At 38.2% G+C, this 72,089-nt stretch overlaps 1 protein-coding gene and 2 long non-coding RNA genes across 6 annotated transcripts; 2 read left to right on the plus strand and 1 right to left on the minus strand.

Moving 5' to 3' along the window:
* The first annotated feature begins 13,545 nt into the window (after window positions 1-13,545).
* LOC148869321 (Cytochrome bd ubiquinol oxidase, 14kDa subunit) lies at window positions 13,546-27,848 on the plus strand. Of its 2 annotated transcripts, XM_088969604.1 has the most exons (5): window positions 13,546-13,713; window positions 13,813-13,970; window positions 15,979-16,026; window positions 27,363-27,438; window positions 27,528-27,848. In XM_088969604.1, exons 1-5 carry the CDS (start codon window positions 13,617-13,619, stop codon window positions 27,629-27,631), a joined length of 483 nt encoding a protein of 160 aa, XP_088825730.1. In that variant the 5' UTR covers window positions 13,546-13,616; the 3' UTR covers window positions 27,632-27,848. The 2 variants fall into 2 exon arrangements, with proteins under 2 accessions (XP_088825730.1, XP_088825731.1); XM_088969605.1 differs by lacking the exon at window positions 27,363-27,438.
* Window positions 27,849-34,197: 6,349 nt separating this feature from the next.
* LOC148869322 (uncharacterized) lies at window positions 34,198-37,368 on the plus strand. 2 transcript variants are annotated; one of them, XR_016107198.1, is made up of 3 exons: window positions 34,251-34,750; window positions 34,964-35,513; window positions 36,755-37,368. It is a non-coding gene; the product is annotated as an uncharacterized LOC148869322 (long non-coding RNA). The 2 variants fall into 2 exon arrangements; XR_016107197.1 differs by lacking the exon at window positions 36,755-37,368 and having other exon boundaries at window positions 34,198-34,750; window positions 34,964-35,601.
* Window positions 37,369-37,721: 353 nt separating this feature from the next.
* On the minus strand, window positions 37,722-44,307 carry LOC148869323 (uncharacterized). Of its 2 annotated transcripts, XR_016107196.1 has the most exons (5): window positions 44,133-44,307; window positions 43,626-43,959; window positions 43,416-43,498; window positions 43,103-43,193; window positions 37,722-38,025 (listed from the first exon to the last, which is right to left on the minus strand). It is a non-coding gene; the product is annotated as an uncharacterized LOC148869323 (long non-coding RNA). The 2 variants fall into 2 exon arrangements; XR_016107195.1 differs by lacking the exon at window positions 44,133-44,307 and having other exon boundaries at window positions 43,626-44,072.
* Between the last annotated feature and the right edge of the window lie 27,782 nt (window positions 44,308-72,089).

The raw sequence follows: 72,089 nt of genomic DNA on the forward strand, positions 1-72,089 counted from the left end.
GCACGTAAGTGCTGAGATATATTTTATGATAGAGGTTGCATATTTGGTAATGCTATTGTTGTTTTTACATGAAATGTATACTGGGTTGGTTCAGGATCAAAATATTGATATATCAGTGTGTATCGATAAAATCAGTATTATTATTAATATAACAGGAATGTCTTCTATCATCTCCAACTCTTTTTACCGCCAACCCCATGTGCCTCCATGACCACCAATACATCTAACATTTTGATCAACGGGTTCATCAATACAAATGGAAGAGCAAAATGTATTGTCAAGACACATTGGAGAGTCACTTCAACTAGAATGATTAAACTTCAACATGCTGTGTTGTACCTGTTTTAATTATAAACATCCTCAGATAATAGTTGTATATTAATTTGTATGGATGAACCCAAAAAGTTTTAGATTGTGTTAGGACAAAAAAGTATTGATTATTGAGGGCCATGTGAGTGGTGCAACTGCAGTCTGTACGTAGGCTTATGTGAGTCTGTATCCAGCCAGAATGGTCGCACTCATGACAGTTGCCGGTGCACAGAGAGGAGAGCTCCTCAGATGAACGAACTTCTGAGTAGCAGGTGCCAAAGCTCTGTCTCTGTCTGATGATGACTTTGGTGTCTGGTTCTCAATGGTCGTTTTCTCCATCGTGTGAACGCAAGGACTAGCACTAGTCGTGAAGCCATGGAATGATGGAAGAGAGATGCATTGAAGAATGATTAACAAGTTTTCTCTAAATGGGACTCTGCCTGCGGCTCCAGCTCTAGCTGCAGTTGGTTTAATAGAATTATCAGGGTTAAGGCAGATTCAACCTGCAATACTGGAAAGGATACAATTAGAAGGGTGATCAACCAAATGTTGGTCCCATCTATCCAGGGTTTCGAGAGGGATGGATTTGGATTCAATATGGATGGGATGGAATTTGAAGCGTCTAAAGGGAGTTTGTGGCCACAGGGACACAAAGCCACAGGCTGCACACAACAAAAGCCTAAATGTTGTTTTCTGTTTTGAACCGGACAAAGCACAATACAAACAATGAAAACCCTAGGCCATTGACAACTACACATCACCCCAGTTGTTCTGACAATTGATTTACCAACATGTCCCATGATGTGTCTCCTCCTTTACTAGCAACTTATAAAATCAAGCTCCATCATAGCATATGAGCTGAACTTTGCCTAGTTCTTTTCAAAACATTTTCTACGAATCAATGACATTGCCAAAGACCAATTTTAATATAATTTGAGTTGGAATCTTGTGCAATGTTTGGTGGGGAAAGGAAAGGTAGGGAAACCCATACAAAGTTTGTAAAGGTTTCCCTATCTTTCCTTTCCTTTTCTTAATTTTTCCTTCAAACCAAACACAGTCTTAATGGTGAGGCATAGCCCTTCAAGGAATAGTTCATAAGCAACAATGCACATGGATGGTATAATTTACTTTCACACAAAATTTACTCTTAAACAAGGTTCAAAGTATTGATATGCACTAAAAATTGCCTATCATGAGATTCAAATGGACAATTCACATTGTTTGATTTAGGAGGCATTCAACAAATCCTTTTGTGTAGTCTTTCTACATTTTCAAATCTTGGAAGACTAAAATTTGGTCTTTCTCTATTTTGCAATGAAAGACAGGAAGACCCGTGCAGCTATGCCCTAAAGAGTTCATGGAATCCTAAAATGGACAAAAATTTGGATGCTTCAAATGAAGCTTCCTATCTTTCAGCACCTAAAATCTTTCATTTAACAGCTTTGTAGATCATGCTAAACTAGGATATTTACCCAATGGTCTAGATATTTAAAACAAGACCACAAAAAGCTCATTACATCTCTTGGCCATCTAAGCTATTGGAAGATCTTGCTAAAAAGACTTGCCAAATGGCACCTTAATTTCAGGTTTAAATATTTGGGCCAAAGATGGAGGCTTACCTAGGGTATTAGTAACTAAAAATGGGCTTTTCCTACTTAATATGTGTGTATCAGCGAATTCAAATACCTATACATATTGGTTATTTCACACTCATATGTTGCAATATTTTGAACCTTACTCCTAAATTGGAATTATGATTCATTATAGAAAGAGAGAATGAAAACAAGGATGGAGCATTAAAATGGGCACACCCGTAAGTCATCAATACATAGTATTTGTCTATTAATACATGTATTTTATGACTTAAAATTAGGGCATGCCCTACTTTATCATAAGTGAAATTTCACCAAATGACTCCCCCTTATATATCACATAAACTGGGAGAAGAATTTAATTATACTACTTAATGGCAAGGTAATTGAATTTATTTAATTGGAGGGAAATTTAATTAACAAATTGTGGCTAGGAAACAAATATAAAACTTTTAGATGGGATATGCGAAACCTCAAGAAATCAAGATACAACTACCAAAAATCAATGGTTACTAGAGAATAAAAACCTATTTAGGGATCTCACCTAACAGCTTAAGCTTTTAGGTTGAATAGTTTCTTAAGATGGTATCAGAGCCTGTTTGACTAATAGTATAGTGTTTTGTCCTTGCTGCCCCCATTATAGTTAAGGCTCAGTTTGGAAGAGGTACAAATACAAATATGTAGAGTACAAAACCTTTGTACTTTGTATCGTTTTCTATGTATTTGCACTGTACGTATTTGTATTTATACTCTTTGTAAACCAAGCCTAAGTAAATTTCAACACAAGGTATGGGTGGATCTGTATTTGTTCATGCTCCAAGCGCAATGGATTTTCGTATGAGGAAATGTGTTGAAAAATTAAAACTTATGTAGGGGCTTTACCTAACAATTTAAGCTTTTAGATTGAACTATTCCTTGAGAAAGAATGGTAAATAAAAGTCTTTAAATGTTCCTACAATTAATATTCTCAATTGATTTCAATGGTTTTCTAGAAGCCATTGTAACCTTACAAAAACATGTATATGCTGTAATTATGTGTATTTGAGCCAAACCATTTCAGTAAAATAACTAATGTTCCATTTGACAAAATATCAAATTAACACTTAAAAAAAACAACAAATTAAAACATGAAGTACTCATCTGATTTTCCACAGAAAATTCGAACTTATGTAATAATTGATGCCACTAAAAACCCTAGGATTGTGTTTGATCATTGGATTATTTACAAAGGCATAGTGTTCTCTGTTGTAAAGGGCCACAAGTCCACCCCGGCCCCAATAGTTATACAAGCCCATAAGATCAGAATTAGTTGAAATATCAAGGTGGTGGGAGGGGATAGGGATCAGCACCGGACCGGTTTGGACCTATATCCGCCCAACATTTTGATCCTAAGTCCCACCCAGTTGAGAACTTTGGGCCCCGGAATAGGGCTGTAAACTATCCAATTATTCGAATTCGAGTTTGAATCTGATCCTATTAAGGGTGATCCAAATTCAATATATTTATAATTGGATCAAATATTTTTCTACCCTTATCTGAACTGATATAATCAGGTTCAATTTGATTTAAATTTATATGCTCATATATACTTAAAAATTTTTATTATATCATTAAAGTTGATCTCAATGTAATATTTTCACTAAATTGTCATTAGTTCAAATTTTATACAAATAATTTTCAAATCATTTTGTTCATAAAATATAAAACTAAAGTCATTTTTAGCTCACAACATCCTTGGTTAGCATGTATGGTGAATTAAAATCATACCTTTTTGTTATTTTTTTTTTCTAATTTTTTGCAAAAAAAAAAGGATTATTTCTTGAAGTATTATTCAAACCATTGAAGCTCATAAAATAACTCTCTTTACCAAATAGCATGTAATTAATTGATCGTGCTTAATCTTAAGCGTAGGCTGTCTTTTAGGCAAAATCCATATTAGTGATGGTTAACTAAGCTCTAGAGACAGACCTGAACTGTCTGTACCATCACAGATTTCAAACACACACCAAGCTTGGTGAAAAACCAACTCCCTTGTTCTTGTTTACCCAATTTATTTTTGCTTCACTGTGGTTTACTTATCAAGTAGGAGATGCTTTATAGCTCTCCTAGCATTTGGTGTTCTTCCTACTTGAAGTTCAAAGATTAGAAGTGAAGCTTCCTCACATCGATAATTCATCAACTACATTTTCAATTCATAAATTAATTTAGTTGTTTCATCAAGATCTCAAGTCCTTGAAAGATGTTAAGGGAAACGATGTAGGGATACTTGGTGGGCCTTGGATCGAACCATGTGGCATCGGTAGATCAAATCTTGGTCGTTCATCACCAATTACTTCCAACCACTCCTAGGGCAAGGTTAACTATAAAAGGAGGTCTTATCTCAATGTAACCATATTCAAAATCCCAAGAGTAATTTCTGAACCCTTCTCTTGTCTGGTTCGGTCCTTATCAAGCATTTGGTTAACTTGACCATCGGAATCTCTGCCCCTGGGATAACACCCAGGGCCTCTGACACATACTCTTCTTTTTGTTTACAGAGCAGACCTGTCGGCCTCTGACACCAGTGAAATCTCCATGTTGCCCTTGACCTCGTATTTGGCAGCAACAGTAATGAATCTCTATGCTCTTAATATACTGTTTGTCTCTAGTATATTTTAAGGAGAAATAATGAAATAAGATGCATTTAATTTCAAAGATAATGTAAGAAATGAAAAAGAGAATCCAAAAGAAAGTTACTTTCCTTAATTGCTGAAAAGCGAAACCAAAAAAGAAGCTACCAAGTCACAATTATGAAGTAATATTAACCATTCTATAAGTCCATAACCATTGTATGAAGGGCCATAAATCTACCAACAACCGATGGCATCTTCCTTCTAATTACAACTCGATTGTCTACCTTAATTTTTATTGTTGTATATCTCATGGAGCTTGATACAATGTATAATCTTGCTTTGTAGCCAACATTTTCATCAAATAGTTGCTTGAAATCTCATTCCAGAGATGGGTTCTCTTTAGAAGCTTCCTCATAAAAAGGGATATTTCCAAGATCTTCACCATTTTAATCAATTTCCTGTTGATGGGTCATTGGTCAGTACTAAATTTGGGCTCTAGACTTCGTATTTCGATCAGCTAGAAATGCTAGTAAGTAGAAAATAAAAAAACTTCTGATGTTCCTGAGCATAATCCTTTTGTAAAAGATTATGGGAATGGGGCGATGAAGATATTTCCAACTACAGAATTATTGAATTATCCTCAGGGAACTCTAGAGGCGGCAGATTTCATAGAAGGAGATAGAAATCATTTTCTGCAGAATTTCCAAGAAATCAAATCAACAAACTTTAAGTTAGCAGATAATATTTCATACAGTACTGCAAACAATGGATTTTGATAGGAATATTGGCTTAAATGGGAGAAATGTATCAATAAGAAAGATGGGTAGACTTCATAAGAAAAAGGGCATAATTAAAGGACAACGGAGAACTGAAGAAGATAGGTAGACTTCATAAGAAATGTATCAGTCAATTGATGTTTGTATGCTTCCATAATTGATATTGATCAATTTAGAAATAGAAGCATTGGTTGTGTAAATATTCATGAACAGTAAACTAATCAACTTGGCAAAGAAGTATGGAATGAAAAAAAAAAAGGCTCTTCTTGAAAGATTCTTAAATTCTTAAATTTAAGTATCAAGGTTCTTAAATTCTTATTTCATGCCTTCGATGACAAAATTTATGTATTTCACATAACCATATTCTTGGCTAGCGGTGTCAATTGGACCATCCAATCCAATCCAGTGTAAATCCATTGTAGATGGACCAGGTTCAATCCAATCTAATGAATATCTTGGATCATTTTGGATTGGTCCAATTTAATGTCTGGACTGTTCAATCTGTTCAAATTTGTTTTGATTTAGATTGGTTTCAACCTAAACCCGGTCGATTGACACCTACATTCTTATCTTATATCACTGGACCAGATATTGGCTTAATTCAACCCAATCCAATATAAATTTATTACATATGGATCAGATCCAATCCAATCTAATAAATATTTTGGACCAAATTAGTCCAATCCAATATGTCTTGTCGGTCTGTCTGTCCAATCCATCTAAATTGATTTTGGATTGGATGGGGTCCAATCCAAAACCGGTCCATTAACACCCTTATTCTAGGCAACATATATACATACAAATACATGCATATGCATGCATACATTTATACATCCGTATATTGATACATAACATGTGATCAAGGTAAATATATCTTTCTATGAAAATTTTATTTCTTTTTATGCCACATGGTCGTGATTGCATTTGTGTATATATGTACTTTTCAGATGCAAGTCATTTTTTTCAGAAACTTAACATGCCATATATATATATATATAGAGAGAGAGAGAGAGAGAGGTGAACCCATTTATGCAGAAAGATATATGGACGAAGGAAGAGAAATTTCTGATTAAGGTCCATGTAGAAGTAGGACATAAATGGGCAAAAATTGCAAAGATGTTGCCCTGAAGAACTGAAAACCCCATAAAGAACCACAGGAATACAAGCAAAAAAAGACTACTCCTGAGGCAAAGCTCAAAGTATTCAAAATCAAGTTCCCTCTCCTACAAAACTACACCAACAACTCAAGTATAATATCGACATACATGTTTGCTAACCTAAGTGAGACTGCTGTTGATACCATGATCAGGCCTCCAACAGAAGCAGAGAGTACAGATTTCTGCCCGGATGATCTATTAGACTTGGATTACGACTTTAACAGTATGCAGGATTTTTCTTTTTATACAAAATTATTTCCCGGGGAATATTGCAGCAATCTTTGTTTGAGGAAATGCCCTGTGCATCCACTGATATGCCTTTAGTAGGGGTGTCAATTGGACTGAATTTTGGTCCAATCCGATCCAGTCCAATGTGAGTCCATTATAAATGGACCAGGTCCAATCCGATCCAGTCCAATGTGAGTCCATTATAAATGGACCAGGTCCAATCCAATCCAATGAATATTTTGGACCATTTTGGATTGGTCCAATTCAATGTCTGGACCGTATCTGTTCAAATTTGCTTTAATTTAGATTGTTTTTAATCCAACCTGGTCCATTGACACCTATTCTTATCTTCTATCAATGAATCAGATATTGTCTCAATACAACCCAATCCAATATAAATTCATTATGGATAGACCAGGTCCAATCCAATCCAATAAACACTTTGAACCATTAAATCTGGGCTGGTCCAATTCAATATGTATTGTTGGTCCATCCAATCCATCCAAATTGATTTTGGTTTGGACGGAGTCCAATCCAAAACTGGTCCACTGGCACCCCTACCTTCTAGATATGGTGAAGTGAAGGGGGATATGGACTTGGTGGAGATGATAACTCAAGGCAATTGCTAAGATCTTAGCTGCCTCATTTCATCTTCACCATGATAATATAAACTTACATAATGTTTATCTCTAAGGGGGTGTTTGTTTTTGGGATTCCGAGAAGGGGGAAAAGTTGGTTAATGGGATTCACATTGGGGGGAAATAGAGAGATGGGCATTAGTATTAGCTTGAGAGATACTTCTTCTACTGAACTTTTTATTTGTAGCTTTACAGTAGAATCTATGTTAATAGAACTAAACAATTAACTCATACTTGAAATGTTGTGACATGCATTTCTCAAGTTTTTATTGGAAAGTTTGGCTAAATGCATGTGCTATGTTGCTTTTATTTGAGTTAGGGAATTAGGGGACATCAATTGGATTTGCAAGTTGGAATTTTGATTTTGTGTTTGGATATGTCCAATTCATATGAATTAGAACATTCATGGGATTTCAATTCATACATTTTGTGGGAATTAAAATCTCCACCCTAGAGGTGTTAGATCTTTTACATTTCCTGCATCCATACAAGTTGGGTGATAGATCAACCCAAGTACCCAACAACGACATGAAGCTTCCCTTTTTTGAGTGATTGACCTATGAAACCATTTGGCATAATAGATAAAAATAAAATAATCTATACTACCAATAAAGGTGTGAATGATAGTGTGGAACTTTTGTTTGACTAAAATACCCCAATTTTTTAATTTGGCCCCTCTCAAATTGCAAGGGCCAAAATGTAATTTGAATAATTACTTTTCTCCTCATCCCTCTCATTAAGTCTTATATTTAAGGTATTGATTTCTATTATTATTCATTGAATCATTTTCTTGACTAGAATACCCCTATTTTTGAAATTGGCCACTCTCTAATTGTAAGGGAACAAAATGTAAGTTGAACTACTACATTTCTCCCCATTCAATTCCTGCTCATTAAGTCTTATATTTAGAGTATTAGCTCCCATTCTTTCATAAGTGTCACAAAGAATAATTAATATTATTGATGATATAAACAAAATATTAATTTAAAAACAACCCATAATGGATTTTTTTTTGCTTGGTGGAGAATCATTGGTGTAATAATAATAATAATAATAATAATAATAATAATAATAATAATAATAATAATAATAACAATACAAACATTTGAGTCAAATGTGCCAACCATTGGTGTAATAATAATAATAATAATAATAATAATAATAATAATAATAATAATAATGATGATGATAATAATAATATTAATAATAATAACAATAATAATAATAATAATAATAATAATAATAATAATAACAACAATAATAATAATAACAACAACAACAACAACAACAACAACAACAACAACAACAACAACAACAACAACAATAATAATAATAATAATAATAATAATAATAATAATCAGGGAAGCAAACAGATCATATCGTATTTGAATCCAATTTGACACTGTTCATGTTAGATCCGATCTGGTCTGATAGGATTGAATTCAAATCCTATCGGTAAGTTAGATCTTCATATTTGATTTGATTTGACTTATTTTCTTTAAAAATTAATAAATTATTAAAATAAAAATAAAATATACTAATTTAAATAAAGTAAAAACAAGAAAGACAAGTGTTTTTAATTATTTTCATCATATATATATACATGTTTTCATAAAAAATAAATAATATAAAAAATTTATAAAAATATAATATAAAAACATATTTATAAATAAATAAATAACATAGATATGTGTATTATATAAATATATATTTACATTTATAAATATATAATATATTGGATTGGATCATGATCCGATTCATTTGCTCCCCTAATAATAATAATAATAATAATAACAACAACAAAAACAACAACAACAACAACAACAATAATAATAACACACACAAAATTATAAAACATACAAAAAATTTGGTAGAAAACATCTCTAATATTGTATATTAATCATATTAAACAAAAAAATAAGTGTGACAAATAAGAATAACTTTTATAGACATAGAAATATAAAAAATATTATAGAAATTTTTAAAAACACATTATTTACTATCATCATAAAAAATTGCGACATGCAAAAGCACTTGCACAATTACTAGTCAAAATAAGAAAAGTAGGATAATATTAGTACATTTAAATGCAAATGCCAACTGAAAGTTAAAAAACATAGTGAAAATATTGTCCAATGAAATTAACAATTTTTATGCATAATTATGTATAATAGTTTTTCCTTAAGACATTATATGACTTATTGAATAAGTAATAATGAAAATAGAAAAAAAACATTTTATTTTATATTTCAACTACCTAACAATGGAAGAATAGAAAGCATTAATATTAAAATAGTAATGACTTATTTGACTTGTGCCATGATCTAACATAATAAAAATTATTATAATATAAAAAGAGGGAAATGCTAAAATTAATAAAAGCAAAAAAAAATTATAAAAGCAAGAGTTAAAAATGATTCTTGCATATTTTTATTCAAAATAAATAATAAGCATATTATGGTTCTATAATTTGAGTTAACCTAGATTAATAGTGATAAAAGTAATAGTAAAGTTGAATCAAACATTCTTGCTAAAAATAATATCTATGAAAGTATGGGAGATCAACTATTCAATTGGAGTGGTTAAAGAGATGCCTCGAACTGTTTTTTAAATCAATTCTCATGTGTTATCCAAACAATTGGAATGAAAGGCTGGGTGGAGGAGAGTTTGATTCAATTAATTCTAATCAATAAAAACTCTATACACTCAAGAAGCATGAGAAGCATGGGAATCCAGCCGCACAATGGAAACATCTCCCCATGAATATTACATGTACAAGAGATATTTCTAATGTGCGGCTAGATGCAATGTGAGCAAAGATTTTGCTTGTATGAGATTCAGATTCCTTTCACATGGTGATACGTTCTTCAATTGTCTTCCTTCCCTAAAAGATGATGAACAAAGGAGGAGTTTGAGCCAATTAAAATTACGTTATGTTTAGATAAGCATGTGATTTTGTGTTTTTTGGAGCACAAAAGCCAGAAGTATGTTTGCATAAACTTATGATTTGGAGTGGTTACTTTATTATGTGCGACATATAAATTTCACATGTTAATTTGTTATTTGTTGAAATTTATAATATAAAAATGTCACATGATCCATAATTGTGCCATGTGGTATAAATTAAATCCACATGACATATATTTTCACATTTGTGGACATCAAATTTGGTATATATACATATGGTATGTATTTTGCCCTAATAAAAAATTTTCCATGCAGTATATATTATGCCACATGGTATATATTGTAATATATCTTGACATATGTTGCAAATTTTGTCACATGGTAAATGTCATATATTTTGCCATATTCATACAAATTTGCCATGTCACAAAGTTTGCCACATGTCATACATTTGCACCTTATGCATTTTTGTGAAAAGTACATTTTACCCAAATGTGCTTTGGAAGCACAAAGTGAAAAAACAAACTTCATGTTTTTTTCTGCACAAGTATTTTTACTTTGGATGTTTTTACTCTAAAAAATACACATTACCAATTGTTGAAGCTTTTTTTTTTCTATTCAAACACAAAAGTAGTTTAAAAAAACTTATCCAAACATAACCTTAATTTCTCTATTTTACATAAATGTGTGGCATGCACGTATACAAGATCTACCATATTTTAATTAGGCCTCATTTAGAATTCCTTACTTATCAACTTTTTGTAGTTAAAATGCCCGAACACTGAGTTTTTAACTACAAAAAATAAGATAAATCTTTAAAACAAGAAAAACCAAATCCAGCCTTAATAGTTTCTAGAGTGTTTATTTGACCATAAGTTTATTCAATATCTTTTTATAACTCTTCAAGAAATATTCTGTATATTTTTTATAAAATGACAAATTGGGACAATTTCTATGAAACCATATATACATCACAAATGTATTTATACTTATATGCAATATAGCTTGGGTACCAAATAGGTCGGTACAAGTAAAACCCAATTCCAACTCTAATATATGCGGAACTTAAAATGCATACCTAATTAAACCCAACCTTATTCACATTTATCCAAAAAAAACTTATTTGTCATATTTATATAAATTTGACACATGCCACATATCATATATTTATGGGATCGTGGCACCTAATTTGGCATGTGTTGCAAATTTTACCCCATGGCACATATTATGCCACATGTTATATTTATGTATATCATGACACATAGTTGTGCCATGTGTTATAAACTTTGTCATGTAACAATATGCATTTGCACCTTTTAGGCTCAGTTTGAAAAGGGTGCAAATGTAATACATATAAAATATAAGATTTTGTATTCTACATATTTGTATTTATACTTCCTCCAAACTGAGATTTAATTTGGAAAGGGGTATAAATACAAATATATACTATGCAAATACATATAAAATAATACAAAATACAAATTTGTATTTGTACTCCTTCCAAAGTTAGCTTTTATATGTTTTTTTTTTTTTTTTTTTTTTTTGTGAAAAGTATAATTTACCCAAATGTGCTTTTCGAAGCACAAAGTGGAAAAAAAAAGACTTCATGCTTTTTTGTTGCACAAGTGTTTTTGCTTTAGTGTTTTTACTCTAAAAAATTAGGGTAATGATTGGATCGGATTTAGAAAAAACCGTATCCAATCTGATTATTATTTGGATTTGAAGACATTAAATTCGAATTCAATTTCTAATAAACTCTTGTCAGATTTGGATTTAATCTGACTCCACTTTATTTTTTTAAATATAAAAAAAACTTTTATATATAATAAATTAATGTACATATAACATGCCATACTAAATTTATTATATATATTCATATATAATATGATATATAAAGATATACCTTTTATATTTTTAAATGTAATTATATAAAACACATATTAAAATCAATAAATATTATACTATAATCAGGTTCAGATTTTAATCTGATTGGAGAATCAACAGTAAATCTATTAGTATTAGCCGCATAGATATTTTTGCACTTTTACCCTTTTATTTTATTGTAAGCTATCACATGGCACCCTAATAGGTATATATTTTGGTTTTGGCGCAACCACCTCAGATTTTCAATGCCTTTCCAATGAAATTGGATTTGATCCTCACAATACCGTGTCCATATCGGTCACACTATCCCTTACAGTCTTGCATTGGGAATATCTCCCTATAAAAAAAAGCATACAAGTATAGAGATATTTTTAATACATTGCAAAAGGCTGTGCAAATGGTGTGAGTCCAATCTTGTGATCACTGAAGCCTATCTCCTTTCCAATCTTCTTTCTTCTCTTTTTTCTCTTATCTTTCTAAGCTGATTACATGATATCAAAGCACCATTTCTGGTTGGGGTGTTCATGATTCGGTTAATTGAACCGTGGAGCATATTTTGTAATCGAACCAGTAGTATCGGTTTTTGGAAAACCGATAACCAAAACCAAACGAAAACCTATCGGTTAACTAGTTGATCGGTTCGTCGATTTTTCAATTTTTCAATTTTTATAATATATATTATAAAAATATATATAAATATATAATAAATATTATATATATAAAATATATAGAAATATATGTATACTGATTTATTCGATTTAACCACCGATTTTTTGTATTAGTTAACTGAAATCGAAATGATATCTTCAGTTTTTTAAAAACATTAAATCGAAACTGAATCAATCAGTTCGATTAACCGATTTTTCGGTTTTTTTGCTCACCCCTAATTTCTGGGGGCTAAAATCATTCAGATCGTGTTTTTTCTCCCCGGAACCTACATTTTTATAACTGGAGTTGAGGAGAATCTTCAATCGGCCTGGTCTGAGAGATTCTTTTCCTTCTCAGTTCCTTTTTTATCTCCGTCAGAGTGAGCTTGGGTTACTGACAGTTTGTGTTAATAAAGAGACAGGGCCCAGTCCGGCCCGACTTTTGAACGGGTCTATTCTTAAACACGTGGCCGTTGTAAAATTGTTTTATACATGCGAACGAACGGTCATGATCGACCACAGGATTCCTGCATGCGTGCGAGGTGCGACACAAATAGGAAACCAAATCAGGCCCCACAAGATTGCCCCCACAACGTAGGTGGTTCGTCTAGTGCGTTTTCCTAAATCCTAATTGGGGCAATTAGGATCGGGTGAAGCCGTAAGGCTATGCTTGGTTTGTTAAAAAAATAAGAACCTTTTGTTCTTTTTTTCACTTAATTACTTTCTACCAAACCAAACACAGTCTAAAGAGAAATTTTGATCATATTTGTTTCAGGGCCTTGGGTTGGGGAAGTCGGGCGATACTTCCAGAAAAGTAGCAAAAAAGGGAGCGAGCGCAAGGGAGAGTTACAGAGAACTGCGCAGCCATGGCTTCGTCCATGTTGCAATCTTTCTTGAATCCATCAAAGAATTGGTTCGCTGCTCAACACATGAAATCCCTCTCGAAACGGCTCAGGAAATACGGTTAGGGTTTATTTTTCTTTTCTTATTCGGATCTCTGTTTATATTTGCAACTCTTATCTTCTCAGTGTGATCGAATTAATCTTTTTCTGTATTATATAGGGCTTCGATACGATGACCTCTATGACCCGATGTACGATCTGGACATCAAAGAAGCTCTGGCTCGCCTTCCTCGCGAGATCGTCGACGCGAGGAACCAGCGTCTCAAGCGCGCCATGGACCTCTCGTTGAAGCACGAGTACCTTCCCGAAGATTTGCAGGTTTTTTCTCTTTTCTTTTGTGCTAAGTTCCTGGTTCCCGATTTTGTTATTTCAGCTTTAGTTGTTTCTATTTTAATTTCCTAGCTTCTTTGCTTCAAGTGAATTTTTGGTTTAGTCTTACCGAGTCTATTTCTTTCCTTGGTTCTATTCGAAATTTATGATTCAGTCGCGGCTGTAAACTGAAGCTTCTTTTTTACTTGCCATTTGAGAATCGAAGTAAGGTAGAAAAAATGTAGTTGTCATCTGTATTTCATGCTTATGGGGAATTTTAGAGCGGAAGGATGGAACGGAGATATTGTACTCGGAATACTAGCTATGGAATATAATTAAGAATAAATTCAAAGTGAATAGATGCAACATGATTTGAACCAAGAGAGGTTTTATACATTTTCACAGGTGGGAAGCTGTGGATCAGTTATTATCAATCCTAATTATAGATTTTACTTGCATTGCATATTTCTTCGCATTATGCTTTTCATTTTTTCTCCTACAAAAGGAAAAAATAAAACAAAACCTCATGAAATGCTAAATCTTCGTTTTGTTTGTTTTACAACAGTTTCTGAATGCTGTTTCTTATGTTCCATTAAAATGCCTATTTCTTTACAAATGTTCTCAAGTACGACCTGGAAAGTGAAATGTGTGTATTTCAAATATTGCAGTACTGACTACGACCTGAAAGCATCTCCTACAACGAAAGGATATGTCTGTCATCATTAATGCTTTTCATAAACATAATTCTCTAAACGGGTTATGACAAGGCTTCTGCCAGCCCCTTCCCCACCCCCACTACATCCTTAAAATTAGAAAAAAATAGATACAAGCTCATTAAACATTTTTTATCACTAACAAGCTCTTCTTTATTGGTGATGAAATGAGAAAATTCCTGTACATTAGAAACACCGGATCCATCTTAAAACATAAACAGCATACTGCTAAGATAAACAAAACTGAAAAAATGCAAGGTGCCAACCAGCTGGTTGGTAAGGTCTCTTGCTGGTCGTAGTGGAGACTTGGGATTGAATCCCGCCTGCACCTAGGTTGGGGAATGGGCTACCCTCGTTGTGTAGCCCTTCAGAAGATATTAAAAAAAAAAAACAAAATAGAAAAAAAAATACCACCTCTGGCTAGCTGGTATTATCTGGAATTGTTTTAATGAAATGCCAATTCTATATGTTATGTGGAGCTTAAACTTCCGCCTTTTCATTTGCTCTTCTCAGTTGAGGTTTCTGTTTAGTTAGCAGTCATGGTGATGCAATGAACTCAATTGACTTACACTGCATATGAGTTGATAGTACTAGGGGTGCTCACAGTTCCATTAACCGAACCATGGGCCTTTTTTTGTAACCGGACCGGTACTACCGGTTTTTGGAAAACCGATGAACCGAAGCCAATCGGTTAACCGTTGGTTCGTTTTGTTGGTTTTTTGGTTTTCTAATTTTTATAATATATTATAAAGTGTATAAATTTATAATAAAAGATTACAAATTTATATAAAATATTATATTTTAAATAATAAATAATATATCATATGTATATATTTATGTATATAATGCATATTTATTAATTTATAATATATAAAAATATATATAAAATATATAGAAAAATATGTATACCGGTCGGTTTGGTTAACCGCCAGTTTTCTATATTGGTTAACCGAAACCGAACTGGTACCTTTTTTAAAAACACCGAACCAATCGGTTCGGTTAACTGATTTTTCGGTTTTTTTGCTCACCTCTAGATGGTGCCATCTTCAACCATCTATTTTGTTCAGTTATGCAAGTTTTCAGCTATGTTTTCCTTCAATACCATGAGGTGCCAACTGCAAAAATGTTGCAGAATGAATCTTTGGCAGCATTTTTATCTATGCTATATTGTTATTCCCTTGTGCTTGTGCTTGTCCATTTCAGTTGCTATTGTAGTAAAAATAAACAAAAGAAAAGAGAAGAAATACTCTTTTGTGGAACCATTTGCATCTGATGTCAATACCTGTTTCCTTCTGTTGTTACAGGCAATGCAGACACCATTTAGGAGCTACCTTCAGGATATGCTGGCGCTTGTAAGTTATCCTTACTAAATGCTTTAACTTTTAAATGATTGCATTTTATCTTTCAGGTGTATGCCCTGTTAAGTTTTCCATGTTAATGACCATATTTATTGTTTGCTTTCAAGTTTTCATTGTGGATTTTAGATATCCTTATATTTCTGGTTATAATTATAATGTTAAATCATGTCCATTTCCAAGGTAAAAAAATTAGTATAACTCATCAGTCATTATCTTTACTGCTGGAGACCAATGCTGTCAAAATCTTACAATTTATGATATGATTCACAATTTGAATCATGAATCTCAAGGGTTTTGATTCGAATCTTATGTTTGAATCATTTTCTGCAAAATTGTTATGGTTTTTGCTTGGATCCTACGAATAAATTCAATTGAGATAGTTTTCTACTTTTTTTTTTTAGTTTTGCTAAGGGAGACTTTTTTTAAAGCCCTTACTAGAAAATGATTTATTTATGTTATTTAAGACTAGAAATTGAGTTTATTTTCCATCATATGTAGGTTAAAGAGCCCTTGTGTGTGGATTTGTTTGTTTTTCAAGTCAAACTTGGTTATATCATCTTAAGCTTCTATTGTATAAGTGGTAAATTCTATTGTTTAGGTACATATATAGTAGATATAGATTAAAAATAGGGTAAGGTCACTTTCCTATATATATTTAGCATTTTAATATATCTATATTTAATTTTGACAAATTTGTAAAAAATAGAAAAAATCTTACCATTTATGTACGATTCATGATTCGATTCAATTCAACTTTCCCTATGATTTATGATACGATTATGATTTTCAAAACATTGTTGGAGACTGAGATAGGTAGTGGACCAGCAACATGTGAATGGTATAACAGAACATGAACAAAAAGGAATAATGGTTATGAATCTTATGGTTGAACTACTGAAGTCTGCAAGGAAAAAAATTTGGGTGTTTCATCTGTCATCGAGTGGCATAATTTTCTCCATGTTTATGGTTTTGTATTCATAGAGAGAGAACTACACAAATGGTAGGGAGAGGTTGTGCGAGGAACTGTTAGTAGCCATCAAGATGGAAAATGCTTGGTTTGAAGAGAAAGAATCGGTTCCTTTGTTTTTGTTGAAATGGGCAGATTTCCAAGTGGAGGGTACCGGCTCTTTCATCTTGGCTAAAAAGATCAAAGGAATAAAAGAAGTGCTGAAATCTTGGAAAGAGGATTTTCAAGGAAAGACTGAAATGGAGAAGAGCCTAGAGGTAATAAAAGATCTGGATTCGGCTGAAGAAGTGGGGCCCCTTAGAGAGGAAGAGAGAAGGAAGAGACTTTTGGCCAAAGTGACTTTGGATTCTATAGTATACAAGGATGAGTTAAAGTGGTGGCAAAGAGCTAAGGTTAAGTGGCTTAAAGCGGGGGATAAGAACTCCAGCTTCTTTAACAAAATGGAAAAGACAAGAAAAAGAGTAAATCAATTTGAGAGACCTGAATGGAGAGGGCAAGTGGGTGAAGAATGGATAGAAATGAAACACATTGCCACTAATTTCTTCTCAGAGTTGTTTAAAGAAAACTGGGTAAGGAGACCTTTTCTTCTCAGACTTTCTGTGGATCAGCAAAGGGAATTAGAAGCTCCCTTCACAGAAAATGAAATATGGCAGGAGATAAAAAACTTGGGAACTGAGAAATCTCCAGGGCCAGATGGTTTAACTAACATCTTTTATAAACAGTGTTGGGAGGGGGTGAAAAGGGATCTGCTAAAGGTGTTCCATGACTTTCACCAAAATGGCTCTTTGGTTAGAAGTTTAAACAACACCTTCATCTCCCTTATACCTAAGGTGGAAGGTGCAACCAACATCAAAGATTTCAGACCAATTAGTTTGTTGAACAGTTTCTATAAAATTCTATCTAAAGTACTAGCAAAAAGAATGAAGAAGGTCCTCAGTGTGATAATTGAGAAGAATCAGTTTGATTTTGTGCCAGGTAGACAAATGTTGGACAGTGTGTTGGTGGCAAATGAGCTGATTGACTCAAGAATAAGAGAAGGTAAGCCAGGGCTGCTTTGTAAGTTGGATTTGGAAAAGGCGTATGATCATGTAAATTGGAAGTGTTTGGACTTTGTGTTGAAGAAAATGAACTTCGGGCAGAAATGGAGGAATTGGATTAAGGTATGTATTTCCTCTTCGAAGTTCTCAGTTTTGCTTAATGGTCAATCTACAGCTAATTCAAAAGTTCTAGAGGATTGAGGCAAGGGGATCCTCTTTCTCCACTTTGGTTTATTTGTGTAATGGAAGTTCTAACGCTATTTGTGCAGAAAGTGGGGGATGAGGGTCTATGGAAGGGTTTTGAGGTCTCTCCGAGTGGGGAAAAAGTTCAGCTCCTACCCGAAGCTAAAAGGATGGGCCAAAGAGGAATTTAAAGCCTTCAAAGAAGTGAAATCAGCAATCCTATTCGAATTGGATGAGTTAGACCAAAAGGAGCAGAATGGGCACCTAAATGAGAACGAAAGAAGGAGAAGATTTGAGCTAAGAAAAGAATGGGAACAGGTAGTAAGAAGAGAAGAAGTTTACTGGAGACAACGATCTAGGGTTAGATGGTTAAAGGAGGGGGACAATAACTCCAGGTTCTTCCACATATATGCATCTGGGAGGCGGAAAAGAAATCTTATAACAAAATTAAAAATCGGGCAACGAGAAGTGGAGGACCCTAAGGAAATTTTTGAAGCTTTTGTATAATTCTTTAAAAATCTTTACTCAAAGAAAGAAAACAGAAAACTCTCCATAAGCTTTTGGGAAGGGTTTAAACTGTTGGAGGAGAATAGTCTGTGGTTAGAAAGAGAGTTTCAAGATCAAGAAGTGAAGGATGCTGTCTTTAGCATGGATGGAGATAGAGCCCTGGGCCCTGATGGTTTCCCAATTCTATTTTATAAGATTTGTTGGAGCATAATTAGTTCAAATTTGATGCAGGTGTTTAATGATTTCTATCATTCAGCCATTGTCAACAAAGGAAACAATTCTAATTTCATATGCTTGATTCTCAAGACAAAGGGTACTCTAGAAGCAAAAGATTTCAGACCTATCAGCTTGACTGGAGTGTATACAAAATTTTAGCAAAGGTTCTAGCCGAAAGACTAAAAAAAGTCCTAGGGGAAATCATTTCCCCAAATCAGTTTGCATTTGTCCAAGGGCGACAAATCATTGACAACATCCTAATAGCAAACAAATGCGTTGAAGAGAGGAAGATGAATGGCAAACCAGGGGTGATTGTGAAACTCGATTTGGAAAAAGCATACGACAAAGTAGATTGGGAGTGTCTCACAGAAATAATGAGATTAATGGGATTTGGAAACAAGTGGATTCAGTGGGTTGAGGGATGTATAAGCTCCACCTGGTTCTCAGTTCTAATAAACGGGCAACCAAAAGGATATTTTAATGCTAGCAGAGGATGAAGACAAGGCTGCCCCCTCTGCCCATTGCTCTTTTCTCTAGTCATAGAAATCTTTAGCCAACTGGTGAACAAGGCTATCTCTCTTGGTCTTTTGAGAGGTTTTGAAGTCGGACGGGAAGCCACCCAGATATCTCATCTCCAGTTTGCCGATGATACCATCCTTTTCCTAGAGGCTGATGAAGAATTTCTATCAAATCTGAACTGGGTCATCACCTGTTTTGAATGGATTTCTGGATTGCAAGTAAACTTTGCAAAGAGCGGTATTGCTGGCCTAAATCTAGCTGGTACTCACTCCTTGGACACTTTCACAGAGATCTTGGGATGTAAGGCAGAAAACCTCCCCTTCCTCTATCTGGGGATGCCCCTTGGAGGAAACCCGAGAAATCAAAACTTTTGGGAACCAATTCTAGAAATATGTGAGAAGAGGTTAGCCACATGGAAAAGGAATTACTTGTCAAAAGGGGGGAAGCTCACTCTAGTTAGAGCAGCATCGGCAAACCTTCCCACCTACTACCTCTCTATCTTCCGCATGCCCAACAAGATAGCACTTCAGGTAGAAAAACTTCAGAGAAACTTCATTTGGGAAGGAGGTGGGGAAAGGGGCTCTCACCTTGTGATGTGGTCTCAGGTTAGCAAACCAAAGGAGGGAGGTGGATTGGGAGTAGGCCACTTGAAAGAAAGAAACTCAGCTCTTCTCAGTAAATGGTTGTGGCGATTCCCTCTTGAACCAAATGCGCTTTGGACTGCTGTACTTACTAGCAAATACGGAAAGCACGCCAACGGTTGGGATAGCAAGCTCCACTTGAATCGGGTCAAAGACACCCATCCTTGGAAAGGTATAATCTCAAACTACACTTTTTTCATATCCTTTATCAGATATAAGGTGGGAAAGGGCGATAGAATTAAGTTTTGGACTGATATATGGTGGGGTAATTCTACCTTAGCCAACTCCTTCCCTCACCACCTATTCAGCCTTACCATAAACCAAGAAGCTTCCATATCCCAGGTTTTACCCCTCTCCCCCCCTTTACTTCAACTGGAATCTAAATCTCAGGAGACCTTTAAGGGACCTGGAACTTAGTGAAATCACTAGCTTCTTGCATACTTTGAGAGAGGTATACCTCTCCCAAGTTTCCCCAGATCTCCGTGTTTGGACCCTTCACCCATCAGGTAAGTTTTCAACCAAGTCTTGCTTCAAGGCCTTAGTTAGGGAAGATCAAGCTACTGATAAGTACCCCTACAAGAGAATTTGGTGTGCTCATATCCCTTCCTGGGTATGCTTTTTTTGTGTGGGAAGCCAGCTTAAAGAAAATCAATACTTACGACCTCCTTTAGAAAGAGAATCATGGAAGGTATTATCTATCTCCCCATGTGTGTTATTTCTGTCTTAAATCCGGGGAATCTACCAACCACATCCTGATTCACTGTAGGAAACTAGAAAGTTTCGGAATTTCTTTCTATCACTCTTTGAATACAGCTGGGTATTCCCAGAAAATGTGGTTGATTGCTTAGGGCAATGGTCCGGACGAGGTTTAAGCAAAAGAGGAAAAACTTTATGGCTGTCTGCTGCTCATGCTATCTTCTGGAGCATTTGGGAAGAGAGAAACAACCGGGTGTTTACCAACAGAACAAAAAACTTTGAGGAGCTGATTTTTATAATCTGTTATAGATGTTTCTTGTGGACCTCCAACTCAATTTACTTCTGAGGAGTTACTTTTGATGACCTTCAAAGAAACGCCATAAATTTTCTTCACTCTAATCATAAACAGCTCATCACTTCCCACAGTTTCAGATCTGAAGTGGAAGGGGAGATGATCTTGTACTTTGACGGGAGTGCTTTTGGAAACCCAGGTGCTGCGGGTATTGCAGGGGTAATTCAAAACAGAAATGGCAATATCAGATGGGCTTTTAGTCTGCCGATTGGGATAGCCTCCTCAACAAAGGCCGAAGTCATGGCAGCTCTAACCGGCATCAGGATTGCAAAAGACATGGACTTACTAAACCTTTCCATTAAAGGAGATTCAGCCAACACCATTAACTGGCTTTCTAACCCTGACAGTGGGCCTTGGGCTTTAGCCCACTACCTGGCTGAAGCGAGAGACATCTTCTCTTCTCTAAATGCTCATGTAGTCTGGATTCCGAGGGAGCTAAATTCTAAAGCCGACAGTCTAGCTAAATCTGGCGCTCACAGGGATTCCCTTTTTAGTGATAGTTTTTTGCCTATGTAACTTTCTGAGTGCTTAGTTGCTGTGTACATCTCTTCATGTACCTTTCTTTTCTTCGAATAGTTGCTGTGTACATCTCTTCATGTACCTTTCTTTTCTTCGAATAAAGTTAACTTTTTCTTAAAAAAAGTTCAGCTCCTTCAGTTTGCTGATGATACTCTTTGCTTCATTGATGCGGAGGTTGAACAGCTGGAGATTCTCTTAGGGGTGCTCAGTTGGTTTGAAGTGGTCTTGGGTTTGAGAGTCAACTGGACTAAGAGCAGACTGATTCCTGTGGGAAAGGTGGTGAATCTTGAAGAACTCACGGAAGTTTTACCTGGTCAGATTGGATATTTGCCTATTTCCTATTTAGGCCTCCCTCTTGGAGCTAAATGCATCTCTGCGGTGGTGTGGGACCCGGTGGTAGGGAGAGTGGAGAGGAAGCTTACTTATTGGAAAACCAAATATCTGTCATTGGGGGGGCAGAATCACATTATTAAAAAGCTCTTTCTCTAATCTTCCTGCTTATTTTCTATCTTTATTTCCAATTCCAGTCAAAGTAGCTCAAAGAATTGAGAAGCTCCAGAGAGACTTCCTTTGGAGGGGTTGGGAGGAGGAAAAGAAATTACATCTGGTTAACTGGGAGCAGTTATGTGTTCCTAAGGAGAAGGGGGGTTTGGGGATCAGGAAGCTAAAGCTGTTTAACAAAGCTCTATTGGGAAGATGGATTTGGAGATTTGAGAAAGAAAAAGACAGATGGTGGAGGAAATTAATTGCGGCAAAATGTGATACTGACAGGGGGACTGGTTAAACACAAATCAGTTGAACTCATTAGGTTGCTCCCTGTGGAAGAAAGTCATAGAAAATCTCCTTTGGATTAGCAGTGGCTTGACTCCAAAGGTGGGGAATGGGAATAGGCTGTGGTTTTGGAAGGATACTTGGTGTGACAGTAGACCTCTTGCTGAAGTTTTCCCTCAGCTGTTTCAGATTGCAGAAAATCAGAATGGTTCGGTGGCTAGTAATTTTGAAGGGGGGGGGGGTACTATTACTTGGAGCTCCTCGTTTAGAAGGCCATTTCCGGACTGGGAAGTTGAGAAAGTTGCAGAACTCTTGGGGTTGCTGTACAGGCAGTTCATAGACTTGTTGGCTGAGGACTCTTGGAGTTGGAAGTATAGTGCGGATGGTATTTTCTCTGTTAGTTCTTTTGCTGGGGTTCTGAATGGAGAAAATCAATCAAAAGTTCCGGCTGGGAAAATTTGGAACCCTTCAGTGCCCTCAAAAGTGAATGTTTTGGTTTGGGCAGCTGTTCTGAATAGATGTCTTACGAAAGATTCCCTGGTTAGGAGAGGTGTGCAGATTCAGGACCTGCTATGTGTTCTCTGTGGCCAAGTGGCTGAAGACAGCAAGCTTTTGTTCATTCACTGTTCTGTTACAGCTGCAATCTGGAATCACTTTCTGTCGGGCCTGGGGCTTCAATGGTGTATGCCATGTTCTGTTTTGGATATGCTATGGAGTTGGGAGCTTCAGGGTGGTTCCAAGTTGGTAAGGTGCATTTGGAGTGTCCTGCCTGCAGCCATTTTATGCACAGTCTGGACTGAAAGAAATAGAAGAGTCTTTCAAAATAAAGCTTCTGATGTAGATTGCTTGATTGCCTTTGCTTTCGGCAAGCTCATTTCATGGGTGGCTGTGGCCGAGGGTCTTCAAAACTCAGTCCTCTGTTCTCAATTGAGAGCCAGGGACGTCCTTGAGTTATGATGTATTCCCGGTGGTTTAGTGTGTTTGGCTCCTTGTCTTGGGGGCTTTGGGTTGTAATCTGCTTTAATCTGGTGCTCAATGAATAAAATTTTACCTTACTTTTCTCCAAAAAAAAGTACACAAATGGTAGGAGTAGATGATAAATTGGTAGATTCTTTTTGGATTGGATTCTATGGAGAAGAGACATTATAGTTGAATATAGATTTTATTAATAGGGCTTGGATTTTCAGGGAGCTAATGTACCAAGGGGAACTCAGGAAATGTTGGTTGCTTTCAAAATTCAAGGTTGGAAAGGAAATTCCTTAAAGTTTTGGTACGGTTTAGCATGGTAAAAGACCCCTTACAATTTCCCATCCTAAGCTCTTGTAGGCTGTGTACAAGGAAAAAATAATAAGAAATTGTTTTGAATGGGTAACTGAAAACATGGTTTGTGTCATTGATAAAAAAAAAAGAAAACATGGTTTGTGTCCCAAAAATCTTAATGCTTGGGAAGGCAGTTGTCCAGTGATCTTGCTCTTCATTAGTTCACCTCAATTTGCAGGACAAATTGGATCTGGATGTCTGAGCCACAGGGCATCTTTCCCAGTGGTAATATTTTGTTCAAGGTTATAGAGACAAGTGCTCATCTCAGCCCAGATTTATTTGGAGCCCTCCTATTGAAGTGAAGTAGATTTGTTTGACCTCAAAGTCAGGATTCCTGGTTTGAATGTTCCCTGTGAGCTGGGTGATTTCAGGTACTCTTGTTGTCTTGAATCTTGATCCTTGGATGGCATATAAGGGTCTCTGTAGAAGGCTCCAGATACTTCAACTGTTCAACACCTTTTTATATTTGTTGGAAGATCTCGATGATGCACAATTGACATATCTTTGATGACAAAAGATGAATAGAGGATTTCATTATGAAGAAAATCATTGGCTTGCTCTGGTCATCCATTGCGAATGAATTAGGATGCTTTCATTCTCAAATATAAATGAATCTGAATCATGTCAGATCCCCCTTTTGATGTACAAAACCTTTTTGTATGGCTTATAATACTAACAAGTTCTATTTCTAAACATTATTTGAGGCTTGTTTCCGTTTTTGTTATATCTTGGAATTACTTGTTACTGAACCAGAATAATCAGTTCCAAAGGAAATATACCATCCATTAATTTCATGCCTTGTGCTTTGGAGATACAGAGCATTTCATATCTCTTTTTTTTTTTTTTTGAAAAAGGTTGGAGCCCAGTGGAGGTACTAGTTGATATTCAATCATTATTTGTCTGTAGATCCACCCAGAAACAACACCCACACACAAGGGGTCAGATTATGTAGAGGTGTTAGAGAACAGCTATCCTTTGGTGTTTTTGGGAGGAGGGTAATGCCAGGATTTTCTTCAATTAGGACAAGACAAGTTGATATATCAATTGATTTCATTACCATCAAAGTTGGAGTATGGATTCTTTGTGGAGAGCAGTAGTTCAGAGAGTTCCCTATTAATCATTTTCATTTTAAAATGGCCTTATTTGGCTATTTATCAGTGTAGAGACATTGCATAAATCATAGATATATGTCATTCAAGCTGAACTTTGATGGTTGTGCCATAAGAAATGCAGAGTCATCTGGGTTGAAAAGCTTTATGGATTAAGATGGATTATCAGCTGATTATTTTGGTTTCTTTTTGGTCCATCAATGAGGGAAACTCAATCTGGGTAGACACTTGTATCGCTGAGGGGATTACATTGATCTTCCCTTTGGGCTCTGTTGTGTATTGTCCTTTTAGCTTGGCATTTCTTCAAGGGCTTGATCATTGTTGTTGATAAAAAAGAGGATCCTCAGATTGTTATTGGATGAGTAAGAGATGATGAAACAACCCAAAGGGCCCCGGCTGATTTGCCATTAAATCAGAGGCTAGCTCTTTAGTATCTAGAGTGAACATAACGTTTGGCAGGGTGCTTTAATTAACTAGATCATTGGTGTACTCATTAATGAAAGGAAGAATTAGGAGCTGGGGGTTGTCCAGGAGCAGCCTTTATTACTTGACTGTTATGACCCACTTAAATCTGCTATTTTCTTTTCTTTTCTTTTCTTTTGTGATTTCCATGGTATCACTTGTCTTTTTTTTTTTTCTCTCTTTTCCATATTTCTCATCAGTTTCAACTTCCAGCCAGTAATTGGTGCATCTTGGGATAGAGGGGGTCTCCATGTCTAATCCCTCTCCACCACTACTTCATAATCACTATACAACTTTTTGAACTAATGTCAAACCTTAGAGTGAACTTTGAGAGAAGTTGTATAGTTGGAGTCAATATGGGGGAAGGGGAGGTTTGCGAGTATGCAAACATTTTGGGGTGTGTAGTATCTAATTGGCCCTTGAACTACCTTGGTTTACCTTTGGGGGATAATCCTCAGAAAGGTGATTTTTGGGCCTCTGTTGTGGAGAATTTTGAAAAGAGACTTGCCAACTGGAAGAAAAACTATGTCTCTTGGATAGAGAATTACCCTAATTAGGTCTACTCTTGCTAACCTTCCTGTCTATTTTTTGTTAGTCTTTAAGATTCCAACTAAGGTGGCTAGCAGGCTGGAAAAACTAATGAGAGATTTTCTTTGGGAGCCGGGGGAGGAGAAGGATCATAGGGTTAGGTGGGAGGTGGTATGTAGGAGTAAGGAGGGAGATTTGGGAATTGGGAACATAAGGATTTTAGGAGGGAAATGGCTGTGGAGATTTACATTGGAGAAAGAAAGACTGGGGGTTAAGATAGTGGGAAGTATACTTGGGTTGGCAGGCAATGCATGGGACTCTGGGAAGTATACATGGGCTGGCAGGCAATGGATGGGACTCTGGGATCCTAGCAAGGACTACAAGAGCATCTCCCTGGAAAGCTATTCAAGCCATATTGCCCTTGTTCCCTCCATGGATCAGGTATGATTTGCACTCAAGTAACCTCATTAAATTTTGGGAGCATGTTTGAGTTGGATATTGAAATTCATTGTACATGGATAATGAGAAATGCAAATGCATTGGCAGATGGTCTAGCTAGGCAAGGGGTGAACAGAAACTCTATCTTTTGGGCTGTTTTGTAATTGTTTCATGGTTAGGGTGTACATTGGGTAGTAGGGAGTTAAGATTCTTTAGCTCCTTCCCTTGTAATTCTGATTTTCTCAATTATTAATAAAAGTCATTGTTATTGATCAAAAAAAAAAAAAGATGGCTTGAGATTCTGGTTGTACTGGGACTTTTTTTTTGTGCTTTCCAACTAGTCTTCCAATCAAGGATCAAAGTGTCAACACGCATCGACCTTGATTGGCCGATACGTATCGTTCCAGGACCCCTTTGATACGCCCCTACAGTGGGTGTATTGGAGGTCTGACTGGTTCACGGGGTAGAGGAGACCTAAACCGGCCCTCCTGAACCGGTTGCAAAAAAAAAAGGCCTGAAACACTATCGATTCACCTGATACGCCCATACTGGCGTATCGGGCATATCGATATTTTGAACCTTGCTTCCAATATTTCAAAGTGGAGACTACTCTCTTCTCAGGTTCTCAGCTTAATAATTTATTTGAATTGGCTATTGTTTATTAGGGTCTCAAAGTCGTGTAGGAGGAGTATCTACTAGGCTAGTGGGGTGTTTTTTCTTTTTCCTGCACTGTGTAAACACTCCTTGGGTAAAAATCTACCTTTCTCAGGCCTCTACCATTTCCGGTTGAAAAAGCTAACCAGTTTTTCCGCTTGTTTTGGCTTCTTGGCCAGCTTGACTCTATTTTAGACTAAGTCAACTAAATGATGTTTGATTTAGTAGTCACCATATAGCATCCTAATTGGTTCATTTGAAGATTGGGCATGCAACTTGGGATTTAGTTTCCGCAATATGCTTCTGCAGTTGGTGCTGAATGTTTTGACTATTTGAAGCCTTTATCTGCATGAATGAATTGTTGTGTTTTCCTTTTTTTTTCTCATGCAAATACACACCACCTTATCAAAGATGTTGATAGCTTGGAAGTCAGACTCCTCAAAAATCAATAGGGGCAGTAATCCCTGCATTGTGTGCAATTTATTTGGTACAGTCCATAATTTGTCAAGTAGTCACTGCAATTTTTCTTACATGTTGTAGCCACAAATAATCTTTTAAACTATGATCTTTGTGCAGATAAAGAAGGAAAGGGCGGAACGGGAAGCATTGGGGGCATTGCCTCTCTATCAGCGCACCATCCCTTGATTATACTGTTATTTGTCTCGGTTGTTACTTGCTGAGTACATCTTTCAAAGAAATAAGGACACTATTATTCTATTGGGAAGTTTTAAAGAGGACCATGAAAGCTGAGAAATTTGGTTTATTTTATCTACATTCAGAGAAGGATCTTTTGCTTTTGTGGATTAAATGGTCTGATAGTCATTGTTACCAATATCTGGGCACTCTTTAAATGTTAATAATATATGCCTAACACTGGTTTGAAGTTCTACTCTGAAATCAACTTGATCATCTATATTCCAAGACATGGCCAAAAGGAAAGGGAGAAAAATAGCTTTATATGATTTTTTATTATATGGCCCAGGGACTAGTACTGTCGCCTTGTATCGTCTAACTATCAAATTTCAGCAAACACCAGCACTCAGCAAATAAAGACAACTTCATCCCGTAAGTACCACGAAATTTAAAAGACATTTGACCAATGGGGTGTGTTGGTTGTAATTCTTCAGGCACTGTAGATACCAACCATAACCAGGTTACAGTAAAATACTATCGCTTGAATGGGGTAATAATTGGATACCAATTAGCAATTGGACCTTATTGTGACACCGTCCGATCTTCCAACATTTTCATCACGACTGTGAGGCAAGAAAACCAAGAATGGATGAGTTATAACATTGTAGGGCCAGGGTGCCATAAATAAAAGAGTTATTGATAACTGATAACCGATACCAACCAGTTCAGTGACAAGTTACAAGGGACGACTTACCAAACAATTAAAGATGGAGCTCGGACTTGCATTGTTCAGTTCTTCAGAGTTGAGACAGCCTTGGGAGTTGGGGCATTAGTTTTGGGGCCTGGAGTGTTAATGTTCTGGACTAGGACATCGTTTTGGCCTGTATTAGGCTGCTTTGTGTGTTTTTTTTTTAACTCGTGTTCTTGGGGTTACACAATGCGCACGGGCTGGTGGCTGTGAGATTTGATCCCGAGTCTCTGCTACAAACATCCGGAGATCCCACAAACTGATCCACAATCAACTTGTGTGGTGTGGTTGGGTTTAGGCTTTCGGATTAGGTTCTAGGTTTCTAGTCTGTACCACATTCTATAATGTAGTTGCTCACATCAATTTACTCTCTTTCACTTTCCAACCTGATAGAATTTTATATTTTTTTAATTAGTTGCACTATGATACTGAAAAGACATCATATCTAAAAAACTTGTGACCAATCAACAAGTATCATAAACTTAAATCAGATGCTATTTATAAAAAGTCACGAATAGGATTTGATTGATCAAAGCTCTTCCCGTGCTATTTCTTTTAGTATCATAGATTTTTCCATTTTTAATTTTAAAACTAAAAACATCAAACAGGGGTTACTTGCAACCAATTTTGTTTCCTTTTTAACATGGGCACCTTTAAAGAGCAAGACATATAGAGGAATTTTCCACCACCTGGGAATTTCCTGCTAAGTGCTAACCTAATGGGCCCACCGATGGCCACCACCAGTCAATGGGTTATCCCATCCATGAGGACCACTGTTTAAAATAGAACTAATCTTTGTTAAGCTTGAACAATACCAATTCGGATTAATTTATACTCTGAATGCATGCTTGTGAAAATCGCTGACTCTCCCACTTTCTCCCCTTCTTGACGTTCATGCCTTTACCTTATTGTACTTGTTTTTTTAATAGATAAAAACAATAAAGCTTCTTAACTTAAGATTTCTATATTCTTTTAACCTGTCAAAATAACTCGTTTCCCTCAGTTATGACGAGGATTACAGTGACAGGCGTTTTGATTCACGGGATGTGTCTCTTTCTTGCTTCACAATAATACAAATTGAGTAATGGTTCATTTTCTCATTGTTTGGCATATTCCCTTCTGATTCTCACCATTCCCCACTGCACCAAATTGAATTGTATCTCTCTACTCCATGTCTCCATCCAGGCTTCGTTTTAATCCACTGTTTTGCTCTCCGGTTTGGTTGGTGCATCGATTAATCAACCTGTACCCTCCATTATTTTATGCCCTTTGATTTAGATTGATGTGGGGATCCATCACTTTTGAGTTATATGATAGAGATGGGCCCTCCTCTCATTAGTCTTTAACATTGCACCTCTCTGAAGAAACCAGCTGTGGGTTGTGTTTTTTTTTTTTTTTCCTTAAGATTAGAATCTGTGGGTGGTGCTATCTGTCTGCTGATTCCGGTTCAAACCAGAGATTGAACAAAGTAATTTATGATTTGATATTGCCAACTGAAAATAAGAAAATAGTTTGTAAATGGTTGCTTCAAGAAGGAAATAGAAGGGTCATTTTACTAGAACACCCTTACATTTATTAAATCAATCTTATACTTTTTATTTTAATAAAACACCCCTTATAATTTACAATCTATTTACTTAATTGGCTTTTTACTAATAATGTTTCTTTGGCCATATGAAAATAGTAATACAATCATCTAACCGAGTAGAAAATGTTTAAGGTCATGAGGTCATGATTATTTATTCTAAAAATATCCTTTCCGTTTTTAGCAAAAAAACAAAATTAATCAAATAGAACCAAATAAAATGGTTGCCTGTTTCTTATTAGCACAAAAATAGCATTTTTAGTTTTGCTATCTTTTGATTAAATTTGTTTAAATGGACATTATGGTTAAAACTGTCATTTTTCACTGTCAATAGAAAGTAGATTAAAGGAGTGCTTTAGTAAATCCAAGAAACTAAATGAGTGTTTTAATAAATTACACAATAGGGCTGTTCACGGGTCGAGTTGGGTCGGCTTATTGCGGTTTTTTCAACTGACCCGACCTGGTCGGGTTACTTGACATAGAAATCGAAACCGACCCAGTGTTAAGCAAAACTGACCTGGTTGGTTTGAGTCGGGTTGGGTCGGTTTCGGTTCTAAGTTCATCCCTGTGATGAAATTTTGCTAATTTTAAAAAGTCATAAATTGAACATTATTTCAGCCATCTCCTATGATAAAATTTAAATGAAAAATTAATTACAAAAGTTGTTCATTAATCACTATTCACTAATCCAAAGTTTCTTGCAACCATTAAAAAACTAGGTGGCCTAATGGGCTTTGGAACTTCATGTTTGAATTAGGAACTAAGTCGGTTCAGTTTGAGTCGATTTCGATTTTCTTGTGTGAAAACCGAAACTGATCCAAATCATCGGTTTAGGAATTTGTACAACTCAGAACTGACCCGTGCTGATGAAAACATGACCGACTCAAGTTGGATCGGTCCGGATTGATCAGTTTAGTCGAATTGGGCCTTCTTATGAACAGCCCTATTACCCAAAACAAAATCATTAGCTTTCATTGGGGATGGTGATGGGCTCACGGGTTTGGACGGTCGTATTCATCGTGGACTCTGGTCTGTAGAAAAGGTCAGAAAATTAACTTCCAACACGTCTTCCGCATGAGAACAGAGAATGGAATTAAGAGTGATAAAGACACGCGTAGGAAGACAAAGATCTTCGTAGCCTCCACGCGAAGAATCCAAATTTCGTCTTCTTGGCAAAGAAAACGTGGGCTTTGGACTATTGGACCTGGACCCACCTAAAGTATCCCCATCTTAGGCCTTTTTTCCCTTTTTCTTTTCGGCTAAAAGGACCAATCATCGGCGATACACACATCTACGAGATTTTGTCAATTACCAAAGTAGCCTTGACTATAGGGTAATGACAAGAACATCCTCTCTGATTGTTCTGTTCTTAATGGAAGTATTTTTCTTGTTTTTCTTTTTGATGATGAAACAAAGCTGAGGAAAGTTGCTTTCTATATACCTGTCAATTTGACTGGATTTGGTCCAATCTGATTCAGTCCAATGTGAATCCATTATAAATGGATTAGGTCCAATCCAATCCAATGAATGTTTTGGATCAATTTGGACTGGTCCAATTCAATGTCTGGACTGTCTAATTTGTTTAAATTCATTTTAATTTAGATTGGTTTCAATCCAAACCTGGCCCATTGACACATATATTTTTATCTTATATCAATGGACCAGATATTGGCTTAGTCCAACATAATTCAATATAAATTTGCTACGGACGGACCATGTTCAATTCAATCTAATAAATATTTTGGATCAGATTGGTCCAATCCAATATGTCTTGTTGGTCCATTCAATTCGTTCAAATTGATTTTAGATTGGACGAGGTCCAATCCAAAACCGGTCCATTGACACCTTTACTGCTAACCTATCCATTAATTCACAATATATTATTATTAATACTTTCTTTTTTAAGCAAGCGCACCCCCCCCCCCTTTTAAATCATGAACTTTGGCTCAAATGATGAAAATATGTGTTTGATAAAGAGATTGGTTTTGTTCTTGAAAATAAAATCAACTTCTACATCAGCAAAATTATATTGTTTTTGGTGATATAACAATTGTTTTACGCTTTCAAAAACAAAACCAACTATGTTGTGGAACACCCCTTAAAACAACTAAGCTTGTATTATGATTTTGTTTTCTTATCTTTTTCCACGGGTGTTCATTCGGTCAGAAAATGGAACATAATCATTTTCATGAATTGAACCGAACTGAATTGGGCATCAAAACTATGCCAAATCAAATCAAATTCAAATCGGTTTGGACCCTACTTATAATTTAGTTGGGTATCTAGGGGTTATACATTTATACTTCAAGATATAAAGGGGTATAATAACCATAGAATATTCATATCTATTTTTTAAGGTTCTGTTTGTTTACAGTACAAATTTCATTTTCATTGATGCAAATGCATGGGAGTGTAACTTACGATTTTTTTTTTTTTTTTGAGAGAGAGAGAGAGTAGAAAAGTAAAAGGCCATATGGTCCCACTTCATAAGATAGGAAATAAAGGTACAAAGAAGATGATGCAAACTTGCATCAGTTTTTGGTATGTAAAACTTGTAGTGCCAATGAAAGGAATTTAGGCAAAAAAAAAAAAAAAAAAAAGAGCAAATTACAATTACAAATAAACAGGTGGAAATCTGACTATGGTGTAAAAATTATATCTAGTTCAGATTTTCAATGTAAACAAACAATTAAAAAAAAATGTGAGCATTTACAGAATGCTTGTTCAGCCAAACTCTTCCGTTACAATAACAATTTTGTCCAACAATAATGGCTCTCTTTTCATTCAATTAGGTTGTGTTTGCTTTCTTGAAAATCAGGTGAAAAAGAAAAAAAAATGTGACAATATTCTCAAAGAAACTTATAAAAATAAAAAATGTCCTGAGAACATTTCTACAACTTCCCCCTTTCACATTCTAACCAAACACAGCACTATGTAATCCAAGTCAACAAACAGAAAAGGCTTTAGTAGTTTGTTAAGGCTAAGTTTGGAAAGAGTATAAATGCAAATATGTACAGTATAAATTCATACAAAATATAAGATTTTGTATTCTACATATACTTCTTCCAAACTCAGCCTAAAGGGTAAATTGCTGAAACCTCCCCTAAAATTTAGTAATTGTAATAATCTCTCTTAAACTTTCTGATACAGTTGCAAATAAATCCACTCTCGTAAAATCTTTTAAAATAATGTATGAAAATATCTAAAATACCCATGATGTATCTATTGAAGCTAGTTTCTAAGAGAAAAAATAATACAAATTTTATTAACAAAAACAAATAGAATTTAAGTTACAGGCTTACAGCTTATCTTTGAGTGATTGACATGAAAGATAAATTTAGAAAATAAATCTTCAAAAAAAAAAAAAAAAAGCTTGAAAGAGTTTGGAGTAATGGTCATATAAATAGAAAATGTGGAGAATAAACTTTTTTGTCCAAAGTAATTGTATGACTATTTTAGACTTTTTAGAAAATTATATAAGAAGGGCCTACTTGCAACTATTTCACAAAGTTAAAAGGGAAAAGATTGCAATTACCAAACCTCAGACGAGGTTTCGGCAACAACCAGAAAGTTCAAAATTAAGTTTTAGCAATTTACTGGCACTTTCTAGCAAATATCAGACAAGTGATGAAATTCTTAATTAATTAATTTAATTACTGTTATTGATAAGCGTTGTGAGTCATGAGACACACAACAATTGGAGTCCGAGTCGGAATCGAAATCGTTAATTTTATTCCTTTTAAGGCAACCGAGTGAACCGACACAACCGCCAGAGTCCTCGTGATTTCCACGTGACTCCCATGCCCGATATCTTGCCACGTGGCAACTCGTAACGAATCAAGGTTTGTAGCGTTAAACCCCAGCATCGGCTTCCATCAGGGCAAACAGATGACCATGCTCTAATCCAATGAGAAGCGCGCTCCCATCGACTAAGGAAGTAAAGATGATCCTACCGTGTTCATCAAAAACTTTAGAGGGTCATAATTGTAATTTTCTATGTCTCAACGAATGACTAATGAACACGTAGGAGATACGAGAAGAGAGCACGCTCATAGGATGGATTATCAGAGAACAAGGGTAATATGGACTTTCCACATCAGATGCCATGTCTTCCTTTCGCGTCTGACATTTCAGTCAGTCCATCCTTGTCTCCCTCGCCAAACCTTAAAGAGCGAGACTACCGGATAACCGGGTAACTGGAATAACCGGTAAAAAAGCGATTCAAAAAGCGTAATGATTCATGATCCGTTCTTTTCAAACCGCCACCTACAGAACTTCTTATCCGTTTCTCTCCTCTCCCCTTAAAATACTAATAAACCCTTCCCCACTTCCTCCCAACCGCCCTCCTCTCAGCAGATCTCTCTCTCTCTGACTCTCTGCTCAGTTGCTCATTTTCTCCTCTGAGTGAATCTCTCTCTCTAATGGCTACCAATCTACTATCTTTCTGGTCCACCGGAATCCAAGCATCTGCTTCCTCTGGACACCGGAAGCAGGAGCCAAACCGCCGGAAAGCATCATCGCCAAATTGGTGGACCCCGCTCTTCGGCTGGGCGTCGGAGGCCGACTACATAGACAGCAACGAAAATACTAAAACCAGAAGCTCCGATGCGTCGGCTAAGACAAGGGAGAAATCTGATTCCGAGTCCGCAATGGCCCGTCCGAGACCTCGGTTCGCTCCGGGCTGCTTCACGGAAGAGAAGGCGAAACAACTCCGGATGAAGACGATGGAGACCGCCAACTTCCACGACATCATGTACCACTCGGCGATCGCGTCCCGCCTGGCTTCGGATGTTCCGAATCGATCCGATCGGTGAAGTTCCCCGGACTCATCCGGTAAGTCACCGTCGCCAGTGAATCTGTCGACTCTCCCTTAGGAAGGAAGTGTTTATTTTTTTAGTTTTTAATTTATGTATATAATATTATGGAATTAGTACGTGGACTTTTTTGTCACTTCGCTTGTGAATAGCCTGGATCATTAATAATATAATTAAATAATTTTTATATACCGTTTGATCTGTTACTCTATGTGTCTTGATCGTGAAATAGGGTGTCGAACGGCCATCCCTATTTAGATCAGAGGTTAATCAGACGGCAGAACGCACGAGCAGACATGTAGGACCCATGATTTTATTGGTTGTAGTTTAGGCCGTTAGATTGTGGAGGTCAAAACTTGGAGTGTTTGAAGTGGACAGCTTGATACTAGGGTACTAAGGCACCTAGGGTTTGGTGATGTATCAAAGGATCCAAGGGATGATGGGATCGCCCATGACGAGGTGACTTGATGATATGATGAATATGCAGTTCCCAGTGGCAGTGCTTGATTGGTTGAAAAGTCAAATCGTAGCTGATAGAGTATGCTCTCTTTTGTTTGCTCATAAATTGGAAGTTCGTATGTCAAAATTATGCCAAATATGATGGATGAGGACATGCACACATTGTACGCGGACCCACAACGCTCCTGACAGTTGATCAGATACCGTTGGTGGCATAGGACAGGTGGAGGGAGATTGAATATGTGGCAAATTCAGTGGATCCACTAATAGTCAATCTGGATCAGCCATTAGATCCCTCCACGTGGCAAAAAGGGTGGATTCATGTAAGATCCTTCCGCGGCGTTTATTCTCCCAATAGTAAATACTTGTTAATTATTTTCTCTTTCAGTAATAGATTATCTTTTCTAAAAACCTGTGGGTATTTGTTAATTATATTTGAATCCACAATGAATGAAGAAAAACGCCCACGGTAATAAGAAAAAGTAAAAATTTGAGAGTTCAAATCGGCCTCCATTAGATGGTTTCCCACAACGTCTCACAGCACATCCCCGCTGTGTATTGGGAATATCTATACTGTAGGACGTTATAGGAAACCATCTTGTGGGGGATTGATTTGAACTCAAAACGTGAACCTGCCTCCGGATACAATCATACAAAACCAGAAGAGAGTTGAGAGTGGTGTTGGTCAATGGTTTTGAGCCCCCAATTTGAATGCTGCACTGTTACTCCTCGGGTCCTCACTCCTCCTCACTCCTCACTAGTCAGTAGACTCAATGCCGGTTTCCATGGGTGATGGGCCCAAGTTCCTTTCTCGCCCCCAGGCCCAAGGCACCCATGCCCGACCAACTGGTTTGGTCGGGCTTCAGTGAGCTTGTCGGATTTGAGGATTTCTAGGCTTTCCTACTTGAACTTTTTTTCAACGTTTAGATGCCTGGTGAGTGGTAACCTGGTTCGTAGGGGTGCAAACGGATCGATCTCGATCCTGGAATTTGGATCACCCTTTTTTGTATCTTCGAATCGAATTAGATTGGATTGGATTATTCCTATCCAATCTAATTTATATTATTATTTATAATTATATATATTATTTATTTATTTATAAATATATTTTTTTTATATTATATTTTTATAAATATATTATATTATTTTTTTATAAAAAAAAACAAGTATATATATTATGAAAATAATTCAAAAATATTTGTATTTTTTGTTTTTATTTTATTTTAATTTTCTTTCAATAATTTATTATTTTTTAAAGAAATACAAATTAGATTGGATCAGATCCAAAAATCCAACTTACCGATAGGATCTAAATTTAAATCGAGTCCTATCAAATCCGATCATATCGGATTCAAATGTATCCTGATTCAAATCTGATCCAATCCGTTTACATCTCTACTGCTTTGTGTATCCAAATGCATGCATGGGCATATAAATATTGAGGCCCCAATGGATTAGAATTGATTGGACCGGTTCTAGTTTCAAGATATGATACCGATGGTGATGGATTGGTTCCGGCTCCTATTATCGATTCATAACTGGTTCTACCCATTCCTTTCAACAGGTTTATTATAAAGCCTATAGGGACTATAGGGAGTGATTTGGTTCTGATTCTACTCAGACCCGACCTCAAAGGCTCAAACAAGGCTAACCTGAGTTGGATTTGACCAAACTTTCCAGTGCAAGGCCCCAGATCCCCGAGACAATTACAAAATCAGTGCAGAAACTCCGGTTGGGCGCTCCTCTCCAATTCCCAATATGTGCCGCCCTACTCACGAGCCATGTCCACTGGGTTCTTTGGTGGAAGCTCGTTCAGAGTTGGTTATGGGCCTCATGGCATTATGGGTCGTTCTGAGCTCCAAGCCTACCAACACTATGAGTGGCCGTTTATTTTAGAGGATGTTAGATTCCATTTATGTTTATGAGTGGCTGTTTATTTATACTTTCACTTTAAGTGTTTCCTGTTTTTGTTGTTTGGTTGGACTTCACTTTAAATGTTTTTTACTCCACCTCAGATTACTATCCATTAAAGTGTGACATTAATATTTAGTTTCAAGAAACGCTAGGGTGTTGAGGGAAACAAGAATTTAACGTTTCTCCAAATATCCCAAGCACAAAAATCAAAGCATCAGTTTTTTACCGTTTATTTGATAAATGATGAAACCAACCAGTTGATTCATTTCAGTTTCTTGTAACATTTAAGAGGGTGAATCTACCTGGGATTCTTTCTTACCGGGTTTCTTTTTCTTTTCAATCCATTCATACAATCATCATTACCCAAAAATAAAAAGGAGAATGACGAACACCCCCAATATCAGAATTTGTAGGTTAAAAGTACATTTGGGATAAGTGCCACCATGCCAGCTTGGAATTGATGCCAATTCACGGGAGGGTATGGGTGCATAGGATGTGTCATTCTCCAAAAATAAAATCCATCATCAGTCATTTCATGTGTGAATCAAATTTTGGAATAGGTCCTGTATATGCATTTTTATGTAATCCAAAATAATAAAAATTAGCATATTAAGGTATAACTTAACAAGTCTTTTTCCTTTATTTCAAAAATGTAATACAAAAGGTAGCTTCAATCCCACAAAGGACTGAAACAAATGCTTGACCAAGCCTGTTTCTTTTTTTTTTTTTTTCGATCAATAAGAACCAGCTCTTCAAAAAACGGTCTGTTACAAGCAACTCTTTCACAATTATCTCTTCAAGGTAAAGAAAATGCCAAGTAGTAACTTCTGAAAACTATCTAAGTCATCAAAGATATGAATACAACGAACTTCCCAATCGACTCTGCACCTTCACTTGCTCTCAATATCATAAAGGTCAGTTCTAAAAGCACTTGTCAAGGAAATGCGGCAAATTCAATCTAAGAATCAGAAAGGATGACCAACAACATCAAGTGAAACATAAAAGCTGATGAATACTACCACGTATGTTTTCAATATGCCATGCTCGAATTTTCTCAGTGTTGTTTAAGTACTAGAATTTACCACATACTTTTTAATGCAAAACTACTACAGTATCTTCAACTTTTAAATATATGTATATTTTTGATAGATGACTTTTAAATATATGTATATAAACATAGCCATATGGGTTTCACAATTGGCCATACTTCTAACAATTTTTTTAGGAATAGGAATGTATTAAACTGGAAATAAATAAATAAACATCTAAATCTAGGGATGGCAATTTCTACCCTACTCAATGGGGCGGATTTTTTTTGCTCAAAGGACGGGTTTTGGTGCAGGTATGGGTTTTAGGATTCTACAACCCGTACGGGTATGGGTAAGGTAAGGTACTAGGCTAAACCCGACCCTCCATGACCCGCATATTGTTGGAAAGCATATGAACTTTATGTACCAAGTGTTGAATTTAATAATATTTTGAATTTTAGATGAAAGATAATTGATGATTCATGTGTTTTCTACATGTCTTAATCAAATAATTGGAGATTTTGTTGTTTATTTGTGTTATTTTACTTATTTATTGCTTATATATGACAAGAAATAATAGGAAATTAGATACATGATCTAAATCCAACCCGCCCTAGCCTTGAATGCGGAGAGGGTTTTGCGTTTTAGTGTGTGGGTAGGGTTTGGATTCTCAAAATCCAACCCGCTACGGGTTTTGGGACGGGTATGGGTTGGGAGGTTTAGGGAGGTGAATAGGGTTAGGGTCTAGAATTTAGAAAACCCTCCCTGAACCCACACCATTGCCATCCCTATCTAAATCTCCTGTGCTTCACAGAAAAAGATTCCCAAATTGCATTATTTGAAGTTGTATTGGGATTAAAGTGAAAAGGGGAGGGAAGATGACCATTGGGGTAATGCAAGGAGTAGCATGTGTGAGAATCTTTCTAATCTGATCTTATTGCAACCTCAATGGGGCTTTTTATCAGTTCCCTTTTTTGCTTTGGTCTCTCGTCTGAGCTGAGATTTTGGCATGAAGTTGTTTCAGGGCCTTCCCTTTATTATTTCCCGATCTGATGGCCATCTTTTTGGCTTTCAAGGTGGACGAAAATTGAGCTAGTCATGCACATACAACTGGATCAACTTTAAATCCAATCTGACACCAAGACCACACTTTCTTGTCAAAAACATTCCTAATGATACTAATGCCCTCTTAAGAAAACAACCACAAGAAATGGCTCTATAATAGTATAATGAGAACTGACAAAAAGCCCCAGATGACCAGCCAGAGCTCTAACCATGAGGCTGGCTGCTGGCATCAATTAATCAAGAAGAACAAGTCAAAACACAACAGTAATCATGATTGAAGAGGCAATATGAGAGTTGCCTTCCACCCCAGTGCGTCAGTTCTTGCAACATTGCCCATGCTAACCAGCCTAAAAAACCCTTTAAACTCCTCAAGGATAACAACCTAGCTAGTGACTTTTATGTAGATCAAGTCAATAACTCTGAATGGTGTAAGAACATTCTAAGGAAGGTTCAGGAGTGTGCGTCTTCCAATGCACCCCAATATGGTAGCCATGATGGACCTCCACAAGATCCAAGATCCGAACATCCCCATCAATAAAGAAAAGGACCATTACCAAATGCTTGTTCTAGCTGTCTGGGTTCTTGGCAGGAGTGGACTGGATATGGACCACATGACCCAAAAAAGGTAAAAAGCATAAATATGATTATAGCACTTTTGTCAACCTGGATGGCTGTTCTGGTCCTTCCATCCATAAATAGGAAGTAAAGGTTTGTATTCTATTGATGTTGTTCCTTTCAGCAATGGATGCTTTTGATATCAATATCAAGATAAATGTACAAAGAAAAAAAAGGTTAAGAGAACTATGCCTAATGGAAACTAGAGGAGAAACAATCTGAAAAGATGCAATCCATTTTTTACAATATAAACAAAATAGGGATAAAGGGGTGTTTTTCTTTTATCCAACTATTCCACCATCTATATGATCATTGTCAACACACATGTACCCAAAAATTGTTTTTTGAGCCAGCCAGATAATATTTCTTCACCCATTACAATCTTCGATGACTATATTAATGCTAGATCGTGAACATTTAAATCCTTTTTCTGACCACTTTAGATGTCAAATCACCCCAACCTTCACATTGTGAGGCCTTCAACTTGTGACTAGGCCTATTATCTGTCAGTCCTACATATCACCAAAGCATCCTAATCAACTCCTTAATTTTGTCTACAACTAAACCTAAAAGTGAGTTCCCTTAATTGCATTCATTTTCAGTTATAACTTCTTCATCTTACTACTATCCATCAAAAATCAATAAACTCATCCTGGATGAACTCCTTTTGTGTACATGTTCTTCAATTATGTCAAACATACTGATCTATATGACATAAATAGCATTACTGTCATCTTATTCTTCTTCATCTTCTCTGCAGTTGATCTATTTTGAGTCAATCTCATTCATGATGGAACCATAGAAGCATACAATTCATACACCTGATCCAGAATTTATTCAATAATAGCCTTCTAAATCTGTCACTCACCTCACATGGAATAACGAAATCATAAAAATAGAACCCGTTGCTACCATAGATAAAAATATTTAAATAAATAAAAACAATGCCTAATTTAATTCATGACCATGACCTTACTAGTGCTTTATTTGCCTTATCTGAAAATAACATGTCAAATTAAAATTGTTTTAGGACTTTTGGATTATAAAGAACGCTACCGGGTTAAAATTTCAACTAAGCTGAACTATACTCTCATCAATCAAAATTATAATCTGCAAACAGCCAAACACCACATATCAGATATATTTAATTATGTATATAGTCTTGCAATGATTTTTGCAACTTCCAAAGTAAAAAAAGATGAAATGGTGACTGGAGACTGATGGGCCAAGGATGTAACATTGCGATAGATCCCCAAACGTGCCTTGGAAGGCGAGGATTTGGCCTGTTATCTGACTTTGGAAGATGGGACATCACTTATCCATCGTCTCCTTAGTCAGTCAAACCTGAACAACTCCAAGAAGATAGATGAGGGCTATGACATGGAGAAAAGAAAAGGGAAATGGGGAAAAATCTTGCTAAGTTGCTTCTGTTAAATGGAATTTACAGATCTCATATTCTCATCTTATTTTTTGGTCTATCTTCAACAATCTCTCCAACTCTGCCATAAAGAATCCTGACCACAGCAACTACCCTAGGGAGGCCATGATCAAATACCTAGCAGATGTGAAAACCCTAACTGGGACCACTACCTTCACATGACCATCTTTACAAGACCTAGAACTAGAAGCCAATATAAAAGCAAATTTAGATTGAAAACTAATTGGGTGCATTTTGGGGCAGTCAATATGGATAGATAGCAAGAATGAAGCAAATTGGAAACTGTCATTTCAGATTATTGATCAAGGTGAGAGATTGAAAGAAAATTTTCAGTTTGAATTATTCCAACAAAGAGAATGAACCAGCACCAGTAAAAGTATTTCAAATCCACTCAAATTGCTACACATTGCGACTTTTTGTCAATCATTGGGCCTCTCCCAATCTAACAACTGCAAACATGGGAAATGCATTGCCCCCTTAGAATACTCCTACTTTCAGCTCCATTAGAAATCTGTACATGGCTCTAAGTTAGGAGATGGGAAGAAAATTTTCAGGTTTCCATAGTCAACCACTCAACCCAAGAAAAAGAACCAGCACCAGTGAGAAGGATTTTACTCAAATTGCCAGACTTTGCCACTCTTTTTTGCCAATTATTGGATCCTCCTCATCTAACCATTGCAAGCATGGAAAATGCATCACCCCCTTTAGAACACTACTATTTTCAAGTCCACCAGAAATCTATTGATCTGGAATAATCTTTAGAGAATAGTGGCATTGCTGACCTTATGTGGTTGGGATAAAATGATGATGATGATATTGCCAACCTCACATCTTCTCTTGATAACTAACGTTGGTTCATCAAACAAATGCAGCTAAATCCATTGTGCCATCCAACTAATCAAGCTTACAAAGGTACCGTATTTGACTTTTTCTCCCCATATTAAGTTAGTTATTCGTTAAGAAGTTTTAGAAAGCAACACCTCCAAATTTACACGAAATAGAGGTTTTTTTTGTTCATCTTTGTTGTGTAACATATATATATATATATATAACCTGATGCATCCTAACTATGGCTTTTTGGCATAAACATACTAATCAACTAAATAAATTTTTATACCAACTATTAGGGATTGACTACACCAATCCTATTTCTCAACTGCACTCCATCAATGGCGACATTCACCATTAAACTATCCACTTAACTAAAAAAGTGGATTTTTTTCAACCATGGGAAACAATATATGAATAAATTGAAGTTTCCCATGCAAAAGAATCTTTTCCTCAATTTAAGCATATCTAAAAACTGCATTAATAAACGGTTTTCTATATAATAAGCTAGAGGTAATTGTGATTTTCCCACCATCTTCTATATTTTCTTTTATTTTTATGCTAAGGTCTTCAAAATTTTAGTTATATACTTCTTGTCCCCATTCCTCTCATCCCCTACCAACCCTTGAACATAGACACTGAAACAGGAAACTTATACTTCTAGAAAGGCATAAGAAGGGATTAAACACGATATAGAGTTACTTTTCCTTGGCTCCCTAAAAATGAAAAATGCTCCTAAGCGTTGTATCTTTTCTAACCTGTCCTTGACCTCCATAATTCATCTCCAACCTCTTTCTATTAGTAAGTTCAAAGCCTTCTTTTTGAACAATTTATAACATATTGGTTATTCATCACATATGGGGAACAAAGAAGCTGATATAACCATATTACCATTCAAAAAACGTAACCACAAGCCAAAATACAGAGATAATTGGATGACTTAGACGTTATGGACAGAACTATTAAATAAAATCCCAACTCATAACAGACTGCGGTAAAACACAATAGAAACTGAAAAGGATACACCAAATAAAATCCATGAAGAAAGCCTCCTGCCAGGACAGCGGTGAACAATCGATCCCTCAAAGGTGGATTCCTCCGAAGCCCAATCCTTACTAGAAACCAAAAGAAAATCCCAAACATTAACAAAAATCAGGCCAAAATAACTCTTAAGGGTTGGAGGAAGACCGCAGTAATGTATGAGAATAAAATTAACAGATTGAAATTTATCCCAAGAATAAAATGTAGCTAAAACAAAAAACTAAAAAAGAGTAACAAAAAATAAGAAGAAAATGAAAAAAAAAAAAAAAAAAAAAAAAACAGGAAAAAGAACTTACTGAGGGGAAGGATGGGGGCATATATAAGAGGCACCAAAAACTTGAAAGGAGGACCTTTGTTCGGCTTTCTAATAGCAGTCTCCCTTCAACATGAAACCATATAAACCAAAGAGAAACTCAGGGAAAGGGAATCGAACTTCCCCGCGAAATCAAAAGAACAAACACCGAAACCAAGTAAATAAGTAGGCAAAGAAAATCCGAACAGCTCACCCGTTTGAGAGATCGGAGGAGGATGCCATGGCAGATAAAAACGAATTCTCTTTCAATGAAGCTAAGGGAGCTATCGCCTCTTGGCGGTGGTCGGAGAACAGAATCTCTGGATTTGATTTGGTAATGGCGTAATGCTTCTTCTTTCAACAGTCAAAGCTCAAAACCCTTTTTATAAGTGGAGGACTGAGCGGCGCCTTGAAGTAGTTTTTTCGTCCACGTAATGACGTAATCAGTGAAGTCAGTCTCTGCGTTTTGCCTCGTCTGTAGGGCGGAGATTCGGAGAGCTGCACCGTTCGTAATTCGGATTAGCTGAACGCTTTAGCTGTTCAGCGGGCTGTGGAACCGATGAAGAAATTCTACGTCAGTAATAAATTGATGAAACCCACTGAGGGTTTGGCTTTTATCAAAGCCTCATTGGTTTGAACACCATTCGGACGAGAGAATGACACTCGTTCATAAGCGTGTCTGTATTCTATATTTGTGCAAGGATGGTAAATGGGTGTTTACCATAAACATCGTTAGTCATCCTTCATTCAAAGTGTTTTTTCAAAACTCATCTCCTTGTTCTGCTATCCTCCCCAATCAACGAAGACAAAAGGCATCACCGGTGGTGAAAGCTTCTTCCGGCAATCGGCAACAGAGAACAGGTAAATCTTCCTTATTCTTTGCTTCTCTAAAACATAGTCTTCTTCTCACGAAAAGCCTGACCCTTACTATTGATGGCAATGATATTCCATCGGCGATGAACGGCTTCATCTACAACTAATCTGCCATGCTTCCGAACGGGGTAGTAGGGATCCTGAAACGGAAGAGATGGGAAAGCTCCGGGGGAACCCGGTGTAGAGGCTCCGAAGCTCAAGTTAGAATACTTCAAAAGTAAGGTAATACCAGATAGTGCAAAGTTTGCATACCTCCGTTGTCGGGGGGCAGGGGGCTCTTATAGTCACTTCGTGTGCTCGTCCCGAGGCCCTTGTCAGATCGGGTATGATTACCCTTGCGCTTGTCAACTCGGCCATCGTCCCTTCTGCTGAGACAGAACCGTCACTGCCTAACCGTCTAACTGGAGATGGCGGCGTCAGTGGCGGTGGCAGGTGGCCGTTTAGAGTGATGCTGCCAAACGTCAGATCCCAAGTCAGTCAGGCGTGGCGCCCTCGGGCACGGACTTCCCTGGTGTCAGGCATGGTACGACTTGTTTGGCTTTGGTGCCCAAAAGATGATGCGAAGTGCTGAGCGAGGCGGTCTTGAGCTCGGAGGTATCCCGAACTGTTACAAGGTGGGTCAGTTCGGCGAAGTGTATCCCGAGCTGTTACAAGGTGGGTCAGTTCGGTGAAGTGTATCCCGAGTTGTTACAAGGTGGGTCAGTTCGGCGAAGTGTATCCCGAGCTGTTACAAGGTGGGTCAGTTCGGCGAAGTGTATCCCGAGCTGTTACAAGGTAGTTCGGCGAAGTCTATCCCGAGCTGTTACAAGGTAGTTCGGCGAAGTCTATCCCGAGCTATTACTAGGTAGTTCGGCGAAGTGTATCCCGAGCTGTTACAAGGTGGGTAAGTTCGGCGAAGTGTATTCCGAGCTGTTACAAGGTAGTTCGGCGAAGTCTATCCCGAGCTGTTACAAGGTAGTTCAGTTCGGCGAAGTGTATCCCGAGCTGTTTACAAGGTAGTTCGGCGAAGTCTATCCCGAGCTGTTACAAGGTGGGTTAGTTCGGCGAAGTGTATCCGTTCCCACCTAGGCTTGGCCCCTTTTGCCGAGCTGTCGTTTTTGCCACGTGTCTCATAATAAAGAGGTCGGGCCAAATCTTCCTTCATCAATTGCCCCCCACTCCTTGCGCCGAGCGTCTTGCCATGGTGCGGGGAGTTTTCAAGAGGTAGTTGGTGGATTTGTCCCGTCCTTCAAACCTTCACTGTATGAGACGCTTTTGCTAGGGTTTTTTTGGTTTTCGAGAAGGCTGGAAACGTGCTTACTCAAGAACGCTGGTGGTTGTGACCGTGCGTTTTAAATTTCAAACCAACTCGCGCCACTGGGACGTGACAGCGGGTCATGTCAAAAAGGCACGCCACTGCTGTACGTGCGCGGTCGACTGTCAGAGAGACGTGCGGCACGTCAGTTTCGAAAAGACGCTTGTCGAAGCGACGTCGATTTAAAAAAGACGTGCTGACGTTTCGCTTTTTTCGGAAAGATGTGCGCCAATCACGTCTCGACTTTAAGGGTTGTGCGGTCGGTAAGAACGTGGGCCGTCGGATCGTCTTCGGTCTGCACGGTCGATTCTTGGTTACTGTAGCTATAAATAGTGGGGGACCCCGGTTGGTTTGTCACTTCTGCGGTTTGTCTACTGAGTTCGCGTCCAACCTTTCAACTCGCGTCCAAGTCTTTTCTAGCTCGCGTCAAGGCTGGTTATACAGTCTTCACGGTTCTTTGGCTTGTTCTTCAAACTTTCCGATGAGTACTTTTTTGAATCTATCTTTTCCCCAATGTCTAGCTTTGATATCTCAGACGATTCTTCGAGTAGGGCCGACGTAGGTTCCACCAACCGAGCCGTGTCCCCAGACTGCCTCAGTGATCCTGAGGTGGAGCTTGAGGACTATGAACCAGTGGGCCGAGTCGCTTCGAGTAGTTTGGCGTCTACCTCCCGCCGAGGTCGGATGCTAGACAGGTTTGGTCCTTCGACCATGATGCCTGAGGGGCTTCAATCCATACTTCTGTCCTACAATCTTCCTGGGGGGTACACATATTTCATTCCTTCGGGTAGCTTTCCTTGGGAACACGGTCCCGACGAGATCGTGATTTTTCGAGAGCAGCTCGCTGCAGGGTTGCGACTTCCTTTCCATCCCCTTCTCGTCGAAGTCATAAACCACTTCGGTGTCACCATTGGCCAGCTTCATCCGAACTCTATTCGGAACCTGGTGGGGACAATTTCCCTTTTTTGCGAGTAGAACTTCCCCTTGGACTTAGAGATATTCTCCTCTATCTTGATGCTCAAGAGACAGGCGGGTCCTATTCCTGGGGGGAGACGGGCGTATTACCTTACTCCTCGCCAGGGTTTTAAACTTCTGCACGATCTTCCTAACAAGGTCCCGGCGTGGAAGCGGGACTACTTCGGCGTGCGAAGTGCACAAGGATGGCCTTTTCAGACCGGGTGGGGTGAGGCCGCACCCGATTTGGGCGTAACTCTTGATAAAGAGACGGTGAAGGGCCTCTGGCAATAGGCACGGCAAGGCTTAAAGTGCCACCACTACTTAACGGAGGTTAAGCTTTTTGCAGCCGGCCTGAGTTCGGGTAGGTTTCTGGCTATGCGGCTCCCTTTTTTTTTTTGATGTCGAACTCGTTTATGTAGGTGTGATGGATGCAGAGAGAACTCGTGGGGGGCGTTTGTTCCAAGGTATGAAGAGGAGGAAGCGGGTCGCCAAGCGAACTCGTAGCGAGCTGCCCCTAGATGAGGAGCCCCAAGCTCCAGACCATACGCCAGAGGATCTGCCCAGGGAGCCCGAAGTGACTCCACCGGTGCACGAGACTGCCGGGGCGCCTTACGCTGAAACCACTCATACGGGTGCTCCTGCGTACTCAAGTGCTCCTGCTCACTCTGGGTCTGCTCATATGCGGGCTGGGCCCTCAGGCTCGGGAGCTCAAGGGGAGTTTAGCAGCGTGTTGACGCTGAACTATGCTCTTCAGAAGAGTAGAGACACTACTTTCCCCGAGGAGGTCGCGGCGTGGACCGATCTTCCCTTGAATCAGGTTGCTTGTCGCGCCGTAACACATGCCATGGTGGTAAGTTACTGTCTTCCTTTTTTATTCTGTTGCTTCTGCTGTCATTTTGCTCACTTGTTTCTTTTGGTAGGTGAATTCTTCGATTCATGCCTTGGCGGCCCAAGTGGAGAGGAGCTCGCGACAGGCACGAGCTGCTGAGGCTGCCGCTCATGCTGCTGAAGAAGCCTTCCGTGCTGCAGAGGCAAATACCTGGGCTGCTGAGGCGGCTGCATATGCCGCTGAAAAGGCTGCTCGCGTCGCGGCGGCCAGACAGGCGAGGTCTCAGCGCGACGCCGAGGCCATGGGGGTAGTTGTCAAGCATATGGCAGACTTGAAGTTGGATTTGCAGCATCAAGTTGAGTATCTTCAGGAGGACATTAGGGAGAGAACACAGATTTTTTCCCAAGGCATTGAAGACGCCAAGAAGAAGGCAGTTGAAGACTACATTGCCTCCCCGCGTTTTGACAATCTGATGGTGGACTCTTACAGGAGGGGGTTCAAATTGAGCCGGTGGATGATCCGGAATACATACCCCGACCTCGATGTAAGTGCCATAACCACTTCGCGTATAACTCAGGAGATGGCCAATGCTGCCGATGGCGAGCCGGACTCTGAAGGAGAGGCAGGGCCTTCGGGTGTTGTTGAAGTGCCTTCCGATGGCGAAGAAATGGCTCCGGGCATGTAAAATTTATTTTTTATTTATTATTTTTTTTTGCCAGTGTACTGTTTCTTGCAACGGAGTGTCTTTTTCCCCTTGCTCATCTTCCCCGAGTTGTTTCTTTGTCGGGTTTTTAAATTTTCGTGGCCTTTTATGCCGCAAACTGATTTTTGCAGAGCTAATAATGTGCTGAAGTTCCTCGGCTTGCCTTGTGGCACATGGCCTGATTTCGTCCACTTCGCTAGGTGGTTTATAGGTAGTATCCCCTCAAGTTCACGATGTTCCACGTTCGGGGTACTCGTTTTCCTTCCAAGGTTTCGAGTTCGTATGCGCCCCCGAGCGCTGTTTTTACTTTATAGGACCCTTCCCAATTAGGTCCAAGCTTGCCGACGCCGGGTTCGGGCACCATAATCTTACGGAGGACCAGGTCGCCGACTCGGAAGCTTCGTTGCTTTACTCTGCTATTGTAGTAGCGAGTTACCTGCTACTGGTATGCCGCTGTTCGGATGTGCGCGAGGTCCCTTACCTCGTCCAGTAGGTTGAAGTTGGTGCGTAACTCGTCTCCGTTCGTCCGATCGTCGTATGTTTCTAATCGCAACGTTGGTCTTTCGATTTCCGCCGGGATCACCGCTTCAGTGCCGTAGGTGAGGTTGAAGGGGGTTTCTCCCATGGCTGCTTTTTCGGTCGTTCGGTGAGCCCATAAGACACTTGGTAGCTCTTCGGCCCACAATCCCTTAGCACGATCCAGACGTGTTTTCAGTCCGCAGGATGGCTCTATTCATCACTTTCGTCTGGTTGTTTGCCTGTGGGTGTGCGACTGACATGAAATTTTGCCGAATCCCCATGTCCTGGCACCACTCTTGGAACTTGATATCCTCGAACTGTTTGCCGTTGTCGGAGATTAGAACCCGAGGTAATCCGAACCGACATACTATGTTCTTCCAAAAGAAGTTCTGTATGTTTCGGGCCGTAACAGTTGCCAGAGGTTCGGCTTCTATCCACTTCGTAAAGTAATCTACTGCAACAACTAAGAATTTTCTTCCGCCTGTTGCTGGTGGGAATGGCCCTAGGAGGTCGATGCCCCATTGTGGAAAGGGCCACGGGTTGGCGAGGTATTTGAGGTCGGAGGCAGGTTGATGGTGGATGTTAGCGTGCTTCTGACACTTGTCGCATTTTCTGACGAGCTCGACAGCTTCTGCCTTCATCGTTGGCCAGTAGTATCCTTGTCGAAGTGCCTTTTGGGCGAGTGCTCTGCCCCCCAAGTGTCCGCTACACAGGCCTTCATGAGTGTCGCGGAGTACAAACTCGGCTTCAGTAGGTCGCAGGCACCGCAAATAGGAGAGCGTGTACGACCGTCGGTATAACCGTTCATCTATTATGACATATTTGGCCGCCTGGCGCTGCACCCTCTTGGCCGCATTGCATTCTGCAGGGAGGGTTCCGTCTATCAGGAAGCTTGCGAGTGGGTCGATCCAGCTCGGCTCTGCTTATAAGATGGGAGCAACCTCCTCTGTCCCCCCAAGAATACTAGGCCAAGGTAAGTCCTCTATGTACACAGTTCTCATATTGTTGTGACTCGCGCTGGCTAACCGGGACAGGGCGTCGGCCTCAGTGTTTTCGGACCTCAGGATTTGCCTGATGATGTGTGACCGGAAGTTGAGCAGGGCTTCTTTTACTTTGGCCAAATATGCGATCATGGAGAGATCGCATGCTTCGTATTCGCCGGTAACTTGGCACACTAGCGAGGTAACCTTTTAGTTCGTCAAACGAGAACTGGCAGTCCTGGGTCCATTCAAACCCTTTGCCTTTGACTGCCTTGAAGAAGGGTAGGCAGCGGTCTGCTGACTTAGATAAGAAGCGGCTTAGGCTATGCGGCCATTTAGCCTCTGAACCTCTTTTATTTTCCGAGGTGGTTTCATATCTAGAATGGCTTTTATTTTGTCCGGGTTGGCCTCAATACCGCGCTGATTGACAATGTAGCCTAGGAACTTGCCCGAGGTGACGCCGAAGGCACACTTGTTGGGATTCAACTTCATGCTAAAGTGACGCAGGATTTGGAAAACAGAATCTAAGTCTTGTATTAACTCTTGTGAAAACTGAATCTTGACGACCATGTCGTCTACATAGCACTCTATCTTCGTACCAATCAGGGGCCGAAATAGCTTATTTACAAGTCTTTGGAAAGTTGCCCCGGCGTTTTTTAGTCCGAAGGGCATGACTTTGTAGTAATACAGGCCGAACTCGGTTATGAAGCTGGTTTTTTCCTCATCGGATGGGTCCATCCTAACTTGGTTGTAGCCCGAGTAGGCGTCCAGGAAGCTTAGCAACTCGTTTCCCGAGGTCGCGTCCACTAGGCGGTCACTTCTGGGGAGGGGGAAGCAATCTTTCGGGCAAGCTCGGTTCAGGTCGGTATAGTCGACGCACATGCGCCACTTGCCGCTTGCCTTTTTTACCAACACCGGGTTGGCCACCCAGCTCGGGTAGTGGACTTCCCTTATGAAGTTTGCTGCGAGGAGCTTCTCAACCTCCTCGTCGATCACTCTCCAGCGTTCTGGGGCTAAGTTGCGTTTCTTCTGTCTAATGGGTCTGACAGTTCGGCTCGTAGGGGGTCTTCGATGGAAGCTCCGATGCTTAGTGTGCGAGCTGGGTCCGTAGCTGAAGTCGGGATTGCGACTGTTTCCTCCGTGGGCGAAGCTCGCTCCTCACCTTGCTCCGCCGGCCGCTCCAGCTCGAGGTCGTCGGCCGCCTTGGTTTTTCCCTTTAGGGCGGCAACGTAGCACTTGCGGGACTCGAGTTGGTCGCCCCGCTACCCCTATACCGTAGTCCGTAGGGAACTTCATGCCCAAATAGTAGGTGGAGACCGTCGCCCGTAGGACATGCGTGATCGGCCGCCCTATTATGGCACTGTATGGGGAGGGGGGCGCGACTACCAGGAAATCATGGTTGAGTCTGACCGCACAAGGCCATGTGCCGACTTCCACAGGGACAGTTATTTTTCCGAGGGGCCTAACTTCCTCTCCGCTGAAACCTACCAGGGGAGTGTTCGCGGGCTTCAGCTCGCTCCTCTTTAATTGCAGCTGGTCAAATGCCGATTTGAAGAGGATGTCCGCTGAGCTGCCCGAATCTACGAGTACGCGCCTGACCTCGAAGTCGCTGATCCTTAGCTTAATGACAAGCGCGTCATCATGGGGGTAGTGGACTCCTCGCGCGTCATCCTCTGTGAAAAAGACTGGTTCTTCGGTCTTTGGTCTCTTTGGGGGGTTCCTTTCTTTGAGGGCCGCTTCGCGAATTGAAGTCCGGGCTGCTGCCGAGGTACACCCCGCTACCACCGATCCTCCCACTATTACATGGATGGTTCCCCGAACTGGCCTCTCTTCCGGAGGCTGCTTCTACAACGGTTCGGCAGGTCTGTTGCTAGATTTGGGTGCATCCTTTTCGTGCTCCCCTTGCCGACCTGCTTTATTGTTATTGTTGTGCTGTACAAAGTTTATCAAGTATCCGCGATGGATGAGTCCCTCTATCTCGTCCCGGAGGTTATCACACTGTTCGGTGCTATGACCATGGTCTCTATGGAAACTACAATACAAATTCTTGTTTCTATCGTTCGGATTTCCCTTCAGGCGAGGTGGCCACTTAACGTACGGAGCGTCTTTGATCGTCATTAAGATCTCTGTCCGCCTCGTGTTCAACGGCGTGTAGTCCGTCTGAACTGCTAGGGGGGCCCGGAAGGACTGGTTCGGCTATGGCTCCCGGGTCGGGTTTTTTCTACTCACCGGGTTGGAGAGCTCGCCTTCTCTCTTTCTTTTCTTGTTTCCGCCTTCGGTTTGTTGGTTGATCTCTTCCTCTGTCCTCATGAACTTATCCGCGAGTTTGAGGATTTCGGCCACGGTCGCGGGCTGGTTGGCCACCATGTGCCATTTGAACTCTTTGTGCGTCACCCCTCTTTTGACCGCCGCGAGCTGCACTACGGGGTCCAATCGCGGTATTTGCAAGCATGCCTTGTTGAACTGCTTGATGTAGCCCCGAATAGATTCTCCTTCTCTTTGGACCACTCCGAAGATGCTTTCCTCTATTCTGGGGCACCGTTGGCTGGTGATGAAGTGTGTGGTGAAGACTTGCACGAACTGGGCCCAGCACTTTATCGACCCGGGGGCCAGGCTCCTGTACCAAGTGCAGGCTACCCCCCTGAGGGTGGTGGTAAAGGCTACGCACATGCATGATTCGCTAGCCCTGGCGAGGTGCATTTGCGACTGAAAGGCGTCAACATAGTTGTTGGGGTCGAAGGACCCGTCGTACTTGTCCAGAGGTGGGAGCTTGAAGTCTCTGGGTAAGGGGACTGCCAGGAGTTCCGATGTGAGGAGGGAAGAAAGGAGAGAGCCGGGGTAGCCCCTACCTCGTCCGAGCTCGTGGCTTTGCCTCTGAATTCCGACAAGGCGCGAGTGGCGGTTTGGCGAGTTCGCCGGCGCCTTCGCCGTTGAGCGGGCCTTGTGCTGGCACTGCTGGCCTCTGTGTTACCGAGCTCGATGGGCCCAGAGTGCTGGTAGTCTGCCATCAGGGCGCTGAATCGGTTTTCGGTGAGCGGGAGCTCGGGCTTGGAGCGTCGGGGAGCCGACCTCGCAGGCGAGGTTCCCGACCCACCCGCGGGTTGCGAGGCGGGGATGACATTTTTCTCTCTTCGGCCTGGGGACGAGGCCTGGCTGTTGGGGTGGTTCTGGGGCCGGGAGGCCTTCGCCTGGCGGGGGCGCCCATCCTGTGGGGAGGCCTTGACCGGCCTCGGAGCGGGGTGGCGAGGTGGAAGTAGTGGTTGGTTCAGTGGCAGTTGGGGGAACTGCTGTTGATAGTGATACTGGGAGATGTTGTGCAGCACTTGGTGCTGGTGAAGCTAGTGTTGCTGGAACTGTTGCATTTGGGCTTGCATTGCCCGCATGCACTACATCAGGTCCTCCAATCAGTCTTGGCTAGCTGCCAGGGGGACGGCAGTTGGTTCAGTGAAGGTTGTCTCAATGGGGAGAGGAAAGGGGACGTTTGTGGTAGGAGGGTTTACGGGTGCCACTGCTTGTGGCGTGTTCAGGATGGGGATCCCATCCGCCGAAAGGGGGATGGTGAACTGTCCAACGCACACTACGGGGACCTGAAGTTGCTCCCCGGTGGCGTTTGTCTCCGTGCCACGTCCGGTGTTGCTGGAGGAGGCCATGAGTGTTGGGTTTTTTGAAGAAAAAAGGGGGTATCGAAGTTTGGAGGGAGGCTTTTTGAAGCGTTTTCCCACAGACGGTGCCAATTGATGGAGCGCGATCCGGCTGGTCTTAACAGGGATCCTGAAACGGAAGAGATGGGAAAGTTCCGGGGGGAACCCGGTGTAGAGGATCCGAAGCTCAGGTTAGAATCCTTCAAAAGCAAGGTAATACCAGATAGTGCAAAGTTTGCATACCTCCGTTGTCGGGGGGAGGGGGCTCTTATAGTCACTTCGTGTACTCGTCCCGAGGCCCTTGTCAGATCGGGTATGATTACCCTTGCGCTTGTCAACTCGGCCGTCGTCCCTTCTGCTGAGACAGAACTGTCACTGCCTAACCGTCTAACTGGAGATGGCGGCGTCAGTGGCGGTGGCAGGTGGTCGTTTAAAGTGCTGCTGCCAAACGTCAAATCCCAAGTCAGTCAGGCATGGCGCCCTCGGGCACGGACTTCCCTGGTGTCAAGCATGGTACGACTTGTTTGGATTTAGTGCCCAGAAGATGATGCGAAGTGCTGAGCGAGGCGGTCTTGAGCTCGGAGGTATCCCGAACTGTTACAAGGTGGGTCAGTTCGGCGAAGTATATTCCGAACTGTTACAAGGGTCAGTTCGGCGAAGTGTATCCCGAGCTGTTACAAATGGGTCAGTTCGGCGAAGTGTATCCCGAGCTGTTACAAGGTAGTTCGGCGAAGTCTATCCCGAGCTGTTACAAGGTAGTTCGGCGAAGTCTATCCCGAGCTGTTACTAGGTAGTTCGGCGAAGTCTATCTCGAGCTGTTACAAGGTGGGTCAGTTCGGCAAAGTGTATCCCAAGCTGTTACAAGGTAGTTCGGCGAAATCTATCCCGAGCTGTTACAAGGTAGTTCAATTCGGCGAAGTGTATCCCGAGCTGTTTACAAGGTAGTTCGGCGAAGTCTATCCCGAGCTATTACAAGGTGGGTTAGTTCGGCAAAATGTGTCCCCTTGTTCCCGCCTAGGCTTGGCCTCTTTTGCCGAACTATCGTTTCTGCCACGTGTCTCATAATAAAGAGATCGGGCCAAATCTTCCTTCTTCACTACTGGTTGGAAGAAAAAGCCTAGCCAAGCTCTCAAAGCTCTGAGAGTCCAAAGTGCTACATGGGATCCCAAAATATTTCGAAACCATCAGATTGTTTTCATTCACGATTTCTGGATCTGGGAACTCAATCTTATCATAGTCATTGGGCAGAGAATCCGTTATTTCTGAATCTTGCTTAGGTGTTGGTGCAGTCAGAGATGCCTGTGGGGTAGGAATATCCAAGACCTTCGGTGAAGCTCCGCTGTAGGAGAGAGACAATTGAACAATTCCTACTGGAGAATGGAAGAGATCTGTCGAGGAGAGAGAAAACTCTTGTGCCAATTTTCCATTGCCAATAAGAACATCCGAAAGAGGCACCAGTGAGAATCCAAGCAACTGGTCTTCAAGATAATTCTTGACCCTGCTGAGCATCCATATCTCACATTTGAGGGAGGATTCTATGGTCCAAAATTGAGTCGAAGATTCTTGCTGAAGAGTAGATTCCTTCCTCCGCCGTTAATGATCTGAGTTGAGACGGTAGTTTCAGGATTGCTGGTCAGGCAAAGCTTGGCATAGACGTCTTGCTTATGGCGGTAGTCAATTGCAGATGAAGCCATTCGTCGCCGGTAGAATATCATTGCCATCAACAGTTAGGGTTAGGCTTTTCATGGGAGAAGACTGTGTTTTAGAGAAGCAAAGAAGAAGGAAGATTTACCTACTCTCTGTCGCCGGAAGAAGCTTTCACCGCTAATGATGCCTTTTGTATTCTTTGGTTGGAGAGGATAGTAGAACAGGGGTATGGGTTTTTTAAAAACACTTTGAATGAGGGATGGCTAGCGCCGTTTGTGGTAAACACCCGTTTACCATCCCCGCACAAATATAGAATGCACACACACTTATGACGTGTGTTATTTAAGCCCGAAAGCTAAAAAGTCAAAAATAGGCTTATATAAGCTGAAAATCAATTTTTTTGGTGAAACTATTTTCAATAACTTTTCCGAGATGGTTCAATCCAATCAATGTTGAAGCTCTCCAACCCAGCCCATCCCTTTACTAATAGCTTGTTTGGAAGGGCTTCTGCATTGGAGGCTAGATTCAGCTTTGGTGGTCGAGCACCCATGTTCTTGATATTTAGAGTATCCTATTTTAGCCGCATTTTTGGCATATGGAACATAGTGGTCGGCTTTTTAGATTTTTCACCAATAGGGATGGTAACGGGGAGGGTTTTGTAAATTCTAGACTCTACTGGCCTCCCTAAACCTCCCAACTTATACCCGCCCAAAAACCCATAGTTGGTTGGATTTTGAAAATCCAAACCCTACCCATATATGAAAATGCAAAGCCCTCCCCGACTCTACCCTCCCTACATTCAAGGGTAGGGGCATGTTGGATTTAGAACCCGTATCTAATTTCTTATTATTTCTTGTCATATATAAGAAATAAATAAGTAAAATAACATAAATAAACAACAAAAAATTAAATTATTTGATTAAGACATGTAGCAAACACAAACTATCAATTATCTTTTACACAAAATCCAAAATATTAATTCAACACTTGGTACATAAATTTTATATGCTTTCCAACAATATGCAGGTAAGGGAGGGTCGGGTTTAGCCTAATACCATACCCTACCTATACCCATACATGTTGTAGAATCCAAAAACCCGTTCCCACCCCAAAACCCATCCGTCAAGCAAAAAAGCCCACCTCATTGGGTAGGGTAGAAATTGCCATCCCTATTCACCAAACATAGCTTTTGTCATTCCCATCTGGAGCCTATCTTGGAACACCAAAATCTTCGTAAAGCCTCCCAAAGAGATATTAACATTTTGAAAGCAACTCAATCAAAGTGGTGAGATGGATCGCGATTGTTGCATGAAAAATTAGACCCAAAAATCCATACCATCAAACTTCGTGGGAATTTAGTGGCGTTCAGTAGTGTGTAAATATCATGGACGAGACCGTTTTGGTCCTATCCACGATAAGATATGGTGTTCTACTATGTGTGGACAGTCCCCGTCCACAAAATATTGTGGACAAGAACGAGCTACACCTCAATTTATCATCCATAGTATTTTCTCATGGATGGTCCACGCTATGGTGTGGACAATTTGTGGGAAGGTTTCAGTGTAACACACTTGTGTTACATTGGTCCAATTGCTCTCATTTTATTTAATATTTTAAAAATTTTTAAATTTTAATATTTTATCAATAAAATAATAAGTTTTAATGTTAAATCTAACACAAGTTCGATGGTTTTCCTTCTTCACTCTTTTTTCATTATTTAAATATTAATTTTTTAATATTTTTATCAATAAAATAATATTTACAAAATATATATTTTTTATTTTTTTAATATTTAAAATAATATTTTTAATTATTTTAAAAATGCAATTGTTGCCTACATATTAATTTATTGATTTTTTTCAAATTATTTACCATATAAAATGCAAAAATTAGACATTTGTGATCGACTATGTAGATCTCCAATAAATTGTATATGAGATACATGGAATCAAAAAGTATGGTGTGGACCATCACCGTGAGTGTGGACTAGTTCGGTCCACACAATTTACCCACAGTTCAGAATAACTGTGGACTGCGGTATGGTGTGGATAGGTCCCTATTGCAGGGTGTGGTGTGGACCAGTCCACACCTACCAATTTCTCATCTACACTAAAGAGCGCCCCTTCATCCCTCCGGTGAGCCACATATTCTACACAACAAATTCTATAGTTGAAACTTTGTAATAACTAAATCACCAAAATTTGGATATTTTTGAATGATGTACAAACCTTTGCTTATGCACAAATTTTGTAGGTGGCCTTTTTAGAGAATTAGCTTCAACGTGAATTCTTTTGTTTTACCAAGTGGCGAGAAATATTGATCCGCATTTGGTTGCAGTTAGGGGTGTCCACAAGTCGAGCTTCTCGCTAGTTATTTGAGCTCGGCTTGGTTCGATTTAAACCAGGCTTCGAGTTGAGCTAAAGCCCAATGAAGCTTAGCTTGTGAGGCTCATGAGCCTAATCGCTTATCGAGCCACAAACATACATACATACATACATACATACATAATTCTTATAATTCTTAACTTTTTGTATGTAAGATAAAAAAAAACTACTTTTATATGTATAATTTTTATTTTTTAGAAAAAAGTTTGGCTTGTAGTTGAGCTTGAGTTGAGCCAAGCTCGAACTTGTGAGCTTTTGAACCAAGTCGAGCTCGAGCTCAAGTCTCTAGCTTGAATTAAGCTTGAGCTCGAGCCAAACACTATTTCTGTGAGCTGAGGTTGAGTAGCCAAGTATTCGGCTCAAATCGGCTCAAATCCACCCCTAGTTGCGATGCAAATGCATGAGAGTGTAAACCGGCAGAGTGTAGATTTGTTTTTTTTTTTTTTTTACTTCAGATTTGACTTTATTTGTTTGTAAATGGTCCCACTTTATATGCAAGAGGATGGAGGACGACGTGGCTTCCACTCTGAATTTGTTAAAATTTCAATTGACTTAAATCCTAACCCAAACATGATCTATCTAATATCTATAAATATATAGCAAGACAATCCATGCCAACTTGCTTCTTCTTGCTCCATTACCCCATCCCTACATTCTCCATTACTCTCTCTCCTTTCCCCCTTCCTACCACTCCAAATTTGCCATCTAAGCACCCTCTCTCTTCATTCCTCTCCCTTTGCATTGGGTTCTCTCTCTTTCCCCCACAATTCACATCTCTTCCTTTCTATAACAACCTAACTTCTCTCCTTAATTAGCTAAATATATGTTTTATTCTCTCCATCACTTCTATCTCTAATTGCTCTCTATTCTCCCACTTTCCCATAAAAATAGGGCCACAATTTATTAATATTTGGTTTTGCAAATCAAATAATATCTCTATATGTGGACGTGATTTCAAGAGAGGGGAATAAGGGGAATTCAACTTTTCCTATATATTCATGGTATCTTCCAATATTGTTAAATAATCTATTCTTAAATAATAATCTATTGTTAAATAATCCATTAGTTATGAAAATTATTAAAAATTTCTGAAAAATATTCTACCCAAAATTATGAAATAATTATTTCAGAAATAATCTATTATTTAACAAATATTAAATAATTAAATAATTTATTGTTAAATAATCCATTAGTTATGAAACTTATTAAAAATTTCTGGAAAATATTCTACCCAAAATTATGGAATAATTATTTCAGAAATAATCCATTATTTAACAAATATTAAATAATTTAGTAATCTACCAAAAATTATTAAATAATATTTAATAATTTTTTGTTATTAATAAATGTTCAAAATTTCAAACTTTAGCGTAATTTACATTAATCATTGTAATTTAATAAATTTTCATTAAATTTTTACAATAATAATTTATTGATAAAATGTATTACTGATTAGAATAATTTACTAATTTCTATAAAATTGATAATTATAGTTAAAAATTATCAAATAATTTAGGGGAACTCTTTAACTAATAATCCATAATTATTTTTTAAATAAGTAATTAAAAATTAAGAAATTATTCCATGAAAAAATGTTCTCCAATACTATTTAAATAATAATCCATTATTATTATTCAACTAAATAATTATTAAAAAATTTAGGAAAACTAAATTAGGAATTTAATCTATTAGAATAGTTTCATAATTATTTAAATGACAATCCATTATTATTATTATTTCAAAAAGTAATTATTAAATAACTTAGAAAAATTATTAAGTCTATCCACATTGATCTAGACCACTTGGTTGACTTCGATCATACCTAGTTTTGCATTAATTAACAACAAATGGTTTACTTTTAATTAAAATAATGTAATTTTCCACAATTACATTATTTTACTATAATTACATTTACTTTGATTAATAGTAAATAATTTAGGCTTAAAAATTAAGTAGCCTATATTTATCTATTGTTATTGTAAATAATTAATTTAATATACTTTACTACTAATCAATAGCAATTTCAATATTTTTTTTTGGAAATTATTATGAAATATTGTAATTTATTGTTATTTAATTTACTATTAGTTAATTAGTTATAGAAAATTATTAGAATCGTAGCGATAGTGATTTTCCCTTTAAAATTGGGGCCCTACCCTGCCCCACCCTGAATGGGGCAAGTTTTTTCAAATCTTAAGCGAGGACAGGTAGAGACGGGGTGGGGATAGGGAAAATATTTTTGCCTCAAATTAGGGATGGGGTTTGCATATAACTCTCCGAAGCTGACGGTAAATCAATAAAATATACATAGATTTAATATTGATTTTCAAAATATCTCATAGTTTTCCTCATATTCTTATAATCATAGGATCCCATAATTTCATTTATAAAATATCTCCTAATTGTCATAATCCAATTTCTAAAATACCCCTAAATTCCCATAATCCTATTTGTAAGATATATATAAATTAGACTTTTTTAGGTGATTGTTTCAGGGTGGAGAAATTTTGGGGATTCTATACCTTCAACGGGGAATGAGTGTCTTGCCCCGAATCTGCTCCGTCAGTAGGGTCAAGGTGGGGATGAAGTAGAATGTCTTAACTTATGAGTGCGAGTGGCAAGGAAGGGTACCTTATCCCGTCTATCACACGGACCCTGCTAGTGCAATAATAAAATATAAATTGTCAAATGAAAATCACCAAAAAATTGTCGTTAGGGTTAGGGCTTAAGAGTAAAATACACCTATACATTAGCAATAATAATAGTTATGCTCGGATTTGTTCAAGTTGCCCAAGGAGTCTTTAGGCTGAAGATCAGCTTGACCTAACCAATACGACTTTCGGGTTGAGTTACGGAAACCAAATCCAAGTAGCAACCCTAAATATTTGGCCACATAAGACCGTGGATTATTCAATAATGACTTTTAAAAAAATATATACCCCGTTCTTATTGCTGATTGGAGCTTTGCTATCAAGGTTTTTGCAACTTCATTTACGCTAATTGAAATGCATGAGAGTGAAAATGGAAATCATGCAAATTCTTATCAACAAATTATTTTACTTCATCTCCACGGCAAACAAACAAAATAGGATAACGGTCAGAATAAAATAAATCAGTGCTAGCTTACACTCCCATACTTAGCCTTAGCATCAGCATCAGTACAAATGAATTGCCTTGCAAACAGACCAGGCCTAAACTTAAGACTTTATCATTGTTTTTTACATGGTATTAATAACATAGGAGGTGTTTGGCAACATGATTGGTTTTGTTTTTGAAAATAAAAACAACTGTTGCACCAGCAAAAAACAATATTGTGGCAGTTAGTTTTGTTTCCAAAAAAGAAAACCAATCATGTTGTCCATCACCCCTTAATAGTTGATGGTCACTTGACATCTCTTTATTTAAAATTCGGAGCACGCTTCTCACACTAACCTTACAATATGTCAAGTGCACATTAGGAACATCTCTCGTACCTTATCTTATTTCACAGGAGATGTTTCCAATATACAATGAGATAGGGCTGTGAGGTGCACTTTGTGAGGAATAAATCCCAATTACTCCACTTGAACAAGCACCAATTCAAATTCACAGAATGGCAATCAATCTACATTGTAAATGGCATTGGGCTAGCACATATGTGCCTTCTACCACTAACCCTATTAACTGTGCCTAGTATTTGGCATTGGCAAAATGTCCCTATGGTTGGTTGCAAAACAAAAACAACTGCCATGTTTGTTGAACATCCCCTAAATGGTATAAAAGTTGCAATTTTGAATAGAGTTCTAGGGAATTAGGCATACAACTTGGGTGGCTAGTCTGACCTGATCCAACCCAAGCTTCTTACAGAGATGGGCTTAGAGTTTTGGGTTTTGAATTGAGTTAGGTTAAAAAAAAAAATTATAACTAAATCACTATGACAGTTCTACGAAGTTTCAGTTAACTCCTCGAGTCACCTCCAAAGATAAATTTTACCATGATTAAACAAAGACAAAGATCAACTAAAAGATTGAACAACCCTATAAACAGCATTTGCACGTTGCATAAAGCTAAATCTAAGGGTGAGCATAATTCGGTTGAAACCGAATAACCAAATTTGATTTGATTATTTTAAGAATTTGGTTCAGTTGTAAATTGGTAAATATGTAGATATAATGAAAAGCCCAAAGGTTATTAGCCTTTGGTCAAAACCCAAAAACTGAACTTTGAGGGGTAACTTAGTAAATATACAGATATAGTGAAAAGCCTAAAGGCTATTAGCCTTAGGCCAAAACCCATTAATCTGTGAAACCTTCATCTTCCCCTAACCTCTAAAGAGTAAAGGCTAAAAGCCCTGGGTCCCTTGCAGAGGTGAATGAGAAAAGTATCAGCAAACTATGAGTTCCAGTTCCACTACTCCATGGTCCAGCATCCAACAAACTAACTTTTCCGGCGAATCTTCTTTACTCTTTAGTTTTTTTGGTTCTTTTTAGTTCCGTCCCTATTTTTTTTCTTAGCCATTGGAATATCTAAGTACAAGTATTTTTCTTTCTATTTTTTCCTTTTAATATTCAGTTCATCCTGGTATTTTTTCTTAAACTCTGTAGTGTAAATTTTAGATGCACTTCCACAAATGCATAGGAAAGATCGAGAGTAGGAAGCAGATTCGGTTTTAACCGAATCTACCGAACTGAACCCAAAAAAAAATTGGTTCGATTTATTCGGTTTTTGCAATGTTTGGTTTCATTTCAGTTTCCCAAATAGGTATATCGGTTTCTGAAAATTCGGTTTTTTCAGTTTGATTTTAACCACAAACCGAATACTCACCCTAGCTCTATCTATATCTATATATTATATAAAACGGATACTTGCTTTATATACACATATGCATAGCATGCATTCCTACACTAGTGTAATTAAAAAAGAAAAAATTCTGGGCCCATATGATTAGATAATCCATTCTATTATATCTGCAACACAACTAAAACAAATCTGCTAGAGCCCACCCAAGTCCAGGTTGCATTTAAGTTTCGCTTGGACTGGGCCAGCATCAGGCTCGAGTTCTTGGTCTTATAGTTGGTCCATAACCTGGCCAAATCCCCCCAAGCTACAATTCACGGCGGGTAAAGAGTAGACAGGAAAAGTGAGTAGGAAATCTGGGTTCCTTAATAACCCAGCAGTCCATTTAAGACCCAGAGAGAGATGGAACTTGGTGTAATGTAAGGGTACTCAATGGGCACCCAGAATCCACCCACCAAGTAAAATGGGTGGGTTGGATTGGTTATCGTTCATGTTTCTAGTTTCCAGCTAAAAAAAGGGGGGGGGGGGGGGGAAGGACTTTGATTACACTGTTTTAAGAAAATATTGTTTTCTCAAACCATTTGGGAGGCCCATTTTTTGTCTGAAACCACAACAAAGAAAACAGTTCATATTGGCAAACACTACCTTGATTACACTTTTTGCAAGATTCAGGCGTCAATCTTGTTCTTTTGTGATGTCAAAAGCACGGCAAAGTGGCAAATTAACAACATAACTCAGTGAAAACAACATCACAGAAATGAAAAGCAATTTTAGTGATCAATAAATACTTGATAAGTTGAAAGCTATTGTTAAACCAAATAATCGAACTTAACACAACACCAACTTTCTAAAAGGAAGAGTCCAAAATAGTTATACAAAAATGCCAGGATATATAGCACACATTTGGTACTTTGTATCAGTCAGCAAGGTGGGTTCCCTACATGTGGTTCACTGGGTCCGGCACAAAATGTACCATATTTCTGTTATATGTTTAAGTTTTATCTCTCTTGGAGATTTCTTGGGGTATGATTGAGGTTGTTGGTAATCTTGTTAAAAGGAAAAAGCGGAGAAGCAGCCTACCCAATTGTTTAAGTTTGGGTTGTTGGTGGGGCTAGCCGGCTTCACAGTAAGGGCTGCAAACAGGTTCGTGTGATAGGATCCAAATTTGATTTATTAATATTTTGGATTGTAATTGAATCTTATCCATCAGATCTAAATTGGATTTGGATTTAAGTTTTTATTAATAAATTCAATCAAAAATCATTGAAATGATAGGCATTATTTATAAAATGAAGAAAAAAAAATGACTAATATCCTATTTCATGAACAAAATGATTTGAAAATAACTTATATGGAATATGATGTTTAATTATTTTCTATTAATGTTAGTGAATAAAAGTCTATTGTGGGCCTCACTTAATAACTTAAGCTTGTAAATTGAACAGTTCCTTGATATGGTATGAGAGCCTATTTGAGCAAGTGGTCTAATATTTGATTCCCATTGCCCTATTATAATGTTGATTAAATTTCAACCCAAAATATTGGTGGACCTATGCTCGTCTACTCTTCAAGTTCGATAGGCTTTCAAATGAGGGGGTGTATTAGAGAATGAAAAATTTAATCAGGGACCTTGCCGAACAGCTTTAAATTTTAGATTGAATGGCTCCTTGATAATTACTCTTTACTCTTGACTAAACATATATACAACATTTAGACCAACTTTATATATATATATTAATTTTGAGATCAACTTCGGTCAAGGCAAGCCCATATTCACACTGTCCCAACAACTTCTTGTAATCTTGCATCGGGAATATCTCCCCATGAAATAAAGCACATGATTCCCAATACAAGGCTATAAAATCTGCACAAACAGGTGTTGCCCTGATGGAAGTCGAACAAATTAATTTTATGTGAATCCTTATGCAATCCAATTATAAACAAATGAAATTCGGATCATCATATTGAACTTGAATCCGATCAAATTAATACCTCTTACAACCATATATATATATATATATATATAACTTGATCCGAAAGTAGGCTCAATCAGTTGAAACCCAACTTTTGATGAAAAAGTTTGTTTTGATATATGGTTCTATGGTAAAATATTATAAACCTTTTAAGAATTGCAGCCCAAAGTAGAGATGCAACAATGTCTGATCTGATAACAATTGGTTCTTGGGTTCGATATTATTGCTTCCATGGTCAAAGCCTTCCTATAGGAGATCCTGATACTTCATGGCCATTCAAATGTTTAGTGTTGGTTTTTGATGTAGCGCAATCTGGTGGCTTTCATGTGGTAGGCGATTCAGATGCCGAATTAGATGTTCGCAGTCGGTGGCTGAGTTGAGTTGGGTCGAGCTAAGGTTGGCCGAGTTGTATGATTTTGCAAGAGCGAGAGTTAGAGTGCCCATGTTGTTTTTACTTGGGGTGGGCACTATGATGCTTAAATCAACGAAGAATTCTTAAAAGGTCTTAAGATATTAGAAGGTATGAGAGCTTAATCGGGCGTATCTCTTCAGGTAGAAATGAAACCTTTATATAGGTGTGAGTGCTCAGAGACCTTCTCTTAACGGGTCTCAAGTTCTCGTAGAGCCGTTTCCGTTAAATTGGGAGAATAATGACAGTTACGTAATCTATGTAGAGGCTGAGGTCCGTTCGGTTGACTCTAATGCCCGTGATGCGGATAGGCCGGGGTAACGATCAACTCATCAATATTCCAGAGTATTCGGTCTGGCAACAAATCTATGTGATAAGTATGCGAGCATGCCTTGTAGGTCACCAATAGTACTTTTCTTAGCTCAATCGATCTCTAAGGTAGGTCGCTCCTTATTCATAGGTCCTTCAAGTCGTCCAAGCCAAGGTACTTTAGGTCGGCCCTGCTATGAACTACCGGCCAACCCGCCGTGGTAATCTACTTACTCAGCACCGAGGTATCACTTGAAAGACATGTATCATAATGTCATTCAGATAACCAAATTACCCCTCATCAATTTGTTTCTTTGAATTCTTGATTTCTACAGGAAAAAACCATGATCAATTATCTTTGTTAAATTTCCCTTTGTCGTTTTTTGTTTTTTGGGTTCAAGCAGGCGGTGTATCCTTGGAAGAAACGTTTGTCCTACTCACGATTCTTCATTTTTTTGTTTTTTGGGTTGGACTCTTTTGTGTAGTTCTCTTTATCATAATTATCTTTGTTAAATTTCCTTCTGTCGTTTCTCCTCCCCCTCCAAGCAGATTGCAGGGATATTGGCTCATTGCTTGTTTTTCTCCGTTCCTATTTTTCATCCAATCTGATTGCTTTGATATCCATAATGTCAATCGTATATCATGTATCTCGACAATATATAATGTAGATCGTTCAGCACCAGTTGAACTTCAAGAGTGGTGGCTGGTGGCTCCAAAGTTCAAAATCAACGGTCAGAATATCATTCTTAATTCTTTTTTTTTTTTCTTTTTGTTTTAAATCAAAGTAACTTGTGTATAGGTTGGTTTAGATTGGCCGATTAGATTTTTCTTAGTGGAGTTTCGTTTCTTTTGTTTCGCCCTTTCCTTTCTCCATGCTTTTTCTTTACTATCTTTTTGTAGAGAAGTGTAGGCATTAATTTCACAATAGGTATGTACAACATCTGTGTAACATCTCTATGCCATTGCCGATGACAACGGGCAATTTTGAATTTCAACTAGTTAGAGATCAAATATCAATCATAAGAAAATTAGATGACAAGTGAAAGGCATTTATGTCCTTTTATATGATACTTAATGTTAGTTAACGGTTTTGAACAAACTTGACGCTTTTTGAAAGTTTGTGTACTACAGTAACACATTTGAAAATTCGAATGCTAACTTGACATTACCCCCAAAGTTCAAGGTACTAAAATGAAAATTTCCCTGCACTAGTGTATTTGCATTTCTTTGAGGGTTGCATACTTGCATGGGGTTACAACAGATTCTTTTTCTCCAAGATTTTACCCCTACACCAAGTAATATGAACAATCATGATAGAACAAAGAAAAAATTGGTTTGATATATCCCACTTTTCTGATAAATTAAAAAAAAAACTAAAAGAAATAACAACAAGAAATTCCTTTTTGTAACGATCAGATTTTTGTATCATATTTCTCCTTCCAAGAAAATTTTCTTCGATCCTTACAAAAATATTTATTGGAATTTCATTTTTTAGCCAAAGTAGACTACTTGAATAGTTTCAGAAACAATTATTATTATTATTATTATTATTATTATTATTATTATTATTATTATTTAAAAATTGGATTAGCTTCGTAACCAGTAGGGCTGTTCACAAATCAAGTTGGATCGGTTTACTGTGGTTTTTCAAACCGACCAGGTTCCAACCGACCCGACCTGGTCGATTTGAGTCGGGTTGGATCGGTTTCGGTCGATTTCAGTTCTGAGTTCATCTCTGTGATAAAATTTTGCTAATTTTAAAAACAATCATAAATTGAGCATCATTTCAGCCATCTCCTATAATAAAATTTAAATGAAAAGTTAATCACAAAAGTTGTTCATTAATCACTATTCACTAATCCAAAGTTTCTTGCAACCATTCAAAAACTAGGTGGCTTAATGGGCTTTGGAACTTCATATTTGAACTAGAAACTAAGTCGGTTCAGTTCCGGTTTTCTTGTGTGAAAACTGAAACCGACTCGAATAATCGATTTAGGAATTTGCACAATACGAAACCGACCCGTGGTGATGAAAACCCGGCCGACTCGGATTAAGTCGGTCCAGATTGGTTGGTTTGGTCAAATTGGGCCTTCTATGAACAGCCCTAGTAACCAGAGCAATGGATTACAAGTGCAACTTATTAGGACCCTCGTCGATGTGATAGTCTTTTGCCTGCTAACGCATTTGACCGACCATAATATATTGTATGTATAGAAGATGAAACCAATTGCTCCAAGAACAAAACCAGTGGTCGGTATAATATAAAGCTTTAAGCGAATCCATGGAGGTACATGCATTCATCAACCTCTGTCCATTTAGAGAGAGATTCTCCAAACAGATTGTGGAGAGCTCTTGTCTTAACTCGAAGTGATTGATTTCCGATCCTAGATCTCTCTCCATGGAGAGGGTCTGCACCATCAACCAATTGAATGAGCAGATAATGTAACCTTTGAATGGGCCTTGTTTTATACCCTCTCAGTCTACATGAATTCCATGCTCTAATAGAGAGCGATGCCATAAGTTGAAAGCTACAGTTGGGTTAAGTAAACAATGGAAGTTAAAAATGTAAGAAACGAGAGCGAGGATTTTGTTTTGCCATGTGGCAAAGGTATTGGTTCTTGTGTTTAGTTGCAGTGCAAATGCAAGGGAGTTCAAATAAGCTGAGGTTAAATTTTGATTTACTTTTGCTTTAAATTTGATTTTGTCTTATTTGTTTGTGAAAAATAAAATTGAAAGCAAAATAGTGTAGTCCCACCTTATATAGAAGAGTGGACATAGGGGTGCAAGTCTGGCCAGGTTAGGTTGGATTGAGGTCAACCCTAATTCAATCCCAGTTGTTAAACCCCCAACCCTAAATCTTCATGTTGGGTTCAGGTTGGCCCATTTTTTCAGCTTTTGCTAAATGTGCTTAATTCTTAGGCTCCAAGAATTCGTGTTCTTTCAATATCAACATTATTATGGGTAAAATAATATAGCTATCATGTTTTAATAAAAATGGGGAAATCTATGATGCGGGAAAGATATGGTATCGGAAGAATTTTGACCAATCAAATCCCACCCATAAATTTTGATAAAAAATACCTGATTAGCTACCACATTTATGATACCAATTGATTGATTAGAAATTTTTCAAATATTATCTTTCCATTATCAAAGTTGAATCCAATAAAAAATTGCCTTTAAACTTAAATTTTTTGACATACAATATACATAGATGCATGTATATATATACTTACAGTGAAAAATATACAAATATATAGATATATTCATTTTTTGGTCAAAAAATAGATATACACATTTTGAATGTATTGTTGCATATACATGCATGGATAGTAAACACACATATACAATTAGTTAAATGCATAAATACATATATATAAATATATTATTTATATATGCAAATATGAAGTTTAATTGAATTTGGATTGGATCGGATTGGTTAAGGTCCCAACCTTAACCCAACACAAAATTAAATTAATCAGATTCATATTTTTCAGCCGTAGCCTTAACCTAAACTTCAACCCAACACAACACTACTTTTTCAGGCTAACCCAGCCCAAATTGCAGCCTTGGGATGGGGTTATTTGTTTCGTTGGTTGAGAGTGATAGGAATCAAGATGATATGGCTTAAATTTTCAATAAACATGAACCGTTATCGAGCTTGATGTAATTGAAATTCTTCAAATTAGACAACTCAACTTGACGTGATGTAAATTTTGCTTCAATTTTAACGTGCAAAACTTAACGACTAGTGAATGCAAATGAAATAAAAAGAGATTTACACCGCAACCCAAGGACAAAAGTTGCCACGTGTTGTATTAGTACTGGAAATAAAAACATCACACAGAATTTCTACTTTCATAGGCTCATTTACTTTTTGAACCCCAAGTTAAACCTTTCTTAACACCACCAACAGTATAAGAGAAAGAGAGAGATGTTTCATGTTTGTTACATTGCTCATCAATTTGGTCCACTTAAAGTACTGATGTTGAGTCTTTCATACCAAAGTTATACTTATCATGTGCACGTGTGCACTGCTCCCATCACCATTAATGCATCCATGTGCCACATCCAATTGGGCCTGTTGCTGTTGGTTTGTACAAACACTTCTATGAAGGCCATGAGGCCCATTACATGTGCAAAAACTCCTCTCTGCCTATTGGTGACATAGCAAGTCATATGCCATTTTGAATTGCTGAAAATTTCAGGATATAAAATCATCACCATCATCATCCATGCTTTATCCCAATTATATAGGGCCCGCTGTATGAATTACGTTTGGCTTATCTATTCTATTATCCAGTATTATATTATCAGTGCTTAAATCACTTTTTAATTATTTTTATCTATGTTTTTTTCGAATTATCCCTACTTATTTTAGTTCATTTCATTTATAAAAAAGCATTCATTCTAATCGAAACTGTTGGTGGTTTTTTATGTACGTAACTTATTCTTTCTCCTTTTATCATTTATTAGAGTTATTCTTAGATTTTTATAGATTGACTTCATTCCTGATCTTATAATTTTCAAGGCATAATTTCATCCATTTCACAGGATTTTTTTTTTCTTCTTTTATTTTATTGCATCCTTTAGATTAAACAAGGCGAAGATGATGGAAAAACAGAGTTTTTTTTACATGAAAGAGATGGACATAAAAGGGTGAAATATTCATATTTCAGTCTGAAAAAAATACAGCTTAAAAGCAATTAAGTCAAGTTACCTTCAATTTCAGATTGATCCGATCCATATTCAGTAATTCAAATTGCGCCCTAGTTACTTCCTCGTTGGGACATTTTCTTGGACTTGGACTAACATGTATTCAGTAAACATTTTGTATTTGTGTGACTGGAATCGTTGCATTGTATTCCTGTCTAGACTTCACATAATCATGTAGTCATTTATGACTTTCCCATACTAAATCATGTTTGATTGGATACCAGATGGTTTCAAATACAAACATTTGTGCCACTATATGTGTGCACAAGAGTGTTGTTACGAAATACCTTTTTTGGAGATTCCTTGCCAAATTCAAAGTATTTATATAATATGTCCTCTATCAAATGTATCATACATTGTATCCGTTAATATTTTCAACCTGGTCAGTAGGACCGTTCGAACCATCATCCAATTAAGAATTTGGGTTTGGTTCGGTTAAGACCTGTTATACGGTTAAAACCCATTGATTTGGTCAAGAACCATTTGACCTGGTTGGTTTGACTGCTTATCCGTTCGATTCGGTGACCAGGTCGTGGGTTGCACATTGTAGGCCATAACTTTATATTCCAATGTCCGATGTCTGATTGAATACCAGATGGTATAAAAAGCATAACTTAAATATAAAATAATACATACATACATACATATACATATATATATATATATACATCACACACACACACACACTTAATACATATATGCACTAACGTGGCATGATCTGAACTTGGCTGATCGAACCAGTGACCCACGACCCAAAGACAAAAATGATTAACCTCCGGATCAGTTTTTAAAACATTGATATTGGCAGGTTAATAGTTAAATTCTTTTTTATATGTTAATCCATACTTAAAATACCCCTCGAGAGAGAAGTATCAATACTTTAAACCTTGATTCCTCCAACTAGGGAGCCCTTCTCTTCCTATCTATTCTTTTTGTTTCAAACCAAACACAACCTTTGGATGTTGTGTAACATTCATTTTTGAGAGTTGTGTAGCACCTAATGGTGTTTATGTGTTCGAATATTCATTGAGCTATGCAAAAAACCTATATTTTCCTGATTTCAAATGCAGAGTACTACTTCAACCAACCATGATACCAAACACCACTAAAGCAGGGCCATACCCCCTCCCCCCTTCAAAATGCTGATGGGTGACATTAACCCACCTTGAAGGCTTGATCCCATTGCACCTCATGCTATGGACCACATCATCCAATGCTCAACCCATTGCACCTGATACCGATGGGTCACAAACCAAACTGTACATGTAGATTGCTCAATAAATTTTTGCCATTGCATCTGTGTTTTGCCACATCTCAGGATTGATGCCATACATATATACGACTAGAAAGCTTGCAGAGTTTTGTTGATTGCTCAATTTAGTTGAACTTCAGATACACACATACATCAAGATCTGAATTAATGCCAACAACGCTACAGTAAGGTCACTGTGACACAACAAATCAAGAGGCTAGGACCATGGCTGTTGAATATCAAGCTAGTTGAACTTGATGAACCATGTGCAATTCATTGAATTATCACCTTTTTGTGGTTTGTTCAGGCTATTCATGTTAAATTGACTGAAAGCAAACGGAGCCAACATTCGGACAGATAATAAAAGAAATGGAATCTAATTCAAAAGAATGAGGTTCAGATTATCTTTGCTCCATTAGTTGTGTAGGGTTGCAGTGCAATAAATGCATGGGAGTTCAAATAGGTTGTGTAAAATCTGATTAATTTTTGCTTCTCATTTTGACTTTGGCTTATTTTATTGTGAAAAGTAAAATAGCTAGGAAGTAAAATAGTGTTGTCTATCTTATATGCAAGAGAACACACGTAAGACGAGGGTTATTTGTTGATTTGTTCAGTTGTTTGTGAATGAGGTAAGAAGTAATGTGATCCCCAAATTCCTCACTTTATATGAGAGAAAATTGAGGTAGTAGGAAGGTGGTGTAAAGTTAATTTGCATCGGGTTTTTGAGATGCAACATTTATAATGCTGATGCCTGATGGGTGCAAATGAGACAAAACTGATAAGAGTTTAAATCATAGTTACAAGTAGGGATGAGCAAGAAAAAAAAACAAAAAATCAAATTGAATCGATCGAAAATTTCAGTTAATTGAATCAGTCGGTTCAGGTATTTTTTTTTTAAAATGAAGGTATCGGCTTGGTTTCGGTTAATTAAACCAACCATTGTACATATATTTCTATATATTATATATATTTTCTATATTTTCTATATATATTATAAATTAATAAATATGCATAATATATAAATATATAGTTATAATATATAATATATTATTTATTATTTAAAATATAATATTATATGTATTTCTAGTTTTTTATTATATATTTATAATATAGGGTTTATATTACAAGATTGGATTTGGTTATACCCTAATTTGAATCCAAACTGATCCTTTTGCATCCCTACTTTACGTTTCAACACTAATAAATTAGGCTATGTTTGGATAGACTTCTACTTTTGTATTTTTAATAATATGACAGTACAAAGTACAAATATATCTTTTACTTTGGAATTTTTGCTTTGAAAATCATGCTTTCCAAAATAGAAGTACCATTTTTTGTTTGGCAAAAGCACCCTATCAGTCATGTGATTCATATGATCTTATACGTGACAAAGGTCACATTATCCATTAGCCACCT

Source organism: Nelumbo lutea, chromosome 2 (genome assembly GCF_056320005.1).
Source record: "Nelumbo lutea isolate HS-2025 chromosome 2, American lotus-T2T, whole genome shotgun sequence".
Taxonomy (NCBI): domain Eukaryota; kingdom Viridiplantae; phylum Streptophyta; class Magnoliopsida; order Proteales; family Nelumbonaceae; genus Nelumbo; species Nelumbo lutea.

Excerpts from the sequence above, each read along its gene's own strand:
- LOC148869321 (XM_088969604.1), top strand. The coding sequence starts at position 13,617 with ATGGCTTCGTCCATGTTGCAATCTTTCTTGAATCCATCAAAGAATTGG. Across the intron at positions 13,971-15,978 it reads ACCTTCCCGAAGATTTGCAG|GCAATGCAGACACCATTTAG; the intron begins GTTTTTTCTCTT and ends CTGTTGTTACAG. Across the intron at positions 16,027-27,362 it reads TTCAGGATATGCTGGCGCTT|ATGTTGATAGCTTGGAAGTC; the intron begins GTAAGTTATCCT and ends ACCTTATCAAAG.